Source organism: Anopheles cruzii, chromosome 3 (assembly GCF_943734635.1).
Source record: "Anopheles cruzii chromosome 3, idAnoCruzAS_RS32_06, whole genome shotgun sequence".
Lineage (NCBI taxonomy): Eukaryota > Metazoa > Arthropoda > Insecta > Diptera > Culicidae > Anopheles > Anopheles cruzii.
The window spans coordinates 37137992-37203447 of record NC_069145.1 but is presented as its reverse complement, the minus strand read 5'-3'; the positions used below and the strand labels follow the sequence as shown (position 1 = coordinate 37203447).

The 65456-nt window shown below is 46.7% G+C and overlaps 3 protein-coding genes across 3 annotated transcripts; 2 read left to right on the top strand and 1 right to left on the bottom strand.

Annotated features, from left to right (window-relative positions):
• Positions 1 to 326: 326 nt before the first annotated feature.
• LOC128273757 (guided entry of tail-anchored proteins factor 1-like) lies at positions 327 to 965 on the bottom strand. The gene is made up of 2 exons (XM_053011794.1): positions 826 to 965; positions 327 to 765 (listed from the first exon to the last, which is right to left on the bottom strand). The coding sequence occupies exons 1-2, from the start codon at positions 892 to 894 to the stop codon at positions 340 to 342; spliced, it is 495 nt and encodes a 164-aa protein (XP_052867754.1). The 5' UTR covers positions 895 to 965; the 3' UTR covers positions 327 to 339.
• A 304-nt stretch (positions 966 to 1269) lies between these two features.
• LOC128274888 (dihydrolipoyllysine-residue succinyltransferase component of 2-oxoglutarate dehydrogenase complex, mitochondrial) lies at positions 1270 to 5114 on the top strand. Its single transcript, XM_053013228.1, has 6 exons — positions 1270 to 1568; positions 1876 to 1991; positions 2254 to 2934; positions 3641 to 3785; positions 3855 to 4160; positions 4234 to 5114. The coding sequence occupies exons 1-6, from the start codon at positions 1473 to 1475 to the stop codon at positions 4366 to 4368; spliced, it is 1479 nt and encodes a 492-aa protein (XP_052869188.1). The 5' UTR covers positions 1270 to 1472; the 3' UTR covers positions 4369 to 5114.
• A 26972-nt stretch (positions 5115 to 32086) lies between these two features.
• Positions 32087 to 34174, top strand: LOC128270332 (sphingomyelin phosphodiesterase-like). Its single transcript, XM_053007731.1, has 3 exons — positions 32087 to 32216; positions 32297 to 33735; positions 33803 to 34174. Exons 1-3 carry the CDS (start codon positions 32087 to 32089, stop codon positions 34172 to 34174), a joined length of 1941 nt encoding a protein of 646 aa, XP_052863691.1.
• The last annotated feature ends 31282 nt before the right edge of the window (positions 34175 to 65456 follow it).

The window sequence follows — 65456 nt, the reverse complement described above, 5'->3', positions numbered from 1 at the left end:
GTTCCGGGAGGTGGACGTTCTGCTAGCGCCGACCACGTTGAGCGATGCCCCGTTGTTTAAGGATTTCATACGCAACAATAACCGCGACCAGTGTGCCGTGCAAGACTTTTGTACGCAGCCCGCGAATATGGCAGGCATTCCGGCGTTATCGGTGCCAATACGGCTTTCTTCTCGCGGGTTACCGTTAAGCTTGCAACTGATGGGCGATTCGTTTTCCGAAAAACTCCTTCTCAGCGTCGGCGGTTGGATAGAAAAAGAGGTTAACTTTTTAGCTTGCTATCAATAATCGCAAAAACGAACCCGGGACACTTACAAATAAAGTACTAATAGCAAATGTATTTATTTTACATAACCAGCCACAGTTCGGGCCACAAAGTTGTTAACCACTATCCAAAACACAACCGAAATAGAGTTGGGCACTTTGGTCGGGAAATTTATCAGACGACCGAACGGATCGAAATTGAAATTGTCGCCAAAAACGATAATGGAGGCGTAGCGGTACGAGAAGGAGATTACCATCAACACCAGTGCTAGTACCGCAATCCATCCGTAGTGGATGCCATATTCGTACATCACGCGCCTCACGTTATCTCGTCCTTTGGCTTCGTTCAATTTCGTTTCCATGGCCACGACCGCACGTTCGCATTTCACGTACTTTATGTAATCTTCGCGCATTGATATTTTAGAGAGGTCCGCTCGTAATACAGCTATCTCGGACTTGAGCACTCGCACTTCGGGACTATCGTAACAAAAGAGTGGTACTATCTGAAACGACACATTGGACGGAACGTATTGGATATGATTGACATTGTTCAAAGCACTCACCTTTTTAGTAATCTTCGAGGCAAACGCCATCAGACCGCACACGAACGGAATTACGAATATTAGATACATAATGTGCAATTTTGCTCGGAATACTTTCCGCCGTCTTGGAAATTACTCCTTGGAGCAGTGGTTTGTTTTGTTTTGTTTTATAACTCCTCGTGCTTTGACGTTTAACTTCGAACTACGTTCGAAAATAAACAATTGATTTCGAATGATAATTCCAATCGTTTGTACTTGCTACGTTTATATTTCTAGGTACTACAAAAATAAAGTCTTTTTTTGTTTCAGCAACGCAAGCAGTTTTGTATTCGCAAATGCTCAGAATTTGTAGTAAATACGATAATCGCACATGGTAGTTTCCGACCACTAGATGGTGCTGGCAATCGGATCAGACTGCGTCAGAGTAGCTGTCAAAATCCGTCTCATCGTTTCATTCAGTCCGAGTCGAAATCTGTCCGGCACTCGTTCGGGGTTTTATACGTGGAGAGTGATCGTGGTACGCGAAAGGAGTCTTCCTTGGAGCGTGCGACTCCTTTTCCACAAGGACACTCGTCTACCGGAAAGCCAATAGCCCCGCACAGTGGCCACTGTCTACTCCATCTGCTAGCAAGCTTTGTGTGCACGAAAACAGTGCGTTTCGGCATACGATGGCCGGGCTTCTTTCGATATCATCGCGGAATCTTCCCCGAGCGGCTGTCCGCTTCAGCCTACGCACGTTGGAAGGACAATCTTTTACCCAGGAGGTAAGTGCTTCTATACCTCTTCACTACTGTACGGTTGAAGCCTATTTGCAATTCGACCGATGTGCCAAATTTTCGCACAAAATCGCACCGGGGAAGACGGAGGATTATGTAATCTTGGACGAGTTTCTCACGAACCGGCAGGTTGCGCGATCTTTCGCACCGTTCGTCAGCCTAGCGCCAGGGCGCGATTATCGCTCGAGTTGCAGGTCAAGGCTGCCGAAACCGATTTTAACCGTTTTCGCTAGAAAAACCCGTGCGTTCCGTGAAGGCTGTCCGCTAATGGAAGTTTTCGTTCACTTTTTTGTAGGTTGCCGCCGTCGGTTCCAGATCCTACCACCAGGGGCGCCAGCTTAGCATTGCTCGGTCAGCGGTTGACGACCGCGGTCGCCTTGGTGCCAACAACGCGGTATCGGCGGCTCAAAAGTGAGAGAAAGTGTTTTGATTTTATTTATAGCCGGGCCTCTCCGTTCTCACGGCGTGGCTCGATTCGGTAATTTGCATATGGTTCAATCATTGTAGCAGATTGAATACATTGTAGATTACCGTTTTTTGCGCAAGGGAAAGCAACGCGAAAGCTATTGCGCACGCGAGCGAGTTTGTTTACGATCGAGCTTTGTGATGGGAATTAGCGGCTGGCTTCTAATCGTGTTTTCTGTGCTTTTGTCCGTGTCCGCTGAATTGATAGCTCAATCAGAGAATGGCGCCAGAGTGAGCGTACCATCTTTACTTCCGCACGTATGCTGGAGATCGTGAAGGTGCCACCGTTTGCCGACTCCGTGTCCGAAGGTGATGTGAAGTTCGAGAAGAAAGTAGGCGATGCCGTCGCTGCCGACGAAGTGGTCATGGAGATCGAAACCGATAAGACGACCGTCGGAGTTCCCTCACCGGCTCACGGTATTATCGAGGAGATTTTCGTGGCTGACGGTGACACGGTCAAGGCCGGGCAGCAATTGTTTAAGCTGAAAATCACCGGCGAAGCACCGAAGGCAGCTGCCAAACCGGCAGAAGCACCGGCTGCTGCTGCTCCGCCTCCGCCGCCTCCTCCACCACCCCCGCCGGTAGCAGCGGCCGCGGTTCCGAGGCCACCACCACCCCCACCGCCGAAACATGCGGGTGGTCCGCCACCACCACCACCGAAACCGGCTGCACCGATTAGCCGGATGCCGGTGGCAGCCATCCGGCATGCGCAGGCCATCGAGGCGGCTACGGTGAAGGTGCCACCGGCCGATTACAGCAAAGAAATCACCGGAACGCGCACGGAACAGCGGGTCAAGATGACCCGTATGCGGCTGAAGATTGCCTCCCGGTTGAAGGAGGCGCAAAACACGAACGCCATGCTGACAACGTTCAACGAAGTCGACATGAGGTAAGTTGGCCACCGTCGTTATCTTTACTGTGCTTTCGGTCCCCTTCTTGAAGAGCCTTATCGCTGGTGGCAACAGCAGCACAAGCACAAACTTGACGCGTCGCTAATCCGTATGTCGCACCGAGTTTCACCGTGCACCACCAATGTCAAATGACATAGGCCGGGCCGGGCCCCCATGTACTGGTGTCTTTATCACTTCGATCGTTCTTAATGGTCCGCAGTGGACAAACGAAAGTTCGTTCGATCGAATTCATTCCTAGTCCGGTGCCCGTGACATTGGTGCGTTGTCTTGTGCATCACATGATTCAGCGTGATCGTTGGTGACGCGTCATGATGATGATGACGGCGGACGCAATCTGAAGGCCATTGGCATGACGTAATGTAAGCGGAACCGACTTTACGCGAAAACGCATGCGCTATGCTGACCGAAGTTTGAAACTATGGTTCCGCGAACGGTGTTAATGGACGGACAATCCGAAACCATTATTTTGCGCCAAATATTATAAAAATAACACGGATATTCGCTTTGCACGATAGCGTGAGGGGCGAGTGGTCGAAATGATGAAGGATGCGTAATTTTAGAACTGCACTGACGCACACAGACGGTTCCTATTTGTAAAGCTATGCGATTTAAAGTATTAATATATCACTTAATTTCTTACGTTTGTCTGCGATATTACAAATGTATGCCATGTTTACCTTTCAGCTTTATTATGGAGTTCCGCAAGCAACATTTGGATGCATTCGTGAAGAAGTATGGCATGAAGCTCGGCTTCATGTCGGCCTTCTCTAAAGCTGCCGCATTCGCACTGCAAGACCAACCCGTTGTTAATGCTGTTATTGAAGAGAATGTAAGTGTTCGGGGTAGGTGTATTCCCTAGACATCCGTTACTTATCTCTTGTGACCATCTTATTTGCAGGAAATTGTCTACCGCGATTATGTTGACATTTCGGTAGCCGTGGCTTCCCCCAAAGGATTGGTCGTGCCGGTTCTGCGAAATGTGGAGGGTATGAACTTTGCCGACATCGAAATAGCTATCGCCGGATTGGCGGACAAAGCGAAGAAGGGAACACTGGCAGTGGAGGACATGGATGGTGGTACCTTTACCATCTCGAACGGAGGCGTGTTCGGATCGTTGCTTGGTACGCCAATTATCAACCCACCGCAGAGTGCTATCTTGGGAATGCATGGCATCTTCGATCGCCCAATCGCTGTTAAAGGACAGGTAATTGGAACGGAACTGGTACACAATGGTGTTGAGTGTTGTACTAATATTAGCCAAATCTTCCATCCTTAAGGTGGTAGTTCGACCAATGATGTATATCGCCCTTACCTACGATCATCGACTGATCGATGGACGTGAGGCTGTGACTTTCCTCCGCAAGGTCAAGGCTGCCGTAGAAGATCCACGTATTATTTTGGCTGGTCTGTAAGAACACACACACACCAATCAATGCGTGCGTTCACAACGGGACGGGTCTCCTAAAAAACAGCCAACGTATGATCGGCGAGATAGTATGATCACTTACTGCATAACGGTTTAGATTGGACGATGCGAGAACAAACACAAGAGACACAAGTTGCTTACGCATCACATCACAGGCACTACCAATATTTCACGGCTAAATCTGTTTCTTCACATCTTCTATGCGAATCTTATTTCATACCGCTATCACCACTTTGAGCCTCTTAGAGGACGCTACGACGTAGATCTTTGGCATTGCACCCAGTTATCATCAAGTGTGGCATCAGTATTTGTGGGAACTCAAAAGAATCGTCATCCGACGTTATGACGAACCGTAGTTGTTTCTCTGCAAAACATCCATGTTGCCTTCTGTTTCGATTTTTTTCCTCGCGTTCGTGTACCACGCGTTACGCAAGGAAGACGAAGTGCCATGGCCAGAACATGCGATGCTATCGTTGCTTCCGCGGTACTTATAATGTTAGTGGACATTACAGTATCTATAACCACCCGAGAAATCTGTATGGTGCTAAATTAGTGTTGTATCGTAAGCTCCTACATCGTGCCGGAGGACAAGCGTTTGTGATCGAATATGAATGCTTAATAACATCTTACTATGATCACTTATCCGACCGCAGAAAGTGATGCCAATATGCGTCGTTAGGTAGAGAAGTATTTATTTGAAGAAAAAAAAAACGAAAAATAAATCATGAATTAACTGAATTCGTATGTGTTTTTAAACCTTTCTTTTGGGACCCATTTACATTTCTGCGTAAGTTATTTTAGGTCTAATTGTTGGAATGTTCCTTTAGTGTAAAATAAACACTGGGAACGTAATAAATAAAAAACTGCATAAATTGTTCAATTATAAAGTTCATCGCTAGTATTACTTTTAATTTATTTATTACTGGTAAATGTAAATTTCGACGTAACCGAAACAAAAATAAAATGGGAAGAAAATAAACGCTTCCCGCTAAAAACGCTTCGTTGAATCTTTCCGAAATATTTCATCCGTGCTTTTCGGAGAATTCAAACCGGAAATAAACTGTTGCCGGAAAGCTTCTTCATTCGTGTTTCGTTGGCCGTAAGCACGAATAAGGAACATAAATAATAATTCCATGCTTATGATTATTTAGCGTCACCTGAAAACCTACGATTTTTGGGCCATAACGATGGAAAATCCGTATCATTTGAGACAATTTCAAAGCACCAACATCAATGTTTGAAACTTTCCCAATTCAGAATTTTTGTACTTCTTTATTGAAACAGTAGTTCTTCTTAGTGGTAGATAGTTCAGTTAGTAGAAGCCTCTGAATAAGTTCTAATGCCTCCGAATGTCAATGGAAAAGAGCAATTTAAATTGTTGGTATGTAAAAAAATATTATTACTCTCTAATTTCTGTGTTACTAAGTTATTCATAAAAACAAAGGCTTAGCTAACACTCCACGCACATAACAATCGAACATATTAAAAGTTCTTAAAAATGATAATATACTTTTATCGTTTCTTGTGTACTGGGAGCTTGCAAGCGTGTAGGAAAATTATATCGATTTTTTATTGGATGCAAGGCCAAGTGGGACAGATCCTTGCTATGCACCATTTCTGAACGGAAAATGAATGGAACGGGAAAAAATGGAATTTAAACTGTTAGTGCAGGGGTTATTTTCTCCCAGCTGCATTACCAAATGCTTTTACCAACTCTTGAATTGGTGATTACTTTTGTGAGTTAGATTTTTGTACTGAAGGCCATCCACAGCCATTGCGTATTAAAATAGTTTTTAATTTTCAAATTGCAGTTCCGATGGAATAAGGCTTGAAATATATTTTGTAATGAAAACAAAATAATCACTGCAGTGTCTTTATAGCAAACAGTAAAGTAACAAATAAAAAATAATTGTAAAGTCCCCTATACTCTGTTTAGTATTGTGGTCCTTGTGGCACAAGGAATGATGGTCATGCTTTTGGCCAATAATGATTCTTGTATGAGCTTCAATCATGAAAAACCGGTCGTAAACAATCATTGAAGAATGGTCTTGTCTGTAAATTGTCCAGCGCCCGAAACATACAAAAGAGATTTCTTTCGTCCCCGACTCTTACTCCAATACCGATCGAGACATGGAATCTATGTAAAAAACGTGAAATAGGCAAAGCACATTAATGTCGGAAGTTTTGTCATAAACGATGACAAATGAGCTAATGATTTCGTTTCAAATAAACTTATTTCCGCTGCCTTGGCAGCTGCTAGCTAGTAGCTGACGGGGAATACCAAAAAAGGTTATCGCAAACTTACTGAAGTGCGCCACATCGAACCAAAAACCGCTCATTTTGTCATCGTTAACTTCTTGACTGCAGTCCAAGCGTAGTTCGGAAGTTTTTCATGCACTATAAATATCGAAACATGCACCCTTTAAATGTATTGCCCCGTTGCAAGTTTGATAATTTTTCGTGCTGCTGTAAGGTAAACATTGATACACGAATAACGTACAAATGTTACAAAATTATTCTTTATTGGCTTTAGTTACATTTTTTTCACATTTCTTTCGTTTTCTTTCACGGCGGCATTGTCTAAACATATTGTTACAATGTTTCTCCAAAACATTTTTTGTATCCAGCGAAATTTTCTTCATATTTTTAAGACGTTCTGTGACTAAAAAGCATACAAACGAGCACGACAACATGTCTGTTCAGTTTTGTATTGGCTAGTATTTGATCTAATGACTTCTTTACTGATCACTGTTGTGGATTATTCAATTTTTGCTACTTATCAACTATCCATTTAACTGTTTATAGGAGTTTTCATATTTTCAATTCGCTTGCAGCGTCGGTTTCTTCTTTGGTGTTTCATTTCTGGTTGGAGTAGGAAAATCATTTGAGTTTTCGTGTCGCAAAAGCTGTAGGCTTAATTTGTTGCGCCTAATTTCCGTAGCAAAATCCAGTTTAAGTCCACGACAATTAAGATAAGGTAATTCAATTTCGTTCGAATGGTTGCCCGGGGTCAGCTATTAAAGTTCCTATTGTCCAGTCAGAAAGAAAACGTGCGCTACCTTTTGGCAAACTGTCCATTGCTATGAGAGGTCACGGATTGTCTGTTTGATAATGAATTTCTCCACGGACAATGACAATGACCGAAGCAAACGACAACGACGTAAGACGGTATGTAGAGAGGAGCCTCAAAAGTGTGTCACGGATTTAGAGCAGAGATGATTTTGTAAGTCCTGTTATGAGTTTTGCCATAATTTACTCGCCAGTTCTGCTGCCAATCGTGATTTGCATCAATTCAACCAGTGGAAAGTTGTCCAAAGGGGTCGGCGCAATCCGAAACCCGTTAAGGTTTTTTTAGACTTCCAAAACAGGCCCATCCCATTTTTGCTTTCTTCCCCTACTAACAGTTTTTACGCATTGTGTGTGTCTGGTTCGAGATTGTGTGACAAGAGTCAATTGAAAGCGTCCCAAAGGGAGGAATCGTTGTCGGTTCAAGGGGACGCGCTTAAAACAGGGCTGTCGGGGCACAGGGAAGTGCAGCTGATCGCCGTTGCCGTGTACTGGTTGTGGTTATGTTTTGTAGTTTAAGAAATTCTTAAAACAGAAATTGGCAAGCTGATTTTTGTACTTTTTTCAATAGTTTTTTTACAACACCATAAGTGGAGTCTTATAAACTAATGCGAGAATACGAGTTTTATTTAACATATTATTCTGATTTTTTCTTCATGTGTCATTTGCGAGGCTTATAATGATTTTAGATAACGAACTCAGTCCAAGATCTTTGAAAATTGAAACAGTGGTCCAACTTTTTGTAACGTGCGCCAACTTCCGTTTTCATTTAAATGGCCTCTTCTTGAAATCTTGAACACTGTTCACTTCATAGAGCGTAGGGCTGAAATAGGTTTTGAACATCACTTTTTTTATTTGTCCTGGCACCTTTTTCAATTTCCGATAATACCATACTAAATTGCATACGCGTTCCATAGTACGCAAAAGCATACATCACCAGAAACAAAAAGGACCGTTTATGTTTTGCTTCGCACTGGTTATTGAATGTAAAATTTATTGAAGCCTTTTTATAATTGCTGTAGAATTGTTTTAAGCTCAAAACGAATATTCACTTCTTACAGGAATTGTAAGGATAATCCGTGTCGCCATAGTAGTAAGGTTAGGTCTTGTATTATTTTTTGCTCACCGACATGTAAGGCACATTCAGCTAAATTATGAAGTGTGTATGCCCTTCTCACAGCTTGTTTTTGCCTTATTAAATTTAATTTTATAGGCTCTAGTTTTTGTGTTCCATCCAACAGTACAGTTTAGGCCAGAGACAGATTTATGCTTCTTGTGGCGAAAGAGAAGTTTTAATTGTTATTGGCTTATGCTGTTAGGTTTCTTTTTTGTATAATCTTCTATAACGGTCGGTGCAACCATATTCTATCATGTTCCTTATGTTTGATGTAAAAGTACCTGAGAAAGTTTGTGGCGTTCTTGAAATTTTCTTCACCGTGCAGAGTAGCTTCAATTAAATTAAACATTTCTTCCAAGAAATAAGCTACGCCGCGTCACAACAATCATCGCCCTTTCAAATCACACTTACGTTGTCCTAAGAATATTCATTTAAAACGTTTACGTTAAGGCAAGCTCACCCCTTTAACCTAGATAAACTACAATTAAATTTATTCGTAATCCTATTCATGCTGACACTAAGTATGTCTGTTTCTAACTCGCAAGAAACTGTGTGCGATATTGAATGGTGAGATAGAGGCAGGCAGTATCCAGCTATAGGTGTATCGTTTGCGATACGAATACAGTGTAGTTTGAGAATTGGTCGCGATATAATGCGTCAATCAGAAGTTCAACCGTGGAATCGATTCGCAATTAACTCCCAGTGTGAACGAATGTGGAAGATGTAGGATGATCACTTTGGAGGTGTCCATTATAGGTCGGAAGTACTATTGCAATTTTCGAAGAGGGTATGCTAGCTTTATATAATGGGCAGAGTGTTTTTTTCTGTGATAGAAATTAATTCGTTTACATTGATCGGAACGAGTTTAGAATACACACTAAGAATAGCAAAGATTAAGAAAGAACTAAATTCGTTTTCACAAAAAATACATCAGAGACAAAACTACACTCGGTTGAAATAAATATTGTACGCACCTATTCAATACACCTTCGAAGAAGCCTGATTTTGTCGCCTAGTTGGGTTTAGATTTGCTTCAACTGTAAAACGATAAATAAACAGTATTGTTTCGTTCCGAAAGCGTACGATTTAGTCCGAACCGATTTGTTCGCCTTGTCGGTATTTGTTAAGGATGTTGACAAGCTTATGTTAGAACAAAAAACATGTTAATTTCTCTGTTGGTTTCATATTACCGGAACTGGTTTTAGAACGGTTTGCTTGTGACGCTACTCGCAAGAGACTTAACCTCAGTCGCCTAGATTGTGGCCGTGAGTGGATACTGAAAGGTTCGGTTCGAATGGCAGAATTCTTATTGGTTCGATGCCTGAATGGATAAAACTCTGATTATTAGAAACGATGATTGCCATTTGCGCTGCCGTTACCAGCTATGCCCATTCTCAGCCACTGCTGCACTATCCATGAGTCTAATGTAAGTTGTCCGGGTTTGTCGACTAGAAGAACGTAATCAATTACGATATTCATAACTTTCGAGCAATTCGGCAAAAGAACTACCGGCGTCAAGTAGGAGAGTCGGGGGCTGGAGGTTGTTTCGATGTTTCAGTATCGTTTCTGCACGTTCTTCTCAACCCGTCCCAGCGAATCCGAAGCTTCTTAAAAGGAATCTCCAGACCGGCCCGAGAGAAACGACGTGCAGAACACTTTCTCCTACTACATCGTCAGCATGAAAGAGATTTCTTGCTCGGCTCGTTCGAGTTTCTAGAAAAGTTTTCCCTGATTTGGCTTCTGTACCTCTTTTCTTCGGTACTTTTCTTTAGAAGGTACTTAAAATATGCAAATTTAGTTTGCTTCACTTTTGCGGTGCAAATATGCTACGCCACCCATCTCACAGATCGGTGCAGCCAATGGCTCCCAATCTAGCGTCTTGGTGAGCAGCGGTAGAAGAAGGTGGCCAACTTTCTGAAGGATTAGACCCTACCTAAGACATTGACCCACGGTCCCAGTGGCAGTGGAGATTAGGCGGCAGTTAAAGGGTGCGCAAGAATTAGCAAACTTTTCCCATCGTCTTAAGCCAACATTTCTGTTTTGGAGTTTTTGCAGAATGGTTCATTTGTTGCGTTTTTGTTCGGTGTGTTTTGTTGAATTTTGCTGCAATGTTTCATGTTTTCCTAAATGCCGCCTAATTGACTGGCCGGAAATAGTCAGATCGTGGTTGCCGGGTATCAGCTTCGGTTTGGCTTTGATATTTGCTGCAGAATAGTTTCTGAATTTGATATACACGGTGCGGAATGGTCATTATGCAAAAGTTTGTTTTTTGTTAGTTTTGAACGGCACTTCTGATTTGGGTTTGTATTTTCGTGACATGTCTGATTGCGCGAAGGTCAATTCACTTGATCAAACGTTCAGCATTGAAAAAAGAAATCGCTTGTTCTGTCAGTGTGCGAAATGTCTGCCGATAAAATCTTCAAGACATAACTTAGCCTAGCACAGTGTCCGTTGGTTTGCAAGAGATGCCCTGTAACTAAAGAAATGTAACGGGGCCTGTTCGGGTTCATGATGCACAGGCCTCTTTATGGGTTTTGGCTACGCTCGCACCGGTCATCAAAGGTCCGGTGCGATAGGTGAAAGGCGGCAGCGAAGAAAGTCATGTTGACGTGATTTTGATGGTAGAAAATGTATCTTGTCATTCACTTGACGCTTCACCTCGAGCTCGCCCTTCGGTTTACGAAGGAGAGAGAGGTGGAATAATTTACTGAAGGAAATTTGCTTTGCTTGAAGATACTGAAATTTCATCAAGGAAATAAGTTTCTGGTATCTTTGGTGATGTGCTTTTTCTCTAACGGAACATCATGTAGCTGGACGGTGATGATGGACTTTCTTCTCGTCGCCTACAGTAGGTGGTACTCAGTGGTTAGTCTTTTTGAGGGAAGGTTAATTAACAAAATATTTCGTTCGTTCGCTATTAGGAATAATTTGATTACATTTCCGTGTACGTATACGTCGGAGACCGTAGGGTGTGTGGCTTCTGGATATTTTTTTTGTATCATAGTTTTCTGTTTCTTTGCCGGAAATTGTCTCTACCGAAAGGAGTTTCTTTGGGATTGGTTTGGGAACGCTTTCGTAGTCCTCTCAATTTCAGTGTTAGCTGTAAATAGGAACATGTGTAGTGTTTGGAAAGTGTGCCGTCGCTTTTGTAACAATAATGCCGCCACATGCTGCCAATGGCCTGTTCCAGATATTGATCCGTATGATTATATTTCTTGAACCGTTATTTTATTGTTTGTTTTGTTTTGCTTTTCACATAAATTCCAAAAATTTACATGCATTCTGATTTTCGATGTTTTGGGTCTGCGATTTCTGTTGTTTCAAATGTTTTTTGTAGATTCATTTGTGTTTTTTTATTTTTATAGCAATTGTTACTATTTTTCGTTTGGCCAGTTTAGTTTGAAACATGTATATTTTGATTTTACGATACATCATTTGAACGGTGTGGAATATTTAAATTGTGTTTTTTATATTTATTTTGGAATTTCGATCATTGACTTTTTGTTTCTGTTTGCATGTTAATCTTTCTTTGGGCCATTTTGTGTAATCTTGTGAAATTGAATTATTGGCAAGGTGGCTCTTTTTATTCAAAACTGTAATGCTTTAGAATTAATTTCTTCGAGCGGAAGGCATTCATTTGCAATGAAGCGATAACTTGAGCTCCGGACTGTGGTTCTGAGGGTGCGTATGGCACGTTGTGAGGACACGCAACGAAGACGATCCCAAATATCCTTAGACAAGTTTGCCGCGATGTGGGTTTGGAATAGATTTTGCATCAAAGAGAATTTCTTTATCGTTAAAAAGACCTCCCAGTAATCACAGCGTCCCTCTGTCCCGTCTAGAATCCTCTGAAAATCCGATAGGCCAAATTCCTTCAAATTTTGTCTGTTATTTTAATATTTGATGGACCACTTGATTGTTCGTTGCTCACCCATCCTCTAATACATGGTCGGTTTGGCTTGTAAATATTTCTGAAGGCTGAGTTTGACTATAATTAAGATTGGTATCGCGGTTTTTGGAATTTTGTGGGATAGTTGTAATGAGTTTCTGATAATTCGAACAATCTTTGAAGATTTGCATGAAACCCATGATACTTGTTGGCTTCGAGAAGGAATGTTAAATGAATTTTTATCCCTTTCCATTACTCGCACAACAACGAATTAATGCGTGCAGGATCCTTTAGCTAACCGAACAGACCCAACAGATAGAGCATATTCGTATATTGCACAATGGAAAGAACACTTCTCATACCTTCTTGGAAGCGCTGATATTTCTTGTCTATCCAGAACAGGCTATCGATTTGGTTTGTTTTGTAGAAAATAGGTAAATTTGTAATAACAGTAAAGATTATCTAACAATCGTGTTTACGGTCTGGACAAACGGTCTAGGTTTAGGTTTCAGACTAGATTTGGGTTATTTTCGATGCTTTTTTTTCCTGTATCCTTTTCTTGTTTATGTTTCTTAAATACGGCAATGGCTTGATTTGAAGATGCACTAATGAACATGCAGCCGTGCAGCAAACAAATGACCAGTTTGCAATGGAATGCTAGTACTATTTAAATTGTTTTTCGTAGTTTTCGGGGGTTGCTCTGAAAATTCATACTCGATTTTGTGGACGTTGTTTTGAGCTGAGCTTCGCTCTTGCGAGTAGTATTATTTCTATTGGAAAATAATAAGACTTTTGTATTTGCTGCAATTCAGCTTGTGCTAGTTTTTCGCGATTGTTTTTGATTATTATATTCCTGTCTAGAAGAGAAGAGTAATAAAAAAAATCATTTTAATAACTCGTAGCTGGCTTCATATGATTGGTAACTAGTTATACGTTACGATATTTCAGTTACTTTTAGATGGAATGTTCGTAAAGTGTACGAAAAAAAAAAAATGTTCGTACCTAATACTTTATGAACAGGGTTTTGGTATGAATCATTTCGAATTTCGCCTTTAGACACACTTAATTTAAACTTTACATTAAATTGACCTGTTTTCAGTAATAATAAAAAAATTGAAATACTGCAAAGCAAGAAACTAAATAGATTTAATACAAAAACTGGATGCCTTCTTTCGCATGGGTTATTGGTTTACATTATGTTTTGCTAGGAATTGTGTTTTTGATAGTACGCCACGCCACGTGTCGATAGTTTTCCGGTCTATCCTATTTTATGACAGAAATTATTGCCATTGATGAATTTGGAGTGATCACAAGTCATTTTTTGTATTCTAATTCGCTGAGGTTTTTTGAAAATATTTTTAGTCAAACTAGAAGACTGGAAAACCAACTTTTTCTTTATAAACATCAACAATCGTTTTCGAACAATTCGAACAGAAATCCAAGTTCGTGTTTGCATATTGTTTTATACGTTGGAGCTTGCAAATATGTTCCATATGTGTAATATAAATTTCAACTAATGCGTTTCGCAGTTAAACAGCAATTTTGCACTTTCGAGCATGTCGCTTTTTTCAACAGTAAAGTAAATACGTTTTAGTTCAGTAACACTGTCGGGTCACGTATAATTCGTTTTGAAGATTGACTAATTTTCTTGTAGATTTAGCTATGTTTTAATTTGGCAATATAACGCCAAAACTGTTCATTGTTTGTTCTGGTGAATCACTTTCTCATGATTTAACGGTTTGCATAATTTAAGTCTGCCGTGAAGCAATCTAAGAAATCGCGCCATTTGGACGATATCCTATCACAGTCAAAATGAGAATGACAATGAAAATAATTTCTGTTATAAATTTGTCATATCTTTTGCTTTGTTTGCATTTTTTGGTGTTCTGCTAAAATTGAATAATTTTAAACATTCCAACACATTTTTGCGTTTGTTGAATTTTGGCGATCTCTTTTTGACGAGTAAACGATTTGAGTTTGCTTTACAAAAGAGTTGCTGTCTTTTGATGAATGTGAAACACTAAATATTACTTTTACAATTATGTGCACAAACATTTTGGATACTATTTCAACAAAAATAGATTATCACATTTCTGGTTGCGGTTTTGCTCAGTATCTTACTTTAAGACTTGGTCATACGTTTTAACAAAATATTTACTATTCGAATCAGTTTTTGTGTGTGTAAAGTTAACATAGATCCGAACCAAATGGCTTTCGAATCCCGCCGTTACGGCTTATCTGTTTTGCAGAATTAGTTTCGAATTGTTTAGACCTCTTTGCCGTGAATGGTAAGAAATGGCCACTGAAATGGATTTGATTCTACGGAAAATCGCCGCATATCCTGACTCACTGTAACCGAAACAAAACATTCCAGTTTTTGTTTGTTGCTATTGTTTCTTGGTGCTGCCAACGGTAATTGTGCGTTGGCGTGTGTGTCTGTGGCGTGTGTGACTGAAAGTGCTGTGTGGTGAACCTGTGTAATAGTATTGTTAACGACAAATCAATGTCTATTTCGTGCAATGATTAACAACTTAATCCTGGGTTGAAGCTTTGTTTGTTGGTCAATAGTTATTTTAACATAAAGTTCAAGATTTTTTGTGCAACGAGCAGAATTTATATTTGCCCAGCTTCTGACAACTCTATTGTCTTGGTTGTGAAAACATCAGTCAAATAAAGTATTTTTTTATGATTACGCTATTGACCACAAGCTTGCGTCTCAACTGTTTACTTTTGGAGAATGTGGCTTACTCTAGAAACTTATGATAAAATATAAAATTGGAGCGATGCATACGTTTGCGTGGTTAAGCTTTTCTTGTTTTCGTTGTGAGATAAGTTTAAAACTTATCGTTACTTTTGAATTTTAGACTGCATGTTTTTGCGGATTATTTGATTCCAAGAATCGTCACTCTAACGACAATATTTCCTGTGGAGGTTGTTTCAGGATGTTCTGGATTCAAACTATTTTGAATCAATGACTTAAATCAATTTGCAATTGGACGTGTGTGGTGAAAAAGGCAACCAAAAAGACAATGATTCCTTCACATTCTTGATGTTGCTTGTCAACGAACGAAATATAATAAGATTTGTATACTTCTCTGGAAGCTTTGGTGTCCGGCGTAGGATGCAAGCTCCTACCGCAAAGCTTTTTAGGTCCTGTCCCCCGATGGCGTCACCCGGTGGCGAACAAACACACGCCGTGCTGCTAGCTGGATTTTCGATGTAGGTTGAAGTAAGCGTAGTCGTTTCGAACATGACGGGGAAATCTCCAGGACTTCCCCTTCGATTTTTCTCCTTCATTTCCGTCGTTTGGTGCCGAACCGTATTCCGAAGAAGCATTTTTCTCCAGCACGATTACAATTTTCTCTGCGTGGAGGAGTGTTTCCCGCCAGGATATGTACTCGCGATGCTCCAGAGAGCACCCCTTCAGTTTCACTATGTTTTGAATTTACTGTGTGTGCGTGATTTAGCCGGCCATCGGGCGCGTGTTTGCGTTTACGTGGGTGACACGTGCTGCATGCCAAGTGTAGCCTCTACTTAGCGAGTCTGGAATCCGGCGTAGTCGTCGTCATCTTGAGCGCCTCCTTACAATTTACTTGTATCCGACGCTCATCGCTGCGAAGATGGACAAGATGGCGTATCAATATTTTATTCATAAACTCCTTCGTCCGTTTTTTGGGTTTCGCACAGCGGTTCTGCTGGCCTGCCCAGGGCTGAGCTTTTCTTCGTAGTCTAGTTAACATAGACCTGTTTTGAATGAACATTCTTATCGCTCATGGCGATTTGAAAGAGCTTGATTGATTTCAGCTCTTCGGTCTTTCCACGCGATTCTTTGGCACTATTCCATGGTGCTCAGGTGGCGTATTATCCACGTATGGCGTTTTGCATTGTCAACATTGTGCTTTTATTATGCGTTATCGGAGTTTTAAGAGCCACTTATGATATCGAACAGTTTCCTGTTATGTGTCCGTTCTGGTTCGCACAAGAACCAACTTTGGCTATAGAATTCTTCTTGCTTTCGCTCAGTCTTGTAGTTCTGGGTGTTCAAGGGTTTCACTTATTTTTTTTATATGTGTGCTGTTCGTGTTTCTGTTTTCCATATATGATACTGAAGTATGTTGTCGGCTCGTTGAGTTCGTTCAATTCCTTCTATCTGTGAAAAAAATAAAAATGTATCAGCATAGCTTTAGCATGAAAGTATATTTATCGCAAAACTGTTTGGAAAAATTCATATTATGTTATGAAAACTGTAAACTATTGCACTTTATTACAACAACAATATGAAAAACGACAATTGCTTATAATTTGCACATATGCATTTCATTTCAATCGTTTTCATGGAGACTACTTCACTAATCGAAGAGTACAACTTTTGTTAACCTATCACACGTTTATATTAAAGTAAAAATACACCAACGCAGTTTGTCGAAACTTTAGCAATACTTTCAATTTGTATAGTACAAGGCTATATTGTTCACCAGACTTTTCGTTTCCCGAACCATTGTTCTTTGTACCTCTTTATTGGCACTTTTCAAGCCATCACAAAATGGCACGGATCACATCCCGTATTTCTTTTACAACTTTGCTTCGCTTTTAGCTCAATTTACCTTATTTTCCATTTCTTTTCATGTTCAACTTCACTTTATTCACATTTCGAACCTGTTTCTGTGTGATGTCTGTTGTTTGTGCATTACTCGTATTCTTTTGTTTTGCTAATTGTAGTTTTCGATGAATTTTCCAAGCCCACTACGGTTGGTTTTGGCGTATTGTCACTATCACTGCGAAATGTCTTTTTGCAACCATAATTATTTCATTGATTTTGCACACTGACACTGGTGACTGAAAACACTTTCTTCTTAGTAACGGCCAAGCGATGCTGTGCGGTTTGCACCTAAAGCATCACCAAAGTCCAACGATTCCATCGGAACGATGGGAACGGAGGATCGGTACGCAGAATAAAGTGATGTTGAACGGTAGATGGACTTGAGCGAACTGATTTTCTAGCTCGCACAGAGCTTAGCAGGAAAATGTTTTTTCGCCAAATCCCCGGCAAGATCGCGAAAACTGGTACTGGTTTCATCCCCAGGATGCTGACCAGAATAAAACATCCAACGTTCTCAGCAGCAAGTTTCGATCGCGCTCACTCTAGCGCAAGTTGTGCTAGTGTTGGTCGAGAGCGAGCAGGATGCGAACGGCACTCCGGTTCCGGTTTCTGCAGCCGGTTCCACGGACGCAGGACAACGGATGCAGCATGCACACCTGGACCGCTGGACCATAGTGGCCGACGCGCTAACGAATCATTCAGAATTTTCTCGAATACACATCGCCAGACAGAAACTAGTTTTTCCTGTTCAACGACAATTAGGACGAACGTTGGCCCGAACGGAAAAGGCCTCCGATGCAGATGTGCAGGCTGATCGCGGAGTTGATGCTGGGAACGGATGTGGATGTTGCTTGAGGTATTATGGTGCCGATTCAACGTTCCCAACCGAAACAGGATTACCAGGATGGATGTCCAGTGGCTGTGTTTTTTCATGGCCACGTTGACAAAAAATAGGACTATCCATCTCTTTTTAATTTTGAAAGGATGCTTCATTTGCATATATTCTATAGTCGAGAGTAAACTGAAATAGCATATACAATATTTCAAGGGCCTTCGGTGTAACGGATATTTTTCTGTCTCTTCAGAAGCAATGCCACGGTTCTGATCCAACATCCAACGTAAAGATCCGAAACGTATGAGTCAAAGATCTGAACAGAATCAGATCGTAATTAGTTGTAAAAAAATATTACAGAGCCTTCAAAGTTCGTGTCCTTCATTTAAAGAAATGTTAAGTTTGAGTTCTTCTCAATGTTCGTTGCTTTGAGCTCAGTTTTCTGAAATGATTTTCAGCGTCATGCTGTCAGTTTCACATTTCAGCCAGGATGCTGGCATTATGCAAACAATCTTGCGTACAAGGTATCCCAAAATGGAATATTATCGCACGCAACTTTCAGGTTACCAGCACGGGAAAAATGCTCAGCGTTAAATGTTGAACCTGTTGATTGTACCGTTGATTATAATCGATTTTCAGTTTCTTTGGACATTGTTTATTAAGATAAAGTTACGTCAGAATAACAGATGAACAAAGCAAACAATTATCTGTAACAATTTTATATAAAGTTTGGTAATTTATTACTCCCTAGTGTAATAGTATTTAAATGCACTGAAGTATATTTTTTTAATAAAAGCTGAGGTTCAATAAAGATGATATTGTAAGATGAACTTTTTTAAAGTGAATCGTGTTTCTTATAAATAATATCCTGCCATTTCACGCATAAATTTTACACAGCATAATTTGTGCAAAAATGTTAAGAACTATTTAATGGGAAAAGAAATTTATTTCAGCTACATTGCCTTAGGCAACGATGTGCGCGCACACACATCGGCCATATTGACGCCCGTATAACTCTCGGTCTCTCGGTTTCCATGATGGTCAATAGGTCGGAATGGTTGTGTACCCTTATTGGCGTTGACGTCGTCGAAAAGTCGGTCCTATCTCGGAACGGGGTTGGCTAACAATCATGATAAGTATCAAAAAGTTTCTCAGCATCCCAATCTGCGACGAAGCAGCACGAATTTCCCGAGGGTTGTATTAACTTTATTCTACATACATACACACCCATACACACGACGATTTAAAGACGCAAATTTGTGCTGCAGCAACGAGGCGTGGTTCCTTGTGATGGCGAGCATCGCAGGATAGCTTCTTACAGTTTCTTATGCGCAACTGTATACTCCCGAAATCGGACAAATGTACAATATTCTTCGCTTGCTACATCCGTTTGCCGTTAATGAAAATATAATTAAATGAAAAATATAACTAACGAACTAAAAAAAGTAAGAAAATTTGGCAAACGTATGTTATAAAATCCTGGCGAAATGGTATTGATGTAATAAATTCGTCGTTTGATGCTCAACGACAACGTTCGATGACATGATGATGTCTTTTCAAAAATATTTTTTTCCTAAAATTATTGTATTCTATGCAAACTAAACTATTTATGTTGAATGTGGAATGTTTCAATAAAGAAAGGCGCATACAAACCGTACTAAACATAAAGTGTATCCGTTTTTCCGAATTTTCAAACGTCGGACGAAAGATTAGGCACACTCTTCCCAGTGCAAAGAAATCCTTCTGGAGTGCTACAATAAATTGAATTCGATGTCTAATTTACTTTTGTTTTTTCTTGCCCTTCACCAGTGACGTATCCTTTGAAGTTGTTCGCAGTTGATGAAACCCCTCACCGAAAATAACCGGCACCCCGGCACCGACAAATTCGCAGACACAGACGTAAAGAATGCTTAATTTTATTTTCTGCTTCGTACGGCCATTAGCAAGGAACAAGTTTTCCCCTCACTTCTGGATTATCGAGCGTGCAGAACGAATACTTTTCACGTCCGGTACTTCTTATGTGTCCAACGGTTTCTGGCCGTTGCCAAAGAACGGGAAAACGAACGAGACCATTTTCTCCGGAGACGGTTTCGAAGACTGTCAACCAGCCGACCGACCGACGATGCCCAGCAAGGGTCACAAATGCGATGATGTAGAACATAATCCGTAAAACAAGTTGCCAAGTCCACCGTCCAGTTCCGTCCGTCCGCCCTGCGGACCGCCATCGATCTGGCTGGTGGTGGTTGGTAGAAAATCGATGCCTTCCTTTGCTTCCAGTTTTCCAAGTCACCAGTTATCGTATTAGCAACTCTTGGGTTTTGAGATCCATTCTATACGGTGTGGTCGAGCCGTACATGTATGTGTTTGTGTTCAACGACAAAAAAGAGCTTGTCCTTTTCCGGAGATCTTCAGGTTTGCCCAAGGCATCCCTATGCCAACGCTATCCCGAAAGAAGCAATGTTTGCGCCTGTGTGTACACAGTTTAATATCTTTAATATTATTAATTAAACCTAACGAAGTCCGAAGATACGTTGGCTTTGAAGGTGAGCGGGGATTCTCCTTTGTGCAGAAAGGTGTCCCTCGACGATGCCACACTCACCAACCACAAAACAGTTGGATCAGCAGTACTCATGCGGGACGGTTTTGTTAGGCAACTTGTCAAAGTCCAAGTGGTTTTTGTGATGGTCGGATTCTCGGAAAAATAAACTATGATTACTCAAGCTTACTGTTGTTGATTTCGTTTAAATAAAAATTGTTTCCTACTCCATCTCGACGCGGTACAATGCAAATACAATTCATTTCATATGACAGAAGTGCGTTTAGTTCTAGACCGTTATTTTCCTCAATTTTTCTTTTGCACATTTTAAACAGCGTCTTACTAAATCATTTTTTCTAATTATTTATAAATTTGACCATGTTCTTCTGCAACCGTTTACACATTCCACACGGTGCTTATAGCAAGCAGCTAAGAAGACTCCGGGCACAGCTTCGGTCTCTGTTCGACAGCTCGAGCTCGCTGGCTCGCTGTGGCCAAGAGTTTCCATAGCAACCCCGACAAGGAAAACCGACAACGACTACGACAATAACGACAGCCAGCACCGTCGTTCAGCCTGTCTTCCGAGGCGTTCGTCCTTTGGTTCGTTTGCTCGGCCGGACCGGTGGACTGACTCAAGTTTCGCCCGCTCCGAAGGAGGGGTTGGAAAATCATTTTCTTCCCCTCTATGTGCCATCCATTTTTCGTCCGGCAAAAGGGGCCGGCGGGTTAGTTGTGGCCAGAGAAAGACGCCCGCTCGAAACAGGCAGCGGTGGCTGGCGGTATACCTTAGCTGTATTGTGTCCCGTATTTCCGCCACTCGGCCCGCCACCCACTGGCGTTCCGTTCCTCGGCGTCGTTACTGCACCACCACAACCACTACAATGTCACTTTCCTCCCTGCGCGGCCAACCAACCGCCCCGGGTGGAGTTTTCCAGAAGCCTTCAGTGGAAAACTTCGATATGCAGTAGTTTCAGAGACTGGAAACATAATAGATGTGGTGACCCGAACGAAATAGGAACCTTAAGGCACTTTCGTCAATAGATGGTGGCCACTGGGAGTTGAACGGGTGGGTGAAAAGAAGAATCTAAATGGGAGAAAGTTTTATGAAAGGAAAGCTGAACCCGTATCCGAGAAGACGCAAATGAGGGGCGCCCGGTTGCCGGTGGTATGTGTGGGTTGGCATTTTATTATGTCTTTCACTTTATGATGCTCAGTTTTTCAGCAGCTCCGTAGCAGACCAGCACTGTTGGGTGTGTGTTTCTTACACACGTATCAACTGTCGTGCCGAAACTTACAGGACAACGCAGGCCCCGTGTCTGTGTTTGCACAATCGCACTAGTATGCGACTGCCCGTGCCATGGTGGAGCTAGCGGTCTTCGCCCCAGTACGTAGGAGCAGAAAACATCAAACATCTTGTCCTATGGCCATGGCTCGGACTGGTTTGAATGATCAAGTTAACGTAGTTCTGCGGTGCACTGGGCACAAACGGTGCACATGCATTACATGGTCCATTAGAAGTGCGATGGCCACCGAGGAATGTGCAGCGTTGGGAATCAACTGACGTCACTTACAGAGAAAATTACAAACCAAATGAAGAAACAAAAATACCAGCATCAAAATGATCCGTCCTTGTGCCATTGTCTGGCTCCAGACAGTTGGGTGTGGAGTTTGCTTCATTTATGCAAACTATGCGGCAGACATTGCCGTGACTTTTTACTTTTGCTTCACGGCCACGTCCTTATGTGTGAAAATCGCTTCGATTCATCGGTGATTCAGTAATGCTGCACTTGAAGGCAAACACAAGAAAATAAATTTCTAAATTAAAATGCATAAATTAAAATACCTCGTAGCCGGGGGCACCGATCATGGCGGAGAGCTAAGCGTGTTGGATTTGCATGTTTTCTATTCCGGTTGAAAATGCTGCCACCGCCAGAGACCCGATCCAAATGGGTGCAGATCGGGTCGCTGGCTCCCCCAGGATGGATGGATGGAAGGGTGCATCATTGTGCAGTAGTACTTGCTTGCTTGTCTTCGAAATCTAATTAAACTGTTGACCTCAGCAAAGACATTGCATCCATCAATGAGTAGACACACACACACACATACACGCGCACGCCGGAAGAGTTCTCTTCATTAGGAGCCTTTCTTTCAATCAATCGAGAAAAGAGCAATCGAGGATTTGCTGATTTAATTAAACCATTAGAAACTTTAATATTTGCCGTATCCGGTACGGTTTCCGGTGGCCATGGCCTATGGGGACAGCGGAACACTTTGTAAAGTTACAACCACTTCGAAAGGCCGTCAGGGGTCGCCGGAGTACGCCATATCCTTGTAGTAATTGCTTCACAATTTTATTCCATCATTTAATTAGAGTCCTGCATTAGACGGCATGTCCACGTCCACGACGTTTGCTAAAGAAATTGTCGTCAAACCAAAGGTCGGGCGCAGGGTAGGAGAAAGTTATGTAATGTAATTTGATTGTCCCCTCATAACGATCTGCCTTGATCTAGCTTGATGCATTGATTAAACAAAAGCGTTCAACAAACTCCTTTACTTGTTCATGCTATGCAGTAAATTTTTCATTTTACCTAAACCAAATGGAAAACTAACGACCGATATTTCAACCAAAAGAATATTCGTATCGAAGTCAAGAAACGCCATACAGGTGTGTGTTTTATTAAATACAAAATGTAAATTAAAAGCAAATACGAATATAAAATCAAACTATCGAACAAAGGTATGAACCTCTCCTTAAAAATTCACAGAATTTCCTGTCGATAAACGTCGAAACTTTGTTTTTCCAGATAAGTTGTACCCTTGGAAGATGGTTGGAAAAAGGGCCACCATTTTCCCCAAACGCTGATAGCCATATAGAAAAGATAAAACGTAACTGGATGAAAAACTACAACACGTTCAAGTAATTGGGCGTCGGATGTTTGTGGCTTTGGCCATCTTCGAGGTGTGTGTCTACCCTTCATCAAAGATAGGTACGGAAACCTATGGAAAATTACTTCGCCCTCAGGGTGCTCACGGAGTTAGCATTTTCAGGCGCAGGAAGCTCGGAGCGGACGATGGACCGGTACCGTGCCGATGGTTCAGCCATGGTTCCTATTGGTGTTGTTGTTTCCTCCGACGAAGGTTTTCTGTCCAGTGGCTGACCGGTGCCTTCCTCGATCGATCCAATTTGAGAAACGTTGGCACGGGGAGATTGGGGCACGCTGCTCCCGACGAAGCCCGAAAGGAGAGTCGGTCTATAAACTTTATAATAGTTATATCTACAAGTATAAGTTTTGAGCACCGAGATTTCCCATCGGTTCCCCAGCGCAGGGGATTGGATTAGGCACGAACCCCGGACACGAAACCGTACCCTTCGGGGCGGGCACGGCCACGACTGGGTATGGGGGTTTATATATTCTTCGATCCCAAGCTGTCCCTGTCCCAGCTCTCTTCACTTTTCCGATGGACCTTATATTGGATCGTGTCTTATGAGGGCCGATACAGTGCAGCACAACCACACACACCCGGGTATGTTATCACTTGGGCCAAAAAGGATTGGCCCGGGGCATATCTGTCCAGGATAGAGCGCACGTGCTCTTTTGGGCTCCCAGTCGGCTGTCGAAACCATGGCGGAAAGCAGTGTCCTGTACCATCCCGGCTAGTCCGTTAGAGTCGGCCCAGAAACGCCGTACTCTAAATTATTCATCACTAGCGAATTTCATAATACATCTCTGGGCACACAGCAGACCTTATATTTATTCATAATATATGCTCTATAAACGTACATTCTCGAGCTCACCCGATGGGAGAGCGATGCAAATAGGACGCCGCGCGGCACCAAGAAAATGGATACGGTTTGAAAAAGCAACAAAAAAACGCTGGCCAAGAATGGACTGGATGGATAAGAAAAACGGCTCACCTCACCCTTTTTTACGGGGAACTTGCGGGAACGGACAGAATATTTAACCCTTCGGTTGGTTCCCCCGAAAATACCACGAGCGCTCCGTGAGCACTTGCCTTTATCCAGTTCGCACCGTCTCCGTGCTATCTTCGAATCCCCCTGCTTCCGCAGCGGATGTGGCCGCTGTTGGCTGCATCTTAGATTTGGATCTGGCGCCGGCCAGCACCAGCAACCCGGGGGAATCCAATTCCCGATTCTCGGACGACGGATGCGACGGTAACGACGCCGGTGCCGACTGGTCACGCGCAGCAATTTTCTACGATTCATTGCCAAAAAGTTAGACCATAGAAAGAAAGGGTGGAAAGGCCCGGGCCACGCTCCAAAGGCTCTTTCTTCCACTGCATAGCAGTTATCGAGAGTCGAGAGGAACGATGAAGAGAGAAAGAGAGAGAGAGAGAGAGAGAGAGAGAGAGAGAGAGAGAGAGAGAGAGAGAGAGAGATCGAGACGAAGAGATATGATCATAAAGAAAAATAATGGCCACTATTCCCCAAGTATGTATTAAAGTATTCAACGACACACCATCGACTTCGGACCGAACAAGGATGCTGGCCAAGGTTTGGTGAGTTCCCAGGGCTTTCCGGGTGCCGTGCGCCGGCACCAGCCACCGGCAACATTTTATGATTAAACATAAAAGTTGTGTGTGAACAAAAATTATGACATAACCGAGCGGCGATTAATGTTTAATATAGTTCTGCTGGCCAACGGCGAGTTCGGGGCCGCCGGTTTCGAGCGTGCAAATAACTCACAAGCGGACCGTTTGGGGCTCTGCTCCACTATTCCACGCTATATTACACCACGGATTGTGATACGGTTCCGTTTGACTCCGACTGAAGTTTCTAACGCTACGTCCTACGGACCCCCAAAACAAACGGGATGCCTTCTAGTGCCAAAGTTCCACAATCAAACAAAGCGGACATCGAACAACCAACTTCGGGCCGCCCCCCCCGTTATGAGTTATCGCCGCGCTGAGCCCAATTACCCACGTGGCAGTGGCTGAACCCGCGAACCCACGTTAGGCGCAATGGCAGAATCGTAATGGCAGAAGTCATGCCATGATTATCCACAAACGGGACGGTCGTGCCCGGGACGTTTATGTTAACGCCCCGCGGAACACGCACTGGCCGAACTGTCAACCTAGACCCTCGACCTGGCGGGGTGCGTAAAATGGCGGTGTGACTTTGGCATCCGCCAACGGGACGAAGTCTTGACATTCACCCCGGAAGAAGGTTGTGCCCCGTTCGACCGAGCAAGTCAATCGTGGCCGACTCCGCTGATGAACCACCGAAAAAAGGACGACCTGGCGCGACCCTTCTGGCCTCCGGTGCGTTGCGCCTGGTTGGCCGAGGGTCGAAGGGTGCGCTTGATCGGTCCAGCGACACGGCACAGTTTCGTTTCGGGTTTCCCCTCGTCGATTGGGGACGCCACAGCCGGCCATTCGGAAGCGACTGCTCGGTTCCATCTAGGGTGAGAACCGGTTTTGTGTTCAAAGTGTGAAGTTTTAAATTCTTTTCCGTTGTCCAACGGAACCGGATTCAGTTCGCGCGGAGGAAACTCTGTCTGTAGCGTAGTTTGATTTGGCAAATCTTTGTCCACAACAGATGTCCGGTGTGACACAGATGGTGGGGTATTATTGAAGAATGTTGAGACGCAAGGAACGCAACTTATATTGGTAATCTTTACTGTGCGCGAGCGTTTTAGGCGATGCATCATCGAACAGAAGCAAAACGTCCGATTTTAGACGATAGTTTCGAGTTTTTGCGAGTTGAATTAGAATTCCATTTATGTTACTTATATTACGGAGTAAGTTTTACCTAAACACCAAAAATGAAGCTACAGCACAGAATAGTTGGACGAGTAATTTATTATTTTCCGTAGACTTCGATTCCAATTCGATTTATCGACAAATGTTTATGGTGGCCCTTATTGGCGCTCAGCAATTATCTTGTTTTTAAAGTTATTCTCTAACGATTGAAAGCTGCGTCTTTCAAGTGAGCCCTATCTGCTGTATGTCAAGCGATTTCAATATTAAGGCCGAGACTTCAGCCGGTGCCTTGTGTACCAGCATGTGCCAATTCGAACCCACCATCAAACTGGTCGTTCTATGTACCAGCCGGAAACCGTTGCATTTACTACGTTCCCTGGCCGAGGGCGCTGAGTGACAGGCCCGGGAAGAAGCCACCGAGCGTAAGCACGACATGCTGCATGAAGCTATAAAATTTTAAACCCAAAAGTTAATTATATATGCAAGATTATTATAAACTATAAAAGTATACAAAGGAGGAAGGCTGTCGGGACTCCGGACCCAGGCGCCTGTTGGCGCCTGACGAAGGCCGGTGCCATCGGGCGATGGTGAGGAATATGGGGCACGGAACATCGCCCGAAGTCGGAGGAGAATAATTTGAAAGTTTATCTCGGTTCGGCCACTTCGGTGTGTCTATCGGACCGAAAGCCAACACGGGAACAAGAGTTGATAGCAATATCTCCCAGGGCAGCCGTTCTGCACGGGGGAATACGGAAAATGTCGATCCTGTCGATAGGAGCGTCTTTCCAGTCGCCAAGGCACTAGCACGAGGCTAAATTATAGACAAACAGTATTAAAGTCATGAACGAAAAACAGTTGGGTTCTTCTGTGCAAAACAGTTTCTGCTGTTATCGTTTTTCTCAGGGTCTCTCGGATCGGAGTCGGAGAGGTTGACCTTTTTTATGAAAAACATCAGCAGCACCTCAAGCGATTATTAGTGCACCCTATTCTTCATTCGAACATGACACAATCTATAGTGATGTTCTTGGTTTATGAAATCAAATTTCAGACACTCGACACTATAGTCAATAGGACACTCTCCAGAGTCCAAATGAGCACCTTAAAAAATATGTCACTATCATTTGATAGATGGATTCAATTACCATTATTGAATAATTCATCGAGTTTTTCCGGCATCGGCACTTCGACTCAATAACCATCAGCATTAAGCGACGGGCGTCACCTGGCGTCGGTGGCAATAGTTGTTCATTATGTTCGTCCCGTCCCCCCACACATACACACACGAGAGGTGGACGTTGTGGCCCTGCTGCGCATGATTCCACTACGGAGGCCCTTTACCCTCCGGGCGGGATCTCCAATCCGATTTGTGCTCTCAGCGCGACTCCAATATCTTCCCCGGTCGATAGTTTAATGAGATCTATAAAATTAAAACCCAACCCTTTTCCAATCTCCGAAACGACTTACATCGTCAACGAATGTCGAGTCGTCTCCCCCAGGCTCCCAATGAAGTTTGGACCAAGCCGAACCGAGAATGCTCGTGTCCTCGGTGGGGCCCTATCGTGCCCGATCTTTCTACGCCCGACATGAGCGTATCACTTGTCCTGACCTTTCGATGCGGGACCGAATGCGGGTACCTTTTTGCAATCACCAAACGAAGGAAAATGTTTCTTCTGATTAAAGATTATGTAAGCTTCTCGGCTGGCGCCCGATCCGAACTACTGGACGAAGGCCATCATCCCTCGTCCGCCCGGAAGGGCAAGCCAGGGAATGGGCGCCTGAAATTGGCTCCAGCCCGTCCCGCAGCCCGTTCGAAAAGGGTGGTGGTGCGTCGCCATCGTTGCAAACGGGCACCCCCCAAAATCGACATTACCCCATTTTGCCAACACTCTTAGGTGAAATGAGATTGTTTCATTTTTCTTTTTAGTATATTTATGAAACGTTCACCACTTTCATATTCCTCGACGGTTGGTCTTTTTATATTTCCCATAACTTTTTTAATTAACTTGTCATCATTCTCGGCTCGGCTGAAGTGAACGGATCTGAAATTAGGAATAGTTTTCCGAGCCCACTGCCCTCGGCTTCTCCAGGGTTCCCTGGATAGCGTTTCATAAAGTCACTTTCTTTTAACCGATAGTCATGCACACGGCACTAGCAAAACCCCCACACCGTTCCTCCCGACCCGACCCGATTCGGTCGTTTTTCTTTGCCGTGCAAAGTTGTCAAGGCTGAATCAACCTATCGCCGTACCACTGTGCCGGGGTTCCGGGGTTCGTTCGAGTTTTAGTTTTTCCGGCAAAGGCCGGCCGGCCCTGTGACCGGGGAGCCCATCTCTGATTAAATCGACTGATATGTTCTATGCTAAACGGACAAAATATCGTTATCTTTTACCGCCGTCATTTCACCGACCCTTTTCCAATGGTGTTACAAAATCGATACCGGCTGGCCATTTTCTTTGCATTGACGAGAAGCATGACGAAGCGCCTGTTCGTACGCACAAAATAAACTGTGCGTTGTTGGAGTGAAAAATATAATACAGTAAAATATTGATTAGTTGTCTATCCGCTTTCCGCTAATTTATTGCTCAAGCCTCAATGTTTAATTTAACGCATTTTCATTTAAACCACATGCTGCCGGCTTCCTAGCCCCTGATTCTTACAATGGAAATTGAATTCTTCGGTAATTGCTGAAGCGTAAAGCGTTGGGCCACACGGCCTGGGGGCGTAAAAATCCTACCCGAAACCAAACGATGGCGAGATGTGCTGACCTACTCTCCGGCCCTACTCTTCGGTTACTAATCTTAAATGCCTCGGTATGGGTCTTACAAGGGGATTTAGTTACCATTTCGTTTCCATTTTATATCCCATCGCTGCAATGTATCTATTTAGCGTCCGGTAAGAGCAAAGATGGCTCCGTAAGGAGCGAATCCTCCCAGTGGCCACACAAACGTGCCCCGCCGGCTCCGAAATCGAAGATCCTGCTGCTGTAAACCCCGGGCCAGGTCGTGGCCAAGAAGAAAGTATGCAAATCGAGGGACCTGGGGCCTGGTTTCACCCTCGTCTTGCTTCGGTTTGATCTTGGTGTACGTGCCCGGTGCTGGCAGCGAAGCGTGTGTGTTCCTGTGTGTATTCATATTTTAGAGCTGCGGGAAAAATGAACCGCTGCGCCATGTTTCTTCCTAATTCCTAACGATGCTTTGGCCACTTTTCTGCTGTAGGTGCCGGCTTGTTATGGACGAAAACGGACGGACGGGCTTCGCTTTCGCTCGACTGTACACAGAATTATTGATTTTTGGTCAACGGACCATCTTTGGTTGGTTTTCGTGGCATCGATTAAACTGAAGCCATTCAGAAACCATCCCATTTATTCTGTTGCACCGGACCTCCGGAATTAGTGATAGTAGCGATGAGTGTGACGAAAGAATCTACTACAACAAAAGTATTGAACAACTCCGAATTTAACGATGTTTAGCAACAAGCAGTAATTATGCCGATTTCATCAGCTGGCGAAGGCAATCGCACATTTTCAATCACCATTACCAAATCGAGATGGCAGGTGGATCTGTAATCGGCCACAGCAAAAAAAGGCGTTTCAACGACGCCAACGGTAGTATGGCGTGTATCGAAAGAGGACAGCAAACATTTGAAGAGTCCGTGTCCGAAAACAGGGTAACTCCGAGCGTATCTAATCAGCCAGCATCTACACATTTGTGGCGCTTCATGCCGACAGTGGTCCGACCACGCTGCGGACGTGACCGGCAGAGGAACGGATGGAAAATGCGGTATGGAAAAATCAACAACTTTAGTGCCGCAATTTATAAAATTATTACTTTTGCAAGCTCGCTCCTTGCAGTGCAGTTGCAAGTTGACGCCATTGGCCAATGGGTATGGCGTTATGGAGGCAAAACTTGCTCCTAGAGGAATGTTTGTGGTTAGTAAGCAATTTTCTGCTGCTCCCCGACGCTGACCGGGCGGTACCGACGGGGAAGCATTTCTAATCTAACTCTATTCAGGGGAACGTCCTGGAATATTTCGGCATAAAAGAAGAAAACGAGTTTGATCACTTTAGGGGAACGCGTTTCTGTCCGACTCGTTCGGGGCGGCTTTTTCTTCTCTTTTCCGAAACGCCAGTTAAAAGATTCTCACGGACCCTCCGTTTCTTAGAGTTCGGTGTCCGGTGGTCCAGTGGTCCGGTTTTGCTCGTCATCGATATCCTTCAGCGTGCCGGATGATGGCTAGACGGCGGATGCTGAGAGCGTGCGAAACAAACGGGTTTTTGTATCGTTGCGTTTTTTTGAGAAAATTTCACCATCAACGCCTGTGTGTAACGACCGATTCCGACCGTTAGCGTAGAAACAAGATGTGCTCGGATTAAAAGGACTCGCCAGGTTTACCGGTTTCAGCGTCGCAAGACGTGGAACGCTGCCCGTGCGGAGCCTCTTGCGATTTAAATTTTGTATTAAATACCGTTGCTTCACACAACTGTAACGCACATCGTTCTTTTTTTTCAACACCTCTTCTTCAGCAATTGTAGCTTTGTGCGGAAATGAAACAATGCTCCAAACAAATTCTTAAGCACGGAAGGCGCATTGTCGTAAAGTCGTGTAAAGTTTTGCGTCCCATTCCAAATGCCGGTTTCCACAGGCACAGCCGTTGAGCAGAAGAAAAAGACACATTTAAATGCACCAAAGCAGTTATCGCTTGGCACTCTTGCTTCCGGGCTCGGGTTTTGTGTGTTCGCTGTTTAGTATTCCATCGTTCCAGGGACTTCCAGGCAGCCACAAAGCCACAGCCGGCCAACAAAGACCAAGGGGCCCGGGGAGCTTTCGAATCGCATGCCGCATGCTTATTGCGCGCGTTGGACACGAAGAGTCCTACCCCCGTTTGCCAGCCTTGGAGGCTGAGGGCAACCAGCCTTCCTGTTCGCATTTTTCATTTTTTGTCATCTGCAGCTTCCTTGTAACACATTTTGTACAATCACCCGTCCTCAGGACGGTTGGCGCGTGGGGGGAAGCAACACTTTGTTGCATAAAAGATGATACCAACCGAGAGAGTCCCTGCGCAAAACTATGCTGTTGGACAAGGCGTTTCTAAGGAATTGCGTTTCTTGATTACCAGCTTTACTGCTACCAGGATCTTCAATAGCTCCACAGTTTCTAGTAGACTCCACATCCACAGGCCGGGGGACCGTCGTCCGTTGGGTTGATGGACCCTTGGCGAACCCTTGGGTGGTAACTTGGGAACATAAAAAATCAACAACTACCACTGTTCCCGTTCGGGAGCACACCTCGAGCACGTGTTTTGGACTTGTAACCGTAATCAGACGCACCAGACCCATTATCGCCCGCGGACAGGGGCTCGTGCTCGGACGGGGTCGCTCCTATTGGTTGTCTGTCAACTTTTGCCCAATCATCACATCGATTTGCCGAACATCCGATGGAACAGGCACGACCACCGAAGTCATTGGACTTGTCAGGCTATTTTCGATCTATCACCGCACGTCAAACGTGTCAAGTTCCGCACCACACCACCGAGTCCATTCGAAAATGAAACTCAAACGAGACCCCCACCCCCCGCGATGTTGACCCTGACACGGTGGGTCCGATCGCGAGCGCGAGGTGAAGGTCTAACGGTACCGTTGCGGCGGCGGTGGCGATCTTGTGCGTAACATGGTTCCTTCTGTCACCTTGGCGGCGGCTACAACAATTGGTCGTGTCGCGGCGATAACGGGGTCGGCCACCGCGGACGCCGCGTGGCTGAGAACAACACAGCTGAAAGCGGGGGAAAGCGAAGAAAGCGAACGACCAAAAATCGACCAAAAATTCGACACATTCCAGAACAGGTTTCATATAAAAACGGGTGCCGGGCTTGGGCAGGTGTATGAGCCGATTGCTCCCGTCAGTAGCTACCGGACAGTGGCCCCGAGAGCGAGAGAGTGTCCCCCGGAATGTTTCGCGCATCGATGCTGTCCGCGGCCGCCGTGCTGGTGGTGGCCGCGCTGGTCCCCGCGACCGCCGGCTATCAGGTGAAGCCGGCCAACTACGCGAAACTGATGGAGCAGCAGCAAAAGTTTGACGGTAAGCGCTGGTCCCCGGCCCGGCCTCTCAGTGGCCCGTCGCTGACACCAATTGTGTGTTCCTTTGCTTGCTCCCGGCAGAGGCGTTCGAGAGGGACTTTTACGTCGAGCACACGCGGTACGTCGAGACGGGCGTCAAGTCGGCGCGGCTGGAGGAGCTTTTCGAGCACATGGGCAGCCTCGGATCGTTGGATATGTTCCGCACGGAGACGGACAATCACCCGTTGCCGTACCTGACGGTCGAGTGTACGGCTTGCCGGGCGCTCCTAACGACGTACCTCACCTACCGCCGGGTACTCGGCTGGGACCGTGATCGTATCGCGCAGCAAGCCGCTACGACGTGCTCGACGCTCAACATCCTGACGCCGGAAAACTGTCTGATGCTGGTGAACAAAAACATCGACATCCTGCTGCACATCATCGATAGCCGCCCGGCGCTAACGGCGCAAACGATGTGCGGTATCATCTTCCAAAGTGGGACCTGCGTTCTGGAGGATCCAGCGTTCCTTGGCTGGACGATTAATGTGGCGGGAGGTGGACGACCCATCACCGGGTCGGTGACGTCTCCGAATCGGGCGGTCAGTGACCTGAAGATCATCCACATTACGGACGTGCACTACGATCCACATTACCGCACCGGGTACAATGCGGTCTGCGGGGAGCCTTGCTGTTGCCGCGTGGGGCAAGGCATTCCGGCGAACCCGGCTCACGGTGCGGGCGAGTGGGGTGACTATCGCGACTGTGACTCACCCTGGAAGGCGGTGGAGGATGCGGTTCGGGCGGCGGCACGGCAACATCCGGATGCGGCGTACGTGTACTACACCGGGGACATCATCGACCACGGTGTCTGGGAAACGACGGTCGCCGGCAACATCGTATCGATGACCCGCACGTATCAACTGTTCCGGGACGTGTTCCCCGGCAAACCGGTGTACCCGGTGCTGGGCAATCACGAGAACAACCCGACCAATGTGTTCGCCCCGAGCTACATCGATCGGCAGGACTTTTCGGCGAGTTGGCTTTACGACTTCTCCGCAGATCAGTGGTCGAGCTGGTTGCCGACGGCCACGCAGCAAACCATCCGGCAGGGTGGCTTCTACACGGCCCTGGTTCGTCCCGGATTCCGCATCATCGGGATGAACAACAACGATGCGTACACGTTCAACTGGTGGATCCTGTACGATCCGGCGTACCTGCAGGCGCAGCTCCAGTGGCTGCACGACACGCTCCTGCAGGCGGAAGCGGCCGGCGAGAAGGTCCACGTGCTGGCCCACATTCCCATCGGTGCCGGTACGAGCTACCGCACCTGGGCCCGCCAGTACCGGCGCATCCTGGATCGCTTCTGGGACGTGATCACGGCTCACTTCCACGGCCATACGCACGCGGACGAGTTTAACGTGTTCTACGCCCTGTCGAACCCGCAGCACGCCATCAGCGTGGGCTTCAACGGTGGTGGCACCGTGCCCTACAGCAACTACAATCCCAACTACGTCGTGTATCACGTCAACCCCCAGACATACGTGAGTTTGGCGTGCCTGACACCGGACGACTTGATTTCGCTAATTACGTCCTCTGTTTCGCTTGCAGCAAGTGACGGACTTTGAATCGTGGTACTTCAATCTGACCGAGGCCAATCAGAACCCGAACCGTAGCCCGATCTGGACGCAGTTGTACTCTTTCAGCGACGACTTCCAGCTCGCGAACGTCAGTCCGGCATCGCTCGACACGCTGGTCCGCCGGTTCGCCGCAAACCCGGCCGAACTGCGCCGCTATTGGGAGCTGAAGGTGAAGCGTGGTGACCCGTTCCTGGCGGCCGGTTGCGACGGGGATTGCCTGCTGAACCATCTCTGCCAGATCGTGACGAACGAGGCCAACGATGACAGCAAGTGCAACGCGCTGGCCGCCATCTTCCGCAACCTGGACGATGAGTTGTTTCGGGACGAAAGTGACCTCGAGTGACTAGAGTTCGGCGAAATACACACGATCAGCGACCGGCGATAGGTCGGTCGGTGTGGGGTTTAAGCAAGCTCTCTCAGAGGTGTGTGTCCTTATCATACATTTCGTATTCAACATCTTCATTAAGCCCGACGGTCCGTAATATGCTGCATACCCGATTCTTTCTTTGTCCTCAAAGCCGTTCTTTGTGGCCTTCCGTTCTGCAACGTGCTCGCCGGACCAGTAGCCAAACCAGCAGCGGCCACCGTGCATCGAATGCGAAATGGGCAAACTTTCAAACATTCGCCCCCCAAATTGATGTTACATCAAACATTCAAATGAAAGAAAGTTCCCCCAAAAGAGCGGCCACGTGGATGGTGGGAGAGAAGGAAAGATGCATCCGTTCCGCTGGCATGGGCTTCCGATTTTGTTTTCCGCATCCGGTCTGGACAAATTCGTGTAAATCGTGTAAATGTAGTTTATTTTCGGCACACACTCGTTCGGCACTTGCTATTCAGCGCCGGGGTAGCCTGGCCACGGAGCTTTTCGTGTCCTTTCGTGATGGCCAAGCTTGAACATTTGTCGTACATGTTGAAACACGGGGCCGGTTTCGGACGACACGGATGAATGTACGTCGTGGAGGACCAAGGAACGCCGGACGGCCCCCGGACTCCTCCTTCGGCGAAAGTTTGCTCCTGCGCGCGGCCCCCAGCGACAGCTGGAGAAATTTGGTTATTCATAAAAGTTTCGCTGCTCTGCAATGCTGCCGTCGCTTTTGCTGATGACGCCGGTTGCTGCTGGTGCTGCTGATGATGGTGATGGTGATGGTATTTATGGCAGTGATGTCCGTTTCTTGCCGCACACTCAATCTTGCTCACCATGAGCAATGGACTGGCATCAACCGGCGGCGTGCACAAGATGCATCTATATTCATGCTAAAGCAATCCAAAGGCCATCCGATCCGATGAGGCGCCGTTGCGCCATTGCAAAGTGTGCGTGTTTTCCTTCTTTTTTTTGCTACTCCCTTTCGTCGCCCACTGAATACTTTTCCGGAGCGTCCGCAGAGTGTCCAGAGTCACCAGCCTGGCTGGGCTGGCTGGTGGGTTTGGTTGGTTAAACCATTACGCAACACGTCTTCTGGAGTCTTCAGACCACCCGACCCGTTCACCCGGAATCTGTCGTGTATCCTTCGAAACGATTACGATAAACAAGCCGTCCGCAAGTGTTGCTCTCTCACTCACTCACTCTGTATCTCTCTCTTTCGCTCTCTTACACTCCCGCAGTGATTGGCGTCCGGCGATGAGAGGCCATTTTATTTGCATTTAGATATGTGTGAAAAGACTCTGCTTGCAGTAGTTCTTTTTCATCGCCACCGCCACCGACCGGCTCCGACTGCTTGGCCCGAGGCCGCACCGTCTTCTAGCTTCCAGCCCCAAGCTCGCCCCTCTACGTGCTGGGTCGCTCGTGGATCGGAACTGATAAGGAGCCACCGGAGCCCCGGTGTCCAGCTCGGTGTGTTGGGACGAGTGTCCTCGCAGGGCAGGATGGATTTTCTCTGGTGTGTCTTCATGCAAACTGTCCTCCTGGTCGCATGTCGGTTTTGAAGCAATTTTCATACACACACACAGTCCTTGGCCAGTGTGGCTCCGAGTGCTGGATTGGAGGCGTCGCTGTGCTTTGCAAGAGTTTATTTTGTACCGCTGTTTCCGCGCTCCACTCCCGGGACCCAGCGCCTGGAACGGGTGGTTAGAGACATTTTTCTTCCTTCAACGGGCGATCCGCTCACCCTCCGGTCCCGGGGCTGAACCCCGTGGCCGGCGGGCAGACAAAGAGGTGCTTCTTTGCTGTTTCGTCTTCACCCCATTATTCTTTGTCATTTTTCCGATCTCCGAGCGCCCCGGAGTGCCCAAAAGCCTTTCCGGAGTCCGGAGTGGTTGTTCCCCGGTCCAGCCACCCCCTCGCTCACTCCTCTCCGGTCGCCAGTAGGGGGTAAAGTTTTCGTTCCAATGTTGGCTCTTAAAATTTTCCTTGTTCATCGAGTTTTCTACCCCGGCAGCAGCAGCACTGTCCAGAGTTGGTCCAGAGAAAACTCCCGCCACTGCGGCCCGACCTCAAGAAGGCCGCCGAGTGAGCGAGTGAGCGAGCGGACGGTCCAAGCAGCGGACCAGCAAGTCGCTTCCTGCACCGGACAGTGGCCGGAGCATCGGAAGGAGCAACAGCATCATCATCAGCGTCCCCCCGGCACCAGCTCTCTACCCTTTGCACGGAACGGAAGGAATAATGTATGGAAATGAAACTCGAAGCCCGAATCTGCATAATTTCGAAGTTTGAATCATCGTCGTAAACAACCAAGTTGTTGTTCGGCCGGACTCTGGTCCGGTCCAGGCGTCCAGTGTCCAGTTGTTTTCGTCACTCGATTTACAAGACACCGTGTTTGATCGTTGTTTAATTTTGGTAAACATCAATATGGGGGCTAGCAAAAGCGGATGAACAGTAATGTGTTCACAACAAAGGCACTCTTTTGGGGCTCAGATTTTCCACTCACAGATTATCAGATAAATTGCTGTAAAAGTTTACAAAAAGACGACGCAAATATTACATTTACAGAGCATTCAGAGCTCCAAAACATTCGATAGATTAACGGCACAGTGAAACACGCGCCCCAGTTCTTAGTAGAGGGATTCATTTGGCTGAGCAATACCTTTTAAGATCAAAATAAAAATACCATTACATCGTGATGGTAAATTTTCTGAACCCATCCATACTATTGATTTTTTAATTCATAATTTGTAACGATTTGTATAAAAACTAGATTTCCTTTAATTCAATATTCCTGTTCCTAATTTTTTAGAATAAAGCCGAACTCTGATGAAAACAATTTATGAAAACTCAGTTGCAATTTATAACCTAACTGTTCCGTAGAGTTTCGTAAAGCCATCAACAATTATAAATAGTAATTTCATATGTATAAAGAATTTGTTAATATGTCCATGAAGTAGTTGTTGAAGATCACTATGTTCTTAATAATAGTTTAAATTTTTGCACTTTTTCGATATTACAATATCTAATATACATACGGACATAATCACCCTTTACTAGCTCTTCGTCGTACGTACAACAGTTTCTCGTCATTTCTTGACTTTCATATGTCCCTTGACCAGTGTCGTAATGTTTTTGCCCTCATGTCTTCTTGGTAAATGTTTCGTCCATGTTACTTTCGTGTTTGTTTTCCTTTAAAATACCAATTACCTGCTTATGCGTTTGCGATTCCTCAGTTGCGATTAGTTTAGTTTTAAGTGCTAAGTTAAGTTCATTATTGTCAATTAGGCTAAGCTGTCCGTTGACTGTTTTTTGTGATAAATAAATAAATAAATAAATAAATAAATAAATAAATAAATATAGTTTGTAATTCATATTTTTTCACACTTGTGGCTATAAATGTAAGACGAACAACTGACACATAACTGACTGGCAAAGAAACGTACTTTAGACAAACGGCTACAAATGGAATGTGAGGCAGTATTGTTGTTTGTAATTGTTTGTTGACTGCGCGTAAACATAAAGTGTCAATATTTACGTCACATGAGACAAATTCTCGAGTGATTCCGCTAGTAGCAATGTTTTACACAATAAAAGTAATGTCTTGTATTTCCATCCAACATCGGATCCATTTCTTCGTAAGTACTTTTCTACATTCGTGTTTGACGATAACGTTGATTCGTTAGTGCTGCCTGCCTAAACTGAAAACACCAAACGGTTTGTAAAACATCAGCCATCCGACCATCCAGTGGCACGCTTACCCTATATATCCTTGTCGTTATGTCCATCGGTTCCCTATTTACTAAATTTCCCCTTCGGAAGCAAAAGGGTTTTTCCAAGGAGAGGAGAAATTGTTAAAATTCTTGTCACTTCGAAAGCTCGCCGACGGAAAGTTTCCACCGCTACTGCTCCATAGAGGGCGCTAGTTGCTATAATCGTCGTTAAGTTCCTATAAACGTGGTCGTCTGCTGAAGTGCTGAATAACGCCAAATAAATTCACGATTGAATCCTGCAGAGGAAGGATAAAGGAAATAAAGGATAATATGGGGCGAATGGGCGCAACAAACCACCAAACCCGATCGACTAGTTTTGATACCGAAAACTAGTTTCCCTCGCCGACAACCCGTCAGCGCTTTTTCTTGGCATTGTTTTGCAATGGTTCGGCGGCGGGAACAAAAAATCGCCCAAGCCGTGCATCTGCCTTTTTTGTGTAATCGTGACACTCTCTCGGCTCGAAGCGAATAGTTGTGATGGTTTTTATCCATCGCCTCGTTCCCGTTTCCCGATCTCTGTCGACGCCCCTCGCCGCGCTCACGCACGCCGCATTACATATGGCCTATGCCATCCTATGCTGGCGCCTATGTTTTGCGCCTATGTGCCCGTGTGATTGTTATTTTTATCTTGAAGTGCATAAATTTATTGCCGCCACATCTGGTGCTGTCATTTGGCGCACTGGCCGAAGGGAACCTGAAATTCAGCGCCACCGGTGGCCGCCGATCTAGGCCGCCGCCGCCGGCAGGTAGCAGGGAAAATAGTTTCCCGAAATTTATATCATTCATTTTGATGAGTGATTCCGTGCCGTCGCCGTCGTTTGGTTTTCCATTTCCGCCGCCAACGGTAAATGCGAGCATAATCGCTGTCGGAGCGAGGCGTGCGTGCGTGCGAGTGGCCACCAGCTGCTCACCGAAGGCAATGGCAGGGCCAGGATTGCGTCGAAATGGCGGCGGCCTGTTCTCCCGTTGGGCAGGCGATGATGATGAGCCCGGCACCGTAATGGCACCCAGGTTGCGCACGGGCACCCATCATGCTACACGTCGGGGCTTTTCCGAGCGCAGGCGCCCTGATGGTGAAAGAGAAAATCGATATTTTTCCAAAACAATTCCACGCCATTCCGTCCACCGGTCGAAACGAGCTGTACCATCTTGTTCTTCCCTCAGTCACGATTCGATTGCTGTACCATTGGCACATAAGCCACCCGGCTGCCCGGCGCACCGGAAGGGCAGCATTTAAAGAGGTTGAGGCCCGCTCCTTGCTCCCTTGCGGCGCTCGTTAAGGAACGGACATAATTTTCTCCTCAACAGCGGCCCGCAGGCGAGAGCAAAACAACCGCGGGGAGAAGAAACTTGGCGGAAATAGAGAGAGAGAGAGCGAGTGTTAGGCGTCCATCTACTTTGTTGGTGCGTTTTGCGTTTAGCAAGGATGTGTGGGTGAGCGAGACATGTGTGTGTAGGGTGGACACCAACACACGGGATCAATCATTTTCCCTTTCACCTGCAGTCGGTGCCGTTGGCATGTTCCAGGCGGTGGCGAGGCGGGGCAGGACGCTCGTAATGATTCAACGCTGGATGAGGCGAACCCCTCGGTCTTGAATTATGACGAGTCTCGTGAAGTCTGTGGGTCGCATTTTTTCCATTTGGTACAACGAGCCAACTTCCTGCAGGGGTCTTTTTTCTGTTTCGGGCCACGTTTTAATAGGGACGTTTTTTTGGCAAAATTTGAAGTTCTCTCCCAGGATTTTATTTTGGAGTTTTTTTTGTCGTTTCCAATTTCGTGTGGGTCTCGGTTTTTCTACTTAAACTTTTTGTTAGTCATGACCAGAACCACAACCAGAATTATTTATTCATCCTTTGCCATAAACAATTTTTCCCGCTTAATTTTCTTACCATGTTTCTTTCTTTATTATTGCTTTTCGTAATAAATAATAGTTGTTGAAAATAGAATGGCGATTTGCGCTCCGTCTAGGCCAATACATAAAACTCACTCTTTCATGTTGTTGTTTGCAGCAAAGCATACATTGTAAGTTACAATCACTAGAGTTCGAAATAATGAACACATTAAAATGTAAAGTTGAAAGTTCCCCTTTTACTGTTTTACGTGCTCAACGAATGAAACCTTCCGGCGATTTCCCTCAGTCCGTGATTGATTGTACTGCGATCCCTTCGAACCCGCCCGACAAGGTTTGTCCCATTTCGGGACTGCCGGCCTCAGGTACTGCCGGCAGTCGGCCCTAATTTGCTTCTTTGACCTTTCCCAACCAACCTACCGGTTACGGACATTGTTGACCCCCGGACACTCTCGGCCCTTTGCCCTGGCCGGTCAATCACACCGTCACCCGGTCCGGTAAGGGGTACGGGAAGGGTTGCAACCGGTACTATGCAGCTAACCGCACACGTCTCGTCGCAGCACAAACCGAGCAGCTTAATTGTGTAATAATGATACGTGTAATAAGGATGATAACGTAAAGCCTATTTGTCGATGTGTTTATTTAATTTGTTTACGGCTTGTTGGAGTGTCATAATAGGTTGAACTTTGTGTCATACCAAACCACGGCCACAAATCCTTCCGCCCCGCCACCGCCGTGTCCGTCCATCCGTCACGCGTGCGACGCCACGGGCGCACAATTTGTCACCATGTTTCACAGGAGCCTCCGACGCCGTCGATCGTGGCGCGCCTAGTTCGTGAGCGGAGCACGTGGTTCGTCCCGGCCGGACATCCTGGTTGCGGTGTTGTCCTATCAATTATTCCTGGTTTCGGAGCGATTGTTGGTCGACGGACCGTATGTTTCGTTTTGTCTGTGTTTGTGTGTGTGTATTTTTTGTCATCAGCTCCGATAGAAAGGCTCCGAGTGATGCCGGCATTTCAATCAGCAGCCCGACTCACACTTTCATCGATGAATCGAGGTAATGTTATGGTTTCAATCCAATTGCTTCGTGGCATCGGTGAGCTCATCCGGCGCCCATCTTCACGAACCATTCGCCAATTTATGATGGCCGCGCAGGACACACTTTAAAATTTAGGGATTTACTGAATCATGTGATAAAAACAGTTAAAGTGGCACACAAAACATCCTTCGCGACGTAGAAACGGCGAATAACAAATCGCTGGCCAACGTTGGCCGTACGCCAACGGCGCCCTGTGACAGGCCTGAATAATATGACACTGGAAGATGGAATAAAACTGTCAGTGGGAATGATTGACTTGAATTAAAATTAAATAAAACGTATCCCGTGGGCCATGTGGCGCCCGGGTTCGTTGTGGGATTTTGCGTGGAATTCATCCGCCCGTAAAGATTCGGCCCGTCCGCTGCGGTGTGCGGCATTCCAGCAGCTGCAGTGAAATAAGGAATGCTCCTCCAGTGGCTGGTCGGAGGTCGTCTTTACTGCGATCTTTCGCGTTGGCTGGCCAACGAACCACGAACAACGGATTGCCACGGTGGCCCGGCAGCGAAGGAGATGATAAATGAAACGCATTGTGAGACTGTCAGCTTCGTGGTGGCTCCACACCGTCCGGACGTCGCATACATGCCACCGTTGAATTATGCCATGGCTCCCGGGCCTGTCTCCGGGAACGACGAACGAGATGAGCAATGAGCAGCACCAGCAAGATGCAGAGCGCCGCACCAACTTGGGGCCGGAGGGTGGTTGGATTAGTCGTCCGATTTTTCTTCCCTCAAATCTCTCGCCCATCGGCCACCGCCCGAAGGACGAAGGATGTGCGAAGAAGTACCCCACGGTGGGTGGACATTTTTCAATTTCATCCCACTTCTTCCGGCCGAGCAAAACATCCATTGTTTATGAGAATTCGTTTTGATTTACGGTGGCCACGGTGTCACCGAGACCGACCGAGGCACGCGGCATGCGGACAAGCGGCGGGGCCGTGAAATGTGTCGTAAATGAGTGAACGTGAGCGAAGAAAAATTATGACAATGACTGCTTTCTCCGGACGTTCCGGACGTTGCATCCTGGCGCCGTACGCCGTGCTGCTGCTGCTGGGGGATTAATCTTGCCTGATTGCCGGTAGCCGGTGTCCGAGGTCGCTCGCGGCGACGGCCAAGGAAACTACTGCCCGTGCCCGTGTACATCCGGTGCGGGATATTAAAATGTTGCTACAGTGTCATAATTGTGTAACGTATCTACGGAGCTAGCGCCGGTGAATCATGACCGGCCATTGGTCTAACCGGCAGCGCCAGGAGGAGGACGACGATGATACGGAGCAATTATTCGAATCGGTTGTTGGCTCTTCTTTCTGCTACCAAGCGATGCAGCAGCAGTGTGCTGCATTACCATGGCGCACTAATGATAAGAAAATAGATCCGATACCTCGGGCACGCCATGGGTCCGTGTTTCAGTGTGCCATATTTTCACACAATTTGCACTCCTTCAAAACGTTGCACTAGCAATCGCTGTTATTAACGGTTACTGTTCAAATATGGCGTAGAAGCATTTGTTATGGAAAACTTTAATGAAAATTACCGGTCTAAAACTTGAGATTCGGACTATTTAAAAAAAATTATAGCAATGAAATGAAAAATTATATTTTATTCAAAGTATGTGCCAACGCTAGCTACACATTTCTCCTATCTTTCTGCTAAATCGTGAATTCCCAGACGAAATAATCCTTCGTCTTTTAAAGTAAACTAATTAGTCATCCAATTTCGACTTCCTCGTAGGAAACGAAGTGCTGCTCAGCCAATACGTGTCTAATCGATGAAAATGATTAATGGTGTTTGATCTTCAGAAATGTGGCTCAAATTGGGAGCCAACCTCTCCAGGTCCAGGTCCCAAATCATTCCAAAATGGGGTTTCTACTTAATGCAAATTATACGTTGTGTATGTTGTGTATAAACACAGAAGCTATGGCTACAAAACCTTATATTGCAAAACAGCAAAACTAGACAACAGCAGAAAATGCTTTGCGAAGTGTTTGAAAAGTGTAGCTTAGCCGTCTATGTAGTTTCATCTTTCGGTCTTATTAACCTATTTGGTATTTTGGCCTGAATTTGGTCAATATATTACGTATGTACGATGCCACGGAGCGGTTTCGGTTCCTGCTTCCTGATATTAGTGACCCCCGACCGACATTATGGCGGCCCATTCTGTTAAGTGTATTGCGAAACATATTTGCGGAGCGTGTGCACCAAAACTTTGCAATCTCCACCAACCATCTGGTGCCGAGAGTCATCCCTGGCAGTGCCGGTATCTCCTCGCCAATTGCAAACAAAATCAGCATCCGCGGTGTGCGGAACCCGAGCGAGACTGTATCTAAAACTTGTTTTAATTAAAATATTTTAATATTTAGCCCGGTCCAAATGGGTTTGAATGTGGCTTCCGGCGAGAGCATTATCTCCGGTGCAGCGCATACCTGTGCCCCAGCCGCGCGAATCTGCCACCAGGGTCAGTTTGCGTCAGGGCAACGGGGATGATAGTGCTGCCTGATGCGCGCGCGGACCCCCCGTTACAGGTCCTAAGTCCGGGACAAAATTGTATTGCGCACCACCAACACACCATGGCCACGGCACTATTCAGCGTAAGCCTCACAAAACTCACCAGTTGTGGCCGAACTGGAAACTTTAAACTTTGCTACACGCAGCCAACCGTATAAAAGGATACGGATCGGATGCATCGTCTGCGGGTGGGTCTACCGTGTGTGTGTGTTTGTGGTCTCTAAAAAAGTTGCCCATTACCGCGAAGCATATCATATCACGGGGCACCACGGGGGGCGGGAACAGGCAAAAAAGGCAAAAAGTCCATGCCGTGTAGGGGGATGAAAATAAAATTAAAATGGAAATGAAAGCTTTCTGTCTGACGGGCGGCGCCACGTGCGGCCGGGGGGGACAGCAGTGGGCTCGGCCGCACCGTTGGCAAATGGACATTAAATGTAGTGGTGCAAAAGTTAAATTAAAATAATAACCGAAAACTGAGTTTCGCTCGCTTTCCTAGTTTCCAGGGAACAACAACAAAACAGTGCGCGGACGCGAAAGTTTCTATTCAATTGCAAATAGCCACTTCCGCTTTTTTCGGATCCTTTCACAATTTTCAACCCGCAGCCATTTCGGGACGGGCGAGCGCACTGCCCAACTGGACACTGTTCCTTGCGCCAGCGCTTCACAAATTAAGAAGCTTGCCAAGCAGACAATGTAACGCTAGGATGCATTATAATGGAATTACATTTAAATGAGAAGGAAAGCGTCGGAAGAAGCCCCGCACTGGTGAGCACCGGGGCCAGGCCTCCCGGTAGTGTACCATGGTTTGTTGGATTTGCTAACTATGGATTTGTTTGCTAAGTAGCTACTGCGGCAAATTCAGATCGGAAACCAAGCGCCAGCGCGCTGGGGCTGAAAGGCAAGTTACGAAAGCTTTTCGCTGTTAATGCAAATGGTTTGTCTTTTTAAGAGCTTGAAGACAATGCCAGAAATTTGATGTTATTCAAATTATTGTTCACATGATACAGAATAAATTGGCACGCGGGTTTTGAGAAGGTTAGGAAATGATTTTTAGGAAGATTTAGCATAATGAAGAATAATTCTACCAGGACTTTCTCTTCAAGCTAGAGAGTGTTTGCAGTTAAGTCACGTTTGAGTGGTGCACTTTCGAAGCATCACTCGTAAGCATTCTGCGCGCCATTTTGCCCCCCGCAACGGTGCGGGTTGAGAAACATGTTTTCCACATGACAAAACTTTAGAAAAACGAGTTCCACCCACAAAGGGCAGGAAAAACCACACTGAAACGACGTGCGAGGCGGGGCGGGACGGGAAAGTTGCAAATGAGAAACGATCTAGAAAGATAACAAAGTTAAAAGTTTTATTCCATCTCTCATGGGTTGCTTTCGAATCATGCCACGTTTTTTTTCGCAGCACTGTCACACCATACGACAGGAATGGCCGTTGATAAGTTATGGACAGAGTGGGGAAAAGGTAAAAAAAAAACGCCACGGTTCCAGGCGAAAAAGGACGCAGAAAGATGCACAAATCATTTCGTTCTGCATAAGTTTTAAAAATATGATAGAGGCCACTAGAAACCACAATAGCCCTGCGAAGCCAAAGTGCATTTAGTCACACTGTTGCGGTATGCGGCCAGTGCACAAGGCTGCCGGGGCCTTCTTGACCCGTACCGTGGGGTTTCCCGCACGGGAAGGACTTGTGACAATCAAATAGAGTGCCGGAACCACCATCAAACAAAGAACTGGTAAAGTCATTGAAAGAAAAAAAACTCGTACGATGTGCTTCAATACCGCTTTACGTAAGGTGTGAATTACGCCCGGTGGAAAGAAGTTTGTCATGATTTATGAAATGCTTCTTTGAATGAGTATTTTTTCTTTAATTTGGAATGAATTACAAGAAGGCGATAATCAAGAACGATGTGCGTTAACGAGCTTAAATTCAAGTTATATAAATCCGGCAAGCATGTCTTAACTTTACAAAGATTGTTTAGAAGTTATATAATATTTAATTAATTAAAATAAACGCTAGCATGAAGTTGAAAGCAAGTTGTTTTATTGAAATTGTTGTGTTGTAAGTTTGAATTCGCTACTTTTGTCTTGCTTTAGAGTTTATGGGGAGTGAGTCTTCCAAATGTTTCTTTATCTTTATTTAATCTATTGTTCACAGCTAGTGAATTTTCGCTTTGAAAATACTCTAGCACCGCTTCTTTTTAATGAATGTATATGAAATCCAAAACAGCGGTGGTAGGAAATTTCATTCGGAATGTAATTCCACTTCTTGACTACGAGTATTGAATCTAATAATATTACGCACATCGATCAATGTACGATTGGTCGCTATTTTAATCCGTGTAGACGTTTTCAGCCCATCTTCCAGCTTCTTGAAAAGCAATTTCACATTCCTTCTGCTTCGCACGCCGGCTTGATGGTTTGCAAGAATTTGCACCAAATCCTGCTCGGCTCGGCTCATTCTACAAAGTATCGAGAAAAGTCCCGCCGAGCTGAGAGTGGAAATGGTTATTGAGTTTACCAGTGGATATTGGATCAACTTAATAGCACTTACCACGTCAGCTATACGTCTTTCCACGGTTCAGCCGGTCCGGTCCGGTGGACGTGCATCATGTCTCGAGGATGTTTCCACCCTCCAGTTGACGAGCACAAGTGGCAAGATGGCTGTACACGAGCGGCAGAAAATCCGGACCCATTTTTCTTTTCCCTTTTTCCTATCGGGCATCAAGGTTTGTAATTTGCTCGTCATCAACGCGACCACCGAACGGCGAATGCATGGTATATGCGCCGCCAGCTAATGGCCAACCGCCCGGCCGGCGTACGAATGGCTGCGTTCGCCGGGCCCGTCATGCTCGCCGGGCAGTGCAATGCAATTGTAGCATAAAAGATAATGCAATTTAGGCGTACACGTCGGATTACAAATGGAAATTAACTGCATCCATTGGACGGCCATCAGTCAGCGGCGGTGAAACGACAGTACAGTCGGGCGCTGCGGAACAAAAAGGCGAAGACATTGGCGCGTTGCCGTGTTGTGGGCGCACGATGGCGTGGCGACGTTGTCCGGTGGATTGTGCAGCGTCCTGGCCGGCCACGGGACGGGATGCACCGTTCGCCGGCGAATGCACCACCGTGTGATGCGGCACAATGCCGCGATCATATCGCTAAACTGTCCATTCAGCAAATAGTCGAAAACTCTCCCCGGTCACGCTTCGTCGGCTTTTCCGAAATCCCTTCATAACGACGGATCCGTGCCGGAGCTGCTTGTCTTTTCGCCCCCGGGCGGTCCCAGTCCCTGCAGGCTGCATTTTGATGCTTCATGCATCGTTCAGTCACGGCGCATCTTTGCGCAGATGACGTTTACACGCGCTTTAGTGACGATGAGCGACGACACGGCCATTTTCTGGAGTCCCCCGAAACGGAACCGAACTCGTTTTTCACTACATTTATCGGTGTCTCGAACAAACAAAGGCTTCCAGTGCCTAAAATCCACGTTCCTCATACGAAAGGAGAAAAATGTTATCAATGGCACAAGTAGCAATAAATAATGCATGTGATTTGTGTTTAAACTAAATATTCTGCTCACGCCAAGTACGTTTCTGAAGACGCCAAACCCGATCGTAAACGAATTAATCGCGACCCTACAATGCAACGATAGAACGCACCTTTATTACATTTATGTTTAATGTCGAAGAACGCGGCCGCGGACGGCCCTTTTGCACGCCAAGCTCTTGTCCCGGAGCCTTTATCTGCAGTTTCGCCCTCGGATCGGCCGGGCCATCTCGTAAGGGTACTCCGGTTGCGTCCTTGGAAGTGAGCATCGAAATGAACTTTCGGCGCGTTTCCGGCCATCGCGGGTATCTGCGTAGGATTGCCACAGGACACAGGACCGATCGGTGCTACCTCCCGGTGCCGTTGGTGCCCGACGCCACCGTGAATTGGTTTGGGGGCCGTGTTCCTTGGGTTTAGCCCGGCTCCGGCACTCAGACCTGGTCCGCGCTGTTTGCATTGCCATTTGTGTTTGCCTTGTGGCGTACCAAGCCCGTTCACCGTTTGGGGGTGGAAGCAACCATGCCGCGATGTCGCTATTGCCGGTGCATCAGCCGGTGCATTTTGGCATCGTTCGGACGGCAGCCACTCGCGCTCGCTCAGCGCTTTCCCCGCGGGCGGGAAACTCTCGGTGACGAATTGATCATCGAATCCTCGGACGACACAATTCCGTTGTGCTGCGCTGCGCCGCGCCGCGTTATTGCGTAGGTCTCCACACATTTTTTGTCGTATTATTCTTTCGACCGGCTACAGTTTATATTGCTCGAATTGCGCGTTTTTTGTCCGCGGTATAGGTTTATTGTTTAGCTGGGGATTCTGAGCGGTGTGTGCGTTTTTTTCCCCCTTTTTGGGGTTTCGGGAGGCCTACAACGATTCTTCCGCGGGCCAACACTCGCGACACAAGCAGTTGGGCGATTTTTCCGTTTCGCCCGCAGTCTGGCACCGGCGCCCGCCCGCCCGCCTCGGGTCCGGGCGGTCTGGTCTCGTGTTGCTTAGCTGGCTGCACTCGAAATTGCGCTCGCTTTGCGCGCGGAAAATCTATTCCGGAGAGATGGGATAAAAAACGACCGATCGCGCCCATTATCCCAAGGGCTTTAATATGTTTTTGATGATGAACACAGCGATAGTGCAGTCCGGGGCGCTACGCGTGTGCACCGCGTGTGCACGCCGCGCTGCTGCAAGTAAGTGCACACAGGATGCGTCCGTGTGGGTGAATTGATGGGATAGGTTGACAAAAAAAAAGAAGAGAGGAAACGCCGATTTTAAGCATTGTGCGCGGCGAATAATAGGTTCCACGGTGGCGCTGGAAAATAACGACGACGACGACGGAAAAACGCGGGGTATCGCTCAGCCCTTCCCAAACACTAGACGGACCAATTTTTTTTGTTTTGTTTTTGGTATTTTGTTCCATTTCCGAGTTTTTCGCCCGTGCGTTCAACGGCGCCTTGCAGCGTCGAGTGCAATTTCGCAGTGCAGTTACGCCATGCACCGCACAAGTGCACGCACGCGAGTGGATGCAACGTGGGGACTTTGTGTAGCTCGGCCGCGCACTTTTCATTCTCAAGAACCGCGTTCAAGTGTTCCGAAAAATGGTTCAGTTATTTTAGAAGAACAGTGACGGAGCTGGAATGGCAGAGGAGCAAAAACAGTGTACGATTCTTTTCACACGCACGTCTGCCCTCTCGCGTGCTGTAACGTGCTGTATCGAACAGGCTAAACTCCCACCGAAAGGTATGTTCAGAGATCAGTAATAAAAGGCGAATATTTTTAGTACAAGTTACATTATTTCATTGACATTTTATTTTTTAATTTCGTAAAGTACATGCAAACGATTACGAGCGAAAGCTTACGAGTATGATTAAATATGGTATAATATGGAATATGGTGAAATGCTTAATATCTAACTGTCGCAATGATATTTTGTGATGTTAGTGGAAACTCGGGGGGGCTAGGCGCACTTAGCCCCCCGTCAAATGAAACCAAAAATGGGCTAGACTCTTAATTCGATTAGGAAAACATTTGCCTACGATCGAAAGTTTGCTACACAAAAGTCTAAGCTCGTTTGTAAAGAAAATGAGCCACAATGGATAACGTAAATTGGATAGGTTGGTTAATCAGACAATTCTAGAAACAAATTAATTAAAACCCGAAGTGGAAAAATAAGGATGAATGGCTGGTGTTCCTTGTTGATTAGCTGTTTAGTACCATTAAAAGTATCTCATCCAATAGAGATCCACATTCAACACATCTTACAGTTTATCATTGTTTCTAGCGATATAAAAAAGTAAAAAGGTAGATTTAAGGGAAACCCAACATTCATTTCTAATCGAAAGCAAATAAAATAATTCAAAAAAGATTATTAAACAAACATAAAAAATATTGAAAAACGTGTGAAATTGTGTTCTATGCTAAAGAAAAACGTTTCGAAACAATAAAAAAAATAATTCAAAATAACCATAAAACGTTAAAAAAACTAACAATATAACTGCTTAAAACTGCTTTGAAACTGAAATAAAAGAATTAAAATGCAAACATTCAAATCACCCTGTAGAAGGCCGACTCTCTACTTTATTATTGTTCTGAAACTTAATGATTCCCTATAATGCTATCAAAGGTATAAAGAAATAAAGAATGTAAAAAACACTTTGATGTAAAAATCGCATTGATTATAATATTACGTAACTTTAGTTTCAACGAAATGTTATGCACGGTTTAAACAGTTTCCGAAAAAAGGGTTTTCAATATCTGAGCTCGAGCTTAGTCTAAATGTTTCAATGTTTTCGTTTAATGAAAGAGAGAAAAAGAAAATTGATGAAAAATTTAAATCAAGGATACGCTAACACTGCTACTCCGTCGTCGGACGAGCAGATTGGTGGCAGACTCCTTCGCTTCGCTTCGTCCTGTTATCCCATTGGTCACCGCAAACGGCGATGTGAGTTTTCCCTGCCCATTCAAGCAGACCCTGCCGGCCCTGCTCGGAAAGGAGTTCGGGGAACAATCGCACTGCAAATGAAGGTCCGTCGCTCGGCAGTCGTCAGCGCACAAGAAACCTCGCCCGTGTCCGCGTGATTTAACCATGGAGGAGGGAACTGAATTTTCCACCGACGACGAGGGTGCGCGGTCTGTGGCCTGGGTTCAGTGTCGCTCGTCCCGGCACACGTTGATCGGCGGCGCCGCGCTCACCACCGCGCTTCCGGCCACCGGCGAACCCTGCAAGCAGCAAGTAGAGATTTAATAAAATATTGCGCCCTAAAATACACGTTGCACGGTTACAACATCGAGCAGCCCTTGCGAACGTCGTCACTCCCGGACGGTCACGGGGATCGAGCGAACCCCGGACGTCGCCGCAGACGACGACGACGTAACCACCCGGCCCACCCCCTCGTAACCCCTCGTGGCGCCCAAAGGATGTGAAGCTGAGAAATTGCACCGAGGGCTGAAAGATGGCTGGAGCGACCGAGCGCAAACCGAGTAACCAATGGAAATGGCGACCAGGAGGCCGTTAGGTGGGCCGGAGTGGAAAATGGAGTAAGCCTGTCGGCGGGGCCCGTGGCAGACCGGGAAAGGTGAGAGCAACGATTAAAACAGATACCGAACAGGGAACGAGATGGACGGAAGGATAATCATCCCTCGTGCGTGGGGACCACTTGGGGGAGTTCGGTGGGTGAAAGTTTCAAAAACAGGGGGAAGACTTTTTGGTCCCTTTTTCCCCGCCTTGTCACCTCGGCTGGCTCGTTTCCTCCGGTTTACTCCATTGACTTCGAGATCTTTTATGTGTGTACGCCTCGGAGGAGCACGCGGTCCCGGTCCAGGGAGCCCTCTCATCCGGTTCTTGCTCCCTCCGGCCTGGCGTGGCCTGGCTATGTAAAGAGAGTGAAGGACGATGAGATTTTATAGCAAAACAGCCCGAGGGTGGCGTGTTGGAAAATGCTGTTTTCCTGATAAATAAGAGAAAACTGTTCTAATTGCTTCTTTTCGTGTCCTCTTTTTTGCCTACCTTTACACACGCCAAAGAGTTGCTGGCAATTTGTTTCGAAATGAGTGCGATATCAAAGCGAAATGATTGAAGCACGGAATTTACGCGGCGAAGGGTTGAGGCGCGACAAACGGCGGCCGTCCATCGGGGTGTAGTACGATTTGATTTGAAGAGAAACCAATCCTCTCCAAAACGAATGCAATTCACGGCTGTTTCTAAAGCAGCATTCAAAAGGGACGATTTTTGGGCAAAACCTTCTAAATGTAAATAAAGATGTGACAGGCTTCCAGCCTTGGCCTACAACGTTGGTGCTAAATTCACAAAATCCATACGTTTTTTCGTGCCCACTCACTATTTATTCTTTTCTGTGGCCATGGAGTTGATCTGAAAGACGTTTTATAAAAGACGACTCACTGAAATCACCTACGTGTTGGTGATTCAGAGACCCCGTTGGAGCTTCTAAGGCGAAATGGAAAAGATTACTTGAGTCATAATGAAACAATGGACGAAACTTGAATACAGCACTGCATTGCAGAGTTTAGAAGATCATAAACACTTTGGCCAGCGTCCGGAGAAAGCTGTTTAAAGCGACCAACTGCTATCCTCGACAGTCTTGAAACATCAATGAATATAATAGCGCTATTGAGACTCTTAAAGACTATGTTTCTGTAAAGGAACTTTGCGACTTGCGATACCTGCGGTCGCCATATTTATTGTCGTTTGCTGAAATCCTGTTCAAAACTAACACTTTCGCAATAATATTTTATTGTGAGCGGCTTCCGACGTAAAGAAGGTTCTCAATTCGTCTGATTTAAGCGCAAATAACGTCCCATTGGAGTAACCTTCAAATGCTCTAGACAAATGAATTTTATATGAGCAGTAGTAAAGCTGTGGTCCTCCCAGTTCAACGAGCCCTTGCTTCAAAGAGCGAACTGATGTGTAAGATTGAACGAATAATTAAATATGGCGTCTCTTTCGCATCGAAGCATTCTCGTTTCCTGTGGCGCCCGTCCGAACCTCGGCGATAACTCTTGGTCCGTCGTTAACTAGCCATCCATGGCCTAGCTCGGGTTGCAGACGGCAGTAGACGGGCAAGAAAAAGAAAACCCCGTAGCACAGCTCATGCATAAAACATGCAAGATATAATCCCCAACACTTTGGCTCCACCGTTTAGCCCTCTCTCTGCAGCCGTTGCCATAGTGCCACGGGGCCTGCTAGAACTATCAGGCTATCTTCGGTAGATGGTTTCCTCCGGGCTACGGGGTTCGATTTTTGTAGACTGCCCCGGGCTGGCCCCGGGTCCTATTGTCCCCCCACTGAAAACGCACTGATCCATGCTGTGCTTCTTGGGCGACGTTTGCTGGCCTTTTGGTTGTAACACCAAGAACCCAGGGCAGGACATCTCGACTCAGCCAGAAAAAAACCGAAGCGGATTCGATTCGAGAGGCAAATCAATGGCGAATATATTTTCGACAATGGTACTTGGATGAGGTCCATCTGTCGCCCACACCCTTCCATTTTGCTCCTCCGCTTGCCTCGGCTTGCCTCTTTCTTCTGCGAAAACATTTCGAAGCCCCCGGAAAGTCCTGGCACCATGGGTGAAATCATTCCGAGCCAGGGGTGCGTACTTCGCCGGTCGTCGCAAGAGTTACGCTTTAAAGCAGGCCATGCTGTCGGTGCGGAAAGGGTGCAGAGCGGGGGCCATTGTGGTACACCCGGGCACCCGGACTCCGGTGCTCTGAATTCATAATGAAGAACACAGCTAGGCACGGCTATTATATGTAGGTGCCCTCGGTCCAGTCCGGTCCGTGGGTGGCTAAAAACCCACCCACAAAGCGCACCCTTCGTCGAACCGCCTTCGTCAGCACGTCCCAGCACGAACCGGTTGCCGGTTTCCCTTTCCGCACGAGGGGTGAACATCACGGACAACCCCAGCCAGCGAGCGGACACAGTCTTACGCACACTGCCACATATTTTGTGGAAGCATCTCATCTTGATGCCCGGCATCCCAGTGAGCCCGGCCATGTTTCCATGTCCCCCGCCACCCTCCGCCGCGGGATGCACCCACCGCGCGCAGGAAGTCACACCACCGGGCGGTATAGTAAACCGGTTCGTCTCCGTCGTCGTCGACATTCCTCGAATCGTACACCATCTTTATTTCATCTCTTTGCCTCGGTGTGCCGCAGCCATGTTGGAATTAGCACACACACACACACACGGGCGTAGACACCACCCTCCCACTCGGGTGGAGGCGTGTAGAGAAACACACATTCCCGGATACGCCCGGAGAGCGCCCCGAGCGGTGACGGTGGGATTCCAGGCGCCGGCCCCGATGCCGGACAGATAGCCAGGGATAAGGGATCTTCGTCGTCGCAAAATAATGTGCTGCAATTAAATGGAATGAGCTTTGCTGGAACTTCCTGGTAGCGTTCCGTAGTACTTCTCAGAACAAAGCCCCCCCCCGGTTTGTCCGTCGTGGTGCCCCGGGCGGCTAAGCTATTCGCTCCGCTCCTCACAAACACACACACACGCGCAAGGACACACACGGACACAAGCTAGCCCGCAAGGGTTAGGAAAAACAGAAAGCCGAAAATTTATATTCTAGAAATGTTTTTATTCCTTTTTCTGTCGCCTCAACCGACGGGGCTGACCGTGCGGCCCCGTGCCGCCACCACCAATCCTCCCTGGGATCCTGGTTAGCCCGGGGAGGAATGGGGTTTTATTTTTCCTATCGCTTTCGCAGGCGCTGCATATTTTAGAAGCAGATAAGAGCGACCGAGAGAGCTAGAGAGAGCGAGAGCTGCTTGGCTGGGTGGAAAACCCGAAACGGATGTTGGCCGGCCGGGGTCCGGGGTCTCTTGGCCGGGGGGCGATGGATAAAAGTAAAGGGATATATCTTCCATATCCAACGGACGGCAAACTCGATCTAGTCCCGGCTATCGTCCGGCCGATCCGACCCCCACACGCCTCCGGCTCCAGGTCTGGTTGGTGCGCTGAAGCGATACTTGCCTACTTCCGGGCCGTGGGCCGGGGTGGGCCCGCCAGCAGGAGGACGCTTTGCAGAGAGTGTAGTTAAAGGGGATTAATGGAAGTAGCTCGCCACCCGCCTCGGCTGCTCCGGTGTGCCCAAAGCTCCTGCTCCACTCCGGAGGCGAGTTCCGCGGGTTTCTTTGCGCAGGACGCAGCATAGCCGTCCGGAGCAGCAGAGCGGGGCGGGGCACGGGGGGGGGGGGGGGGATGGGACTAAAAAGTAATTCCGTTGGAAGCGATATCAAATTCCTCAAAAGTCGCGCTCCGTTTGGTTTTCGCACCGGAAAAAGGCGTAGCTTTTCTAACCCGAAACCCGAAAGGTAAATGTAATTTAACTCGTAACCACTAAAATCCGGAAACCGGGCTACTATCGGGCGGCCGCTGCATCGGGACAATCCTCTTGGGGTTGATTTATCTTTCGGTGAGCTGTTGCTATCCGATTTACTACTTTTTATCTAACATCCCTTAATACGACACACTTGTATTAAACTTTTAGTAACTTTGCTTACATTAAATCCTTCGTCCTAAGGGGTTGAGCTCCGGAAATAATCGTTTATTGGACAGGCGACAGGATCTGAAAAGGATAAAACACAACAAATGGCCATTTTATAAAGGGTCCATAACTCGTGTCGGTATTCTTTTGTGAAGTTTCATCCGAAAAGTACTCAAATGCCCACACAAACATAACATAATGGATTCCTCTGAGCCCAACAGCGAGCTGTGCGATGCGAATTTAATGTAGCCTAATTGTGTTGGCCAACATTTTAGGCCAGAGCCTGCTGCGTCATCCGCTTTGACAGATAGCAGAAGAATGGGTGCTCCTTCAAAGGATCGCCAAACGAGTGGCCGGGCCCATCCATCATTAGGTGTCAGAGCGATATCTTTTTCGCTATCCGGAGCGAAGCAGCATCTACAATGCATTAGATATGAGCATAATTAGCCTTCCATAAATATAAAATCAGTCCACTTTGGCCACGGTGGAATGGGAATGGGGACCACACTCGCCCGTTCCTGGCAGGACGTACCGGTGTCAGGGCAACAGCTTTTCAACAGCAGCTCCCAAATATGTGCCCTTCCCAATCAGCCAAAGGGGCCACTCTTCTGAAGTGTATTAAATATACTCCTTCTTGAGCACATACACACTCAGATACGCACACCACAACCGTACGGCCGCCTCGCTAGTCGAACGAAGTCGAATGGAAAAAAAAGGTGAAATCCCAACACTTGGGAAAATGAGTTTTCAAAAACAGGCCAAACTTTGCACATAAGCGTCTCCGTACCGAGCGGCCACATCAAGGGTCCGCACACTAGAAGACGCATGTATTGGGTGAAACGGTGAAATAATATTTAAATATTCATCCACCTCGAGGGCACGGGGACCGCCGCGCCATGCGAATATACGGTGCAGGGATACGGATCATCAAACCGTACGTAACGATGGAAAAATGAGGCCTACAACGCAAACACGGTGGGGGGAGGGGCTGGGGCGTGTGCTTGCTGTGGTGGTGATGGGTAAGATGTGTGGCCAGGTATTAGCCCTCCAACATAAATCCTGCGTTAAATTACGCTCCACGTGTGCCGCTCTCGAAGCGAATACTGATTGCTTCGGGTTTCGATTGTTAAATCATTTCGCAGCATATAAAGAGCATTGCCTGTTACTGTACTATTGTTCGTATGAATTGATCGAAATGTAATGTAATTTTTGTAGCACTTGTTACTAAAGACATTTAAAGTATAAAACACATAAAGTATGAGGACATATTAAATGCTACAATTGCCAAAAATTATCAAGGATTCGCTTATAAATTGAAAAATATTTAAATATTTAATGTAATATTGATTAAAATAAGTGCTTCTCTAGGCAAAAAATCTACGAGTATGTCTACATTTGTTCCGATTTTCAAGACGATGCGAAAAGTTTTTTTTTGGGATAACCAGAAGTCACATGGTGCTAGGTCGGGCTAATAGGGTGGCGTAGCGATCCTGATCGAGTTTAGGGTGATGAAAAAACATCACGAGGAAGTTGAACCAAGAATTGTCCCTCGACAAATCCGGTCTCTTTTGACACACAACATTACGTAACCTACGCCAAACACTCAAATAATATTCTTTGATGATAACTGCTGCCCGTTATACTTTGCTCACAGTACATCATTAAATACATCAAGAAAATGCTCATCAAGCTTTGAAAGGTAATCCCGGATTAATGAAAAACAAACGGACTAGGACCCAGGACATAGCTCTCTACAGTAAAAAAGTAACGAGGAAAGTTCGCAACAACCTGTCAAGCGATGGAACAGCAGATTGTTAAGAAACAGAACACGATTTCGCCATTTGCCCGGGCCCGCCACAGCGCCAACGCATTACATTTCGTCCGTTGCTCGGCAACCGTCGCCGGCGAGCCATCCGATGAAACGGCGTGCCCGTCGTCATCCGGGAAGCCAACCAATTAGGAAGTTTTACAAAATAATGTTATAAAATATCATAAAATATTAAACTGTGCGGATGGCTGCATAAATAAAGCGGCCCCATTCGAAATAGTTTTCCCGGCCGGCGGAAACTCCCCGACGTGCCAGCGTCTCCCGAGATGCGTCCCCAGCTCCGTCCCCCCCTTTGCCTGTGCGCGACGCTCATTCTGGAGTGCCACTAATGCCCCGCCGACGAGAGTGACTAAAAAACCAAGATAAATGGGTTCGTTTTTGTCTGGAGGTGGTGTTTCGCTCTCGCACCACTCTTCCGTGCCATCCGCTTGCTGCCATTAATGACGCCATTGGCTCAACCGGAGAGGTTTCTGCAGGACTCGGGAATACCGTATTTTCCATACCCTTTTACCGTCTTTCAACTATTCGCTCTTTCGGTGGTCTGTTGGTGCCTTTTTTCCTTCCTTGTGCCTTGCCGTTCACCGTTCAAACCGCCTTCAAGCAGGCAGCGGCAGCATCGTATCAGTTTGCGTCCCCGGCCCGGCCCCGGCCCACTGGCCCGTGCCGGCGCCGGCGTTTCGTCTAGCAATTTAAATTATAAAAGTGCCGCTTCCTTCCTGTAGTGGGGCCTCTTCGGGGCTCAACTCGAGCCCGGCTTGGTGCCCGCCGGTGCCTGGTGGTGAACGTGAAACTTTGAGCTATGTTTTTTCTCTGTTCATTAGAATTTTAAACATAATTTATTTCTCGCAGAACCAACACAACGGGAACCTTCATTAGATATTCTAGACAAGGATCCTCGAGCATCACTTCGAGGCCGTCGGGAATCGCTCTCCTTTTTCGGTCCGTTGCGCCCTGGGCCAGGATTTGGCCACGGGGCCAAAGTTTGCCTTTCTGGCACCGACGCCGGCCATAAGACACAAAATCCCCGGAGCTTCACCGTCGGTTCCAATTTCCTTGTCACACCTCACACTTCGAACGCGGCCCACGCTCGAACGTCCCGGAACCGGTCCCGGTCTACTTGAGAAGGGATAAATTCGTCCGCCCGGCGAAGAAGGACACCCTGGACCATTGGGAATCGTATCACACTTTTCGCGCCCGGATCGCCCGGGCGCAGATAAGAGCTGCGCAAGGATAGGTTAGGCTGATTCGGTGCAAAAAAAAACACACACACACACTTCGGGATACCACACAAGATAAACATGCTTCTCACCACCGTCGGTGGTCCCGGAAGCGTGATTAAGTAGTGTTCCCATGAGTGGGCGATCGAAAGCGTGAACGTGCGCCGAAGGTGTCCGTAGGAAGCCAACCTCGGTTGAGCCAACTTGAGCCAACAACGGTAATTCGTCTGCTACGAATACAGTTATTTGTGTGGCGAGGTCCCGAGAATTGGCCATAAATATTAGAAGACAGGTCGGAATCTTTCTTCCTTTGTTAAGGCTTCGGTTGCTTGGGGCACTGCCTAGCAACCGCATACCAGAGCAGTTACTGCGCGAGGACATTCGAGGATCATTTCGCACAGTTTTTTACGCAACTATCACGAGTCGCGAGTATCAAGAATATCTTAGTTTTCGAAGCCATAAGGGTCACCATCTGTAAATGCACGGCCTAGCCGGCAAAACCGTCGCTTTTGGGAAGGTTACGTAAGTGTTACAAATTTTGCATCACAATTTTTCTGTTTATCTAAGCAATTAACTGGCCCCTAAATGATGCCCCATTAAAGCCCAGGCCGAAGTAATAAAACCAAAGTGCGCAGACCCGCTGTGGAGCCATGCGAACGCTTCGCTGTCGCATTATCCCCGCGCGACGTTCAAACAATGTGAATATCGGTATCATTTATCATAATTACGCTAAATCGTGAGGATTTAAAAATTGCCACTACCCACTGCCGGGGCCATTGCTGCCGGCTTCCTTGCGCGGCCATGCGTCCCACGTCCCTAACTCCGCCTTCCGCCCGCCACTGGCTTGCGGCCCTCGCGGAAGGGGTTGGTCTGGCATGAAAAAATGCGCAAATAATTAAGGAAAATAAATGAAAATTTCTCTGACATGTTTCTGATACCGCTGTCCGTCTTCGTGTGCGCCCCTCGCCCCACATGCTTTCTTTTTCAAACAGGAACCCGCACCCCGGGTAGGGGCGAGGGCCTGATGTGTCGGCAGAATTTGCCGCATAAAGCAACCCCGGCCGCTTTGGAGTTGGAGGGTTGCAAAATAATCCAGCAAAGCATGGAAATTACCCACAAGGTTCATGTTATTATCAGTTGGAATGGGTGGGTCGATAGGGACCGCACCGGGACCGGGAGCCCGTCGGAGGACGAACCCGAGCCGCAGGAGTGCGACAGGGATGCACGGTGCCCGTAATAAGGATCCTAAAACTTTTACCACCAAAGCGAAGGTGGACGTGTTTTCTGGCCATCCTTCCGGGACGCATCGCAACGGTCCCGGCTGCCCGGCTGCCCGGTGAGGCCGACTTTTGCGTATTAACGGCAAGGGCGGGGTAGATTCGCCCGACTTCGCCCCACCGCACCGGGCGGCGTACCCACATCAACACACCTACACTGCTGTCGCCAGGACCGTCAGGCCGTGGCGTCCACCATTGCCTTGTGTTTATGTTGTTTGCTAAACTGTTCCTCTTTTTTTGTTTTATTTTTTTGTTTTGTTTGGTCCATTCGAAATCCTTCCACACAATTCTCCGCTGTGTTTCGCTTTGCGTTGTTGCTTCGGTCCGTCAGCCCCTTTTTACCCGCGACAAGCCCGCCCGCCCAAGCAACCCGCGGGCTAAGGATAAAACCAGACGACCGGCCACGATGTTACTGCAAATTATCCAAACGATATAAAAGAAACTTTTTTTCGCTCTCGCTCTCCCTCTCACGGGCCAGGTTTTTGGGGAGATTTTGTCCGGCAGTCTGCGCAGTGGGCATCCACAGATATGCTGCACGGTCCACCTTGTGAAGCCCAGCGATTTGACCCACGTCCGCACCTAAGTGTGGTCGCTGAAGGTTCCTGTTTTCCTTTTTTCGTTTTCGGTTTTTCATTTCGAAACGTACTTTCCTAAACCGGCCTTTACATCGGCCGGCACCGAACGCCGAACAAATATCACTGGCCACGGCCAAGAACATGGCCCGGTTGCTCCCCCGGGGTCCGCGGTGTATGGGAAGGAAACGGGCGGGAATTGCGGGATTGACCGGTGGGTCCGTAGAATCGACATCTTGTTGGCTGACGGACCAGAGCCGGGGGGCAGCTCATTTTCTAAGCCAAACATTGTTTGACCACGCGCCAAGGACGGAGCGAGCCGATAGCAGACAATTTATGCAAATCAGTTTCGGGAACCTCGAGCAGCCCTTCGTTACAAATTTTACCTTTGACCGCCACAACCCACGAAAGGTGAAAACATAAATGGGAAGTTGGGAAGGTGCAGAAGGATTTTCAAATCAAATCATCGTTCCATCGGCGTGCGGTCGCATGAGATAGTTTTTTATTAATTATTACAAAATAATTAAAAAAAGTAAAAAGATAATCAAGCGCCACACGTAAAAGTAAATTTTCAGTGTTTTGTAAATTACTTTAATAAAGGAAAAAGGAAACATCTTTGCCATCTAGAAATCGTGTAAACAACGCTAGAAATTGGAAAATACTCAAGACTAAGAGTTCATTTTAAAAAAGCAGCCTATTACTTATTAAATGTTTTCAAAAAAAATGAAAATCGTGCCCGGAAATCGTTTTTCATCAAATGATGACGTCAGAACAGCTGTAAAAAATGCTGTGACATGTCGATACTAAATAAATCGATACTAAAATAAATGTTGTGACCGATTGAAATGAAAGTTCTCATACGTTCATTTGAAGAGTGTACCAATATAACAAAAAAAAATAAGCTCGTAGCAGCGCCCTTTGATGTCGACCCGCAAAACTTTGTAAACAACGTAGTACTTAAGACAAAACTAAGAGTTCAATTTAGAGAGCAGCCTATAACATCATTGAAAGTGAACAGAAGCGTTATGTCGTTATGTTTCTTTAGTGTAGTGTAACGTATTTCATACAATTGGAATTTACTGTGCCCCGTTTCCTTGCCAGCTCTGTCCGTCATCATCTGACTATGCCGCGCCATGAACGACGATTTTTATGTCTTTTATTTATTTTAAAAACAATGCAATCCATCGTCTGGCCCGAACGACGGCCGCCGGTGCACGGTCATCCCGAGCGATGCAATGACCGAACGGGCGCGACCAGCATTTCCGCGCCAAAAAGCGAAAAAGGACCGCTCTAGGTGAAGGACACCTCGCGGGACCGCAGCGAAAATTTGTTTGCTTTCAATTTTATTTCATTTTATTCCTCTCAGTGTTTTATTTATGCACATCCTCCTCGGTGAGCCTCGGCATGCTGGCCATTATTTAATGCTCGCCTGGCAATTTTTCGGCAGCTCCGACGTACGTCGGACCCGGCCACCGGCTGACGGCACGTCGGAAGTCGATAATTATAAGCATTAAAGCGCGCGGAACGAGCCAGGTATCAGTTTAAACGGGTTAATGCAATGACACTGAAACGGTGTCTCTCGGTTCGGCACAGGTTTGGTGCACGGGAAAATGATTTACTCAACAAACAAATCCTCGTATTTGTTCGCTCACAGCCAGGCGTATTTGTTTATGGGAGTGTTTCACAAAAATTTGTGCAACTTTGCATCAAACCAAGTAAAATAGTCACTACCGAAATACGCTAAAATACGCTTTTTGTCCCTGTGTCGCTATGTTTCGTATGACGTTCTCTTACACCGCCAGTGAACGTCGTAGCGGTGCACATGAGTGGCCGATAGGCGATGCCTACGGAAGAAGCAACGGAAGCCCGAGCCGAGGATTGCACCAACACCAACACACCGGCTGCTGCTGAAGAGGGAACATAAGCATCAGCATCTGCTGGTCTCATTTCGGTCTATGTACTCTCGGTTCGTGACCGCGTGACCAGGACACAGGCAGGACGGGAAAGCAGGCAGCCCCGCGCGTGCCCGGCTGCGTATTTTTCGAGCGTGGGGAAAATCGGACCCCGCTGCTCCGGCCCAGCCCGGTCGTGGAAAACCAGGGACGGGAAAAAAGGATCAAACAGTCGGGGGTTCGCGCGCTCTTCGGTCGTCTTTTTTCTAACCAATCCCGCGCCCAGCAATGTAGGTGGAGCTTAAAAATTCTCCGGTTTCTGTTCCTTTCCGTCCGCTTCGTCGTTTTTCTAACCGATTCGGCCATGTTTCTTTTTCGCGTTTTTCGGTCACGCGCGCGCCGCTCTCTGTGGCTGTCTCTGTCCTGTCCATTTACTTGTAAGCAGGCCCCCCTGTCCGGACCGGAATGGCGGCCAGGGCCTGCGTGCCTGCCAGGACGGTATCCTTTTTCCACTTGTCATCATTTCTTATTTTAACGCATTTTAGCACCACCGGGGTAGCCGTTTTCGCGGGCCTTTTTGAGTTTCGCGACTTCATTTAAAACCTATTTTAATAAACCTTTTTCTAGACGAGGGGGTTTGAATAGAAAGCAAAACATATTGATTTAGCGTTTTCTTCTAGCGATCGATTGATCGGTGGTTCAATTTAGTTGAGGCACCCGAAAGTGTGTGTGCGTTTGCTAAAACTACGATTAAAGTTATATAAGCACGCTAATGAATTGTTTTGTGTGTCTCATTCCCACCAGCGAATGTCACGCGCGTTGTGTCGCTATCAACTATCACTATTTAACACGTTCGACGAGGTCCCCCGAAACAACAGCTATTTTTCTGACCCACACCAAAAGAATTGGTTTTATTTTTGCCAGCACACCAGCTCGGAGCTGAGCCTGTTCGTGTGTGTAGCGCCAGGAGCCTGCGAACCTCGCGCTTTTTGTGTATGATTTTTGTAAGGCTTTATCGGAATCCCTCTCACTATGGGAAAGTTGGCTTCTGCTTTGAGCGTTTGACATTACACGACATCAATTGTAGCTCGTGTGAGGTCACATTCGACTTTACGATGGGTAACATTTTACCAAAATCAAGCCAAGCTAACATTTGGACAACGGTTTGTTTAGGTCAGAAAAATGCATAAAATTACCTATCTTTTTTCGGTTGAAAACCTTTGTTTTATGATGTAGTTTGTGCGCAGTAATCAGGATATTGATTTTATAGCTATTTGGTAGATGATCAAAGCGAACCGAAACAACACACAAAAATCGATGCTGATGCTGTGCTGTTAATGGTTTTGGAATTTTGGAACCAGAATTTGAATGTTCGAAAATTATTTGCCATTAACTATCTACATTTTTTAGTTAATTAAAAATCATTTACAATTAGATCCTGCTGCTGCTATTGGTCGCTATAATGGCGTCGCTGCTAGCCGTAGCTTTCGCTGCTAGTCGATAGAGGGCGCTCGCGGGCTTCTCTCTATCCTTCCAGGACGACGCAACCGGCAGGAAAATCCCAACTCGATTGTGTCCTCGCAGCATCCGTTCTTAGAGGGATGGCGTTTTTTTCTACTTCTGACTCGCGCCTCTTAGCATAATATTCCCACCCGTCGTGTCGGTGCGTGTGTGTGTGTGGGGGTGAATCATAAAACGCGTCTTCTCACTCACATTACGCACAGCAGCGACCGTCCGGGGGGTTCCATCATATGGCCGACGATGCACAAAAAGTACCACAAAACCGGGTTCGTGTCGGGGACCCCTCGCAGGATCAAAAGACAACAAAAAATAACACCGCCGTGGCGACCATACACGGGGTGAAATCTAGAAAATATGTAGCAACACACACGCCAAAAAAAAAGGAATGAAACGAAACAAAAAACGGCCGTCGGCATTCGCCGCGATTCGCCCAATTTCGGGAGTAGTATATAAAGTTGACCAGGGTGGGCCAGGAATGGGAGCCGTGGGAGACACCACCGCCGCCGCCGTCACGGTCTCGGCACACGCATACCAAATTGGAGACACAAACGCACCGCAAACGCTTCGCGAGGACCTCCCCACACACACGCGCGCGGGTCGGACGCGTGTTTCGCGCGAGCAGGTGTTGGTGAGCGCGAAAACGCGCCACCGTCGGAAGCCGTCGTCGTCGTCGTCGGGCGAGGATCTGCTGCTTCGCGGATCTCTGCCACGGGCTGCCCGAATGCGCGGCGTGTCGCGAAAATCGAACGCGTCCATAGGAACCTGTGATGTTGATTACTGCATTTCATTTTTATAAGTTCTGTGCGAAATTTTTTTGTTGTCCTGCTGTGGTGTGTTTTAGCGGAAAATGTGAACGAGTGAAAAATTCTATGGGAAATAATTAGCCAACCACCGCCCCCGGGGGTGATGATGTTGTTGTTGGTAAGTACAGCCAAAAGTGTGATTTCTCAGTGTGAACGCGCCTGCACCTGGCAGCCAGGAAGGACTCTTAGCGGATGAGCAGTGTTGTGTGTCGTCCGCGAAGGAGTCTTTCAAAATCTTGGCTCCTGCGGCGTCCAGCCTTTTTGGCGCCGGGCATCGAGCTAATTGTTCAACGTGTTGCTCAATCGTGGCCCCCCTTGTGATGCACGTGTTTCCACCATCATTATTCCACCAACGTGTGGGCCAAACGGGAGCACCGAAAAAAGGAACATCATTATAAAAAAAGCGCATCCTCCGCTGCTCTCGTTTGCGCATTACGCGTGCACGAGCGAGACACCAGCATCCCCCGGGGGCCCTGGAGGGACAGAATGAGCGCACGTATTATTTTTTAAATTATATATAATAATGGCACTGGCGCCCGGGGGGTGAAAAAGCGAACAAAATGAGCCGAAAATACTATTCAATATTGTTCGGGAAGGGCGCGATTTTTTGGCAATACGGCACCGATGATGAGCCCCCACCCCGCCGCCCGGGCGTCACAACTGGGGCCACCCCGCGCCGGTTGACAACATCGACGCCGCCACGCCACCCGCGACCTCTGGTGGAGCTGCGGTGTGACCTTTTTTCACTTCAGGGGTTCGTTTTTTAAATGTCTGATGGTTTATCAACGGGCTGTTTAAATTTTCACTCTCTCACCTACATTCGGCAATATTTTGGTTTTATTGGAACACCATTGAACCCAGCGCGCCGCCACCGGCCGGCCGGTCGTCGGTCCTTCGCTATAATTAACAGACATCAATATTGGGGTTTCCACTGGTTGATTAAGGAACTTTTTTTTCTGTTGTTGTTGTTATTTTCCCGGCAGCCATTCATGTGTTTGGTTTTACTTTTTTCGACCCCCGAACAGCTGTTTTCTGGGTCGGTCGCTGGGCTGGTTGGCTTACGCTTACAATTTCACACATTCGTTCGTAGGCCTTCCGAAGGACACCACTGGTTCAGGTTGTGTTTTTGTAGGATTGCGCATTACTGGAAGAGCTGAATGCGTACTGACTTGAGCTTAGACTTAGAGCCCAACTTGCCTACTCCCCAGCGAATCGTTGGAACACTCTGATCCAATCGGTACTCCATAAAGCAAAAGACCTTGGGGCACACAACAAGCACATCTCGATTAGGCAGCCCAGCCCAGAAGTTTCAAGTTTCGGCCGGCCGGATGCGGCCCGATTTCCCTCAAATCCCTAGACCGCTAATAATTATAAAATCAAGTTGCATCCCGGATTCCTAAATCGCGATTCAATTACCGCGCCACGCCGAACGCACGCTGGGTTCAAATATTAATCCGCGGCCCGGCTCATCCGACGAGCGGGATGCTCTGTCCGTGCTCGTCTGTCTGGGCGAGTTCGCATTTTCAATATCCACCAATTTATCGATCATCACTCTTCATAATTATGATTGTCATTATAAACTGGTGTGATGCACTTGTGCCATGGCCATGACACCGGAACGGGCGGGACGCACGGGACACCGGAATGCGAAATTGAGTCGAAAAAGATGTGCGCAGCGTACAGCGGCGTGCAATAAGGGCTGGCTAGCTGGCTTGGACGGGGACAAAAAAGAAATCTCGTGCCCGCGAACGGAACCCCCATTTCAGCTGATGAGACCCGGAGCCCCGGAACCGAGTCGGAACTGCAAGGCGAAATTTAATTAATATTTTGCCCCCATCATTTCCGGTCCGCGAAACATCCGGGCTCGGTCGGATCCGTGATCCG

Coding starts and splice junctions, on each gene's coding strand:
- LOC128273757 (XM_053011794.1), bottom strand. CDS start 894: ATGTATCTAATATTCGTAATTCCGTTCGTGTGCGGTCTGATGGCGTTT. Junction 766..825: donor CCTCGAAGATTACTAAAAAG/GTGAGTGCTTTG, acceptor GTGTCGTTTCAG/ATAGTACCACTCTTTTGTTA.
- LOC128274888 (XM_053013228.1), top strand. CDS start 1,473: ATGGCCGGGCTTCTTTCGATATCATCGCGGAATCTTCCCCGAGCGGCT. Junction 3,786..3,854: donor ATGCTGTTATTGAAGAGAAT/GTAAGTGTTCGG, acceptor TCTTATTTGCAG/GAAATTGTCTACCGCGATTA. Junction 4,161..4,233: donor CAATCGCTGTTAAAGGACAG/GTAATTGGAACG, acceptor TCCATCCTTAAG/GTGGTAGTTCGACCAATGAT.
- LOC128270332 (XM_053007731.1), top strand. CDS start 32,087: ATGTTTCGCGCATCGATGCTGTCCGCGGCCGCCGTGCTGGTGGTGGCC. Junction 32,217..32,296: donor GCAGCAGCAAAAGTTTGACG/GTAAGCGCTGGT, acceptor TGCTCCCGGCAG/AGGCGTTCGAGAGGGACTTT. Junction 33,736..33,802: donor ACGTCAACCCCCAGACATAC/GTGAGTTTGGCG, acceptor TTTCGCTTGCAG/CAAGTGACGGACTTTGAATC.